The sequence below is a fragment of the Tursiops truncatus genome, chromosome 1 (assembly GCF_011762595.2).
Source record: "Tursiops truncatus isolate mTurTru1 chromosome 1, mTurTru1.mat.Y, whole genome shotgun sequence".
Lineage (NCBI taxonomy): Eukaryota > Metazoa > Chordata > Mammalia > Artiodactyla > Delphinidae > Tursiops > Tursiops truncatus.
The window spans coordinates 42,190,058-42,251,005 of NC_047034.1; the positions used below are offsets into that span (position 1 = coordinate 42,190,058).

General features: G+C 45.1%; 1 protein-coding gene across 2 annotated transcripts; it reads left to right on the forward strand.

Moving 5' to 3' along the window:
• Positions 1-8,827: 8,827 nt before the first annotated feature.
• Positions 8,828-59,691, forward strand: SMYD2 (SET and MYND domain containing 2). 2 transcript variants are annotated; one of them, XM_019918371.3, is made up of 12 exons: positions 8,828-9,304; positions 30,027-30,090; positions 39,451-39,561; positions 41,933-41,993; positions 42,759-42,883; positions 47,914-47,981; positions 50,569-50,671; positions 52,935-53,045; positions 53,716-53,836; positions 55,012-55,186; positions 57,168-57,276; positions 59,271-59,691. In XM_019918371.3, the coding sequence occupies exons 1-12, from the start codon at positions 9,132-9,134 to the stop codon at positions 59,349-59,351; spliced, it is 1,302 nt and encodes a 433-aa protein (XP_019773930.1). In that variant the 5' UTR covers positions 8,828-9,131; the 3' UTR covers positions 59,352-59,691. The 2 variants fall into 2 exon arrangements, with proteins under 2 accessions (XP_019773930.1, XP_019773931.1); XM_019918372.3 differs by lacking the exons at positions 8,828-9,304; positions 30,027-30,090 and adding an exon at positions 33,010-33,152.
• Positions 59,692-60,948: the final 1,257 nt, after the last annotated feature.

A 60,948-nucleotide genomic window follows, 5' to 3' on the forward strand; every position in this document is an offset into this window, starting at 1 on the left:
TGTTTCCCTTAGCACTCCAGATAACATAAATAAATCACTTATTGTCAAAAAAAATATGACTCAATAAAACTATATCAGTAAATTCTTGCTTAAAATGGTAATGTTAATAACACCATCATCAAAATGCCTAATCACTTTTCTAAAAATAATAAAATTGTGATAAGCACAGAAATGAATTTTTAAAATGCCTTTGAAGAAATGATAGTTTCAACTGAATGTGGCCTTACATTTCTTGATCCACAGTAGTCTGTACATTAGATGGTACAGACAAGCCCCAGGGTTCATGACCAAGAGGAAAATAAAGAAAATCAAGGTGCCGTAATTCTGAATACTTAGCATTGGGTTATTTGAAGACTCACCATTCTGCACTAAGGAATAATTCCAAGTAGTCTCTGAAATGACACTGTAAAGCCCTTCTTAACATTCACACCTCTAAATTTCACAAAATAGTATAATTTATTAAAAAGCTGATGGGATCCCGAGAAGACTGACAATTTTTATTTTGCCTAGAATATTCTAAAGAATATCACTTACAAATATTTGCAAATGAAGCAACTGACAAAGGATTAATCCCCCAAATTTACAAGCAGCTCATGCAGCTCAATATCAAAAAAACAAACAACCCAATCCAAAAATGGGCAGAAGACTTAAATAGACATTTCTCCAAAGAAGATATACAGAGTGCCAACAAACACAGGAAAGAATGCTCAACATCATTAATCATTAGAGAAATGCAAATCAAAACTACAATGAGATATCATCTCACACTGGTCAGAATGCCCATCATCAAAAAATCTACAAACAATAAATGCTGGAGAGGGTGTGGAGAAAAGGGAACCCTCTTGCACTGCTGGTGGGAATGTAAATTGATACAGCGACTATGGAGAACAGTATGGAGGTTCCTTTAAAAACTAAAAATAGAACTACCATACGACCCAGCAATCCCACTACTGGGCATATACCCAGAGAAAACCATAATTCAAAACGAGTCATGTACCAAAATGTTCATTGCAGCTCTATTTACAATAGCCAGGACATGGAAGCAACCTAAGTGTCCATCAACAGATGAATGGATAAAGAAGATGTGGCACATATATACAATGGAATATTACTCGGCCATAAAGAGGAAAAAAACTGAGTTATTTGTAGTGAGGTGGATGGACTTAGAGACTGTCATACAGAGTGAAGTAAGTCAGAAAGAGGAAAACAAATACCGCATGCTAACACATATATATGGAATCTAAAAAAAAAAAAAAAATGGTCATGAAGAACCTAGGGGCAAGATGGGAATAAAGATGCAGACCTCGGGCTTCCCTAGTGGCGCAGTGGTTGAGAGTCCCCCTGCCGATGCAGAGGACACGGGTTCGTGCCCTGGTCCGGGAAGATCCCACATGCCGCGGAGTGGCTGGGCCCGTGAGCCATGGCCGCTGAGCCTGCGCGTCCGGAGCCTGTGCTCCGCAACGGGAGAGGCCACAGCAGTGAGAGGCCCGCGTACCGCAAAAAAAAAAAAAAAAAAAAAAAAAAAAGATGCAGACCTACTAGAAAATGGACTTGAGGATGTGGGGAGGGGGAAGGGTAAGCTGGGACAAAGTGAGAGAGTGGCACAGACATATATACACTACCAAAAGTAAAATAGATAGCTAGTGGGAAGCAGCCGCATAGCACAGGGAGATCAGCCAGGTGCTTTTTGACCACCTAGAGGGGTGGGATAGGGAGGGTGGGAGGGAGACGCAAGAGGGAGGAGATATGGGGACATATGTATATGTATAACTTATTCACTTTGTTATAAAGCAGAAACTAACACACCATTGTAAAGCAATTATACCCCAATAAAGATGTTAAAATATATATATATATCACTTACAGCCTCCATCATTTAAAAAGAAAAGATATTCTAAACTTAAAAAGATCCTAATCTCAGATTTTTTTTTAAGTCCTTTAGGAAAAGTCACTTTAGCTTTATAAATATAAGCAGTACATTGTTCGTGTTTGTCTCATTTTACTGTAGACTGGTGAAGGTTGAGCAGGCACTACCACTGCGTTCTGAGTCAGTTATCGAGTAAAGAGGTTCCTGTTTAAAGAAAACAAAAAAACAAAACCCAGGACAAACACTATGTGTATTTAGTCAACTATTCAGAAAGTTGTTGAGAAACGATTCAGAGGATTTAAGAAAGTGAACTAAGTTTAATATTATTTAGGTTAGGTAAGGACAATTTTTTTTCCACTTGAAGTTCATTTAAATAACAACACAGTAAAACTAAAATGAACTTAATCATCTTTCTTCCCATTTCCCAAACATGTCATTTATGTGTTGTATTTACAAGGTTTGTCATATTTGCATAACACCTCTACTATTATTTATTAAATATTTTTCCTTTCAGCCTCTCTCCTAGGCAATAATACCTATGAAACCAGAGATCTGATGGGCAAGTGTACACATTTAACCATTCTGCCATCTAAAGGATCTTGCATATTTGTCTCCACAAACACTCACCGAGTCTAACTTCCTCATTTCACTGAGGAGCAGCATGTTAAATAGTGTGCTTTTTACTTATGTGTTCATGATCTTACTTGAAGAGCGTGGCAGAGCAGTTGATGGACTTGAAAAACAATAGCAACGCACAGAATCTCTTCATGGCCTGTCAGCTTAATTGTCTGTAAGATACATGTATAATTTTAAAGATACTGCAAGTTGACCTAACTCTCCTATTACCAATTTCAATTTTTTTTATGGTTCTTAAATGGCTCAACACTCTCTACCTGGTATTATCCATTCATCCAACAAATATTTCTTGGGTGCCCAACTTGTATCTGGCACTGCCTGGGTAAAGCAGTGGGTAGAACAGACAACATTCCTTGCCCTCATGAGGCTTACACTCTAGTAGATTTTTGTTGCTTTCTAAGTGTATGTCATGTTTCCTCTTCTAGATTCTAAGTCCCTAGAGAACAAGACCTGGGTCTAATTTAACTTTGACTTCTCCATAGCACCCAAGGGAGCGCTTTGCACTGTTATATCAGTAAATAATTGACTAGGGAAAGGATGCATAGCTCTTTGGTTTGTTTGACACTTTGACCCTGAGAACCACACTTATTAATCATTTTCCCTTTTTCACACATCTTTTTTCAGTTTTCAATTTTTCTGATTTCAATTTACAAAATCCTGAAGATGAGAAAAAACAGAGAGAAGGCTTGTGGTGGAGGAAAACTAGCAAATGATGGAGCAAAAATGCACATTTCATCTGTTGCATTCAAAGTGCTATAACTCAGAAATGTGTCAGTGAAATAAATGCCTGAATGTTTAAATTTGCATAAAAAGTAGCCTTTAAAATATATTCAGATAAGACAATGTTTTGACCTGTGTATACTTTCCAAAATCATTCAAAAAATTATTGGGGTCTTAAATTTGCTGTATTTTAAAAACACTGTTGCATACATTCATTTTGTATCCAGTAAAGTCACAAATCTTGTTTTTCCAGCTTAAGAAAATATATTGTATTTAACTTAAATTTTCATGATTTAATAAACATTTAATCTTACTAATTTTTAATGCTTAATAGGAAAGAAAACTAAACCAAAGTTTTTTTTCAAAGTGTTGCGATAGCTCGCAGTTGAGATGATGACAGTCATTTTTGCACGGATTCTTCTTCAACAATTCAATTCACAGCTATCGACTTTTTTCCTCCTGTATTTTTCTTCCCTCTTATAAAAGAAATAAACTATACTGATATATTCAAATTCTGTGTAAAGATTAGACCTATAAGAGGGGTAGACTCAGGCTTTAAGGCTTTAAATATCATCTCTCATCTCTTTTTTTGGTGGAACTCTTCTGCCCTCACATAAATCGGTGGGGATTTTACACGTAGCACAAAACCCTGAAAATCTGGCTCCAGGGGAGTTGCTCAAGGTCATGGGCCTTTGGTAACAAGTCAAATTCTGTACCCAGCGCCCCTCCTCCAGCCACTTAGAGACACTGCTTCCCCCAAAATAAGAAAGTTGTTAACAGTTCTCAGTAAGACGGAAGTATGCAAAACCTCTAAACTTTGTTACAGTCGGTACTTTTTTAAAATGGGGAAAAAAGGTAGCAAGAGATAAAGGAAAGAGTTTACAAGTCTAGATCAGGACCAACTATGTCAGTAATGGGCCTTTTCTTGGGTCTTTGCTGCCTTTTTAAAAAATTATTAATTTTTTTATTTTATTGAAGTATACTTGATTCTTAACCACTGCGCCACCAGGGAAGTCCCTTGTGAAGACTCTTGTGATTGCATTGAGGGCCCACCTGGATAATCCAAGATAATCACGCCACTCAAGACCCTCAATTTAACACAACTGCAAGACCCTATTAAACCATAGAAGGTAACATTTACAGGTTCCAGGGATTTGGGCCTAATATCTTTGGATGCCATTATTCAGCTACTACAGAACTGCTTGCATGTGTGTTGGTCTTTTCACCTTTGTATAATAAGGGTCTCTCACAGTGTAAGCACATCATGTGTCCTCAATAAATGAAATACACGCAGAGGTATAGTGGTATAGGCTAGGGGTCCACTATCAGTGGTCATTGGTATTCCTGCTTTGCTAAGGCTTTATTTCCCCAGGCCAGAGTTATTTCTTTTATGTGCTAATCTGTGGTTGGAAGGATATTTTACTCATGAATCAGATCAACTTATAGGTTAGAGAAATTAAGTGAAAGGGGCCCTCATACTCTCATCGCTTCTTCTGAGCTATGGTGAGGCAAAGTAACCAAAAAACTCCATTCAAACTCCATTCCTTTCAAGCCGTGGGGTGAGAGGTAGTGGAAAAGGTGGAGGGGCCCTGGCAGCTGAATGGCGACTTTCCCAGAATGTGAGAATGCGGCGTAGCTGGCTGACAAGCATGAGCTGCATTAAGAGTTGTCATCGATCTACAGGGCTGGTGAGTTGCCATTCCTTGGCCATTTATTTTAAACACAGTATTCTTCATAAGGTAAGCTCCTAAATTCATGGCTATTACTTAACTGACCATTTCTCCAACTCGAGTCATTTGAGTTCAGTACAGGCATTTTTCTGAAATGAGGCTGTTTCTTTTTCAGTGTTCTTAAAATCATAGCCACCTTCACCATAAGAATAAGTCTGTTCCAGCCACGACTCAGTTGGAAAGACAACTCAGCCGTTACACGATTGTTTTGCTCAGCTGTTGGAAATCTTTTTCAGTGAAAGAGGAAAAAATGACTGCAATAAAGTGAACAAGCAGATTACTGTGCACAAGTAATCCTTGAAACAGTCAATTGTTTACTGCATTATAATTGTTTGTTTACTTCTATGTTGGTTTTTCATCTTTGTGCTGGTTAGAGCCGCCAGGAATCAGAAAGTTAAAAAAACTATAGAGTCCCCAAATATATCCAAGATTTGCCCAGGGTGGTGTGTATTTGGCAACTTCTGAGGCTTGAGAAAATTCTTTCATTAACATACAACATCCATCTGTAATAAAACACAATTGTCAAAATCGATTTAGGTGATGGCGACTGGCATAAAGCTCATCTAACGTAGTCTGGCACCTGCCAGAGGTTTCTTTGATCAGAGAGGATTCCTTGTAGGTTGTCCAACAGGACCTACTTACCTCCTAAAATCATCTAGAACAACACTCTCCCTCTAGCCCTGCTCTAGTCACCCTTTCATGGCGGTCATATTTCTTACAGTCAATGAAACTTCGGACATGTGTTACTAAACCAAACTTGGATCTGCTTGCCCATGCACCGTAAAGCCAATCTGCTGACACTGGGTTGTGGTGAAGGAAAGTGCAGCATTTATTGCAGGGTGCCAAGCAAGGAGTCTGGGTAGCTAGTGCTCAAAAGGCCTGAACTCCTCAGTGACTTTCAGGGAAAGGTTTTTAAAGACGGGGGCATTGGGGTTGTGGGGATGCATGCTAGTGGACATTCTTCTGATTGGTTGGTGGTGAGGTAATCGGGAGTCAACATCATCAACTTCCTGGTTCCAACCAGTCTGGAGTCCATGTGCTTGTGGTGAGCATGAAGTTAATTAACTTCTCCCTGGTGGGGATTTCTGTATCTGCAAAGCAGCCCAGAGGATATGGCTCAGAATATTATCTATGTTCCTCGAGAAAGAACTAAAGATCCTTGACTTTGTTTAATGGCTAAACTATTATTATTTTGTCTTGCTTGACCGTTTTCCTTTCTTTCTGCATTTTCTCACTTCTCTGATTAAATTTACCGGGGGAAGGCCTAGGAGGCTAAAGTTTTTCTACAGACAAGAGGCAGGCGGGGGGCCCTGTGGGGGTGGGGTCTGTTCTGAGAAGGCGCCATAGGGTCCTGCTCGATTACACACGCTGCTCCCTCTGCTTAGAATGCTTGTCCCTCCTCCTCTTCTCTCAAGTTCTATTCATCCTTCAGATCTTAGTTCAGTCATGACTCTCTGAAAAGCATTCCTAGATTAGGTCATATCCTCTAAGCACTGCCCTAGCACTTGAGACTGTGGACAGTTTGTATTTGTTTATATGATTGTCTGATTAATGTCTGCTTCCTTTGCCAGACTGTACAAAGCCCTCACAAAGCTCTGTGAGGACAGGGAATAAGTCAGGTTTTTGTTGTTGTTACCGTTATATCGCCAGCCTTTATCACTGTTGCTGGAACACAGTGAGCATATCATAAATATTTAAATGTTGAACGAATATGTCATGGAATCTCACACTAGCTCTGCCACTGGGTTATTAGGCAAGTTATTTAACTTCACAGGGCCTCACTTTCCTCATTAGTAAGAAAAAGCCTCTTACATTCCCCAAACTCTAGCATATTTATGGTTCCTGTTTTGAGCCTCCAAGATTTACTAGGCTAGAAAGCCAGCACTGTTAATTGCCTGCCGTGGAGAAGCCATATGCCAAGCTAGAAATTAGAATTACCCTCGACACCTTTGCCTTTTTCCCTAATGCCACCGCCTTGATTTCAGCTTTCCTCCACTCTCATTTAAAATACTGCAACTGCTCTCTTTACTGGTGGTCCTGTGTTTGGTCCTCTCCTCTTCCAGTCTATGCAAAGCTGCCAGCAGAACTGTCTGTAACACTGAACTGATCGTGGCACCCCTCTGCTTAAACACTTTCAGTGACTTCCACACCCCCTGGGACAAAACTCACCTCTTGAGGAGATGCCCTCCCACCGCTCCTGCTTCACCTCCTGCCCTCTCCTTGAGAACTCATGCTCCACGCAGAACTCCTCAGGGGGCTGCAACTAGACACCTGTTTCCCACTCAATTCTCTCAGCCCAGAAAACTCTCCTCCTCTCCTGCACTTACAAAGTCCCATCTACCTTTTAGACTCAGCTCAAACGTTACTGGAATGTGGCCCCCGCCTTGACCAAACCCTCATTCTCCAGGCAGAGTTTGTCACTCCCTGCCTGTATTCCCACAGAACACTTTGTACAATCCACCATAATAACACTTAGAGAGCTGTCTTTGTTTGCAGAGGGACATTTGGGTTAAGTGCATGGGCCTCAAATTCAGACTTGACTGGAGGTTGAAACCAAATTGTGCAACCTAGTTGTGTGGCCTTGGAAATTATTCTGAGTTTTAGTGTCCTAGTTTTGGAAATGGGAGATATGTAACACCTAACTCACTGGGCAGTTGGAATTACAGATTAAATGGGATAATGTGTTTAAGGCACTTAGCACAATGCCTGGCCCGTAATGTTCAATAACTAAGGGTAATTGTTGTTGGACTGTAAACATGTCAAATGCAAAGAACCAGGCCTACATTTTGCCCATCTTTGTATCCCAGTGACTGGCCATAGTGGATGCTCAGTGAATGCTTCTTGAAGTGCCTAAATGGGAAAGTATCCATTATTATTTTTTTTTCAGGTAGGCCAGAGGCTTATTCATTTTAGGAATTTTACTGACGTGTCAAAAATTCTCCTAACCTTATGACATACTCCAAATCACATTTATCTTTCCCTTTGCTAAACCAGTCCTTAACTTACACATGCAACATAATGAGATCAAACTTGAGTTTTAAGTATTAGTGTTTTTTGCTAAATTCTCTCTTCATACATTGAGTCCTTACTGCACGCATATCAATTTCAGCCTTTACACATTCCTCGGTGAAACAGATTATATCCTTCTTTCTCATATCGCATGCAAGTGTATAGGACTTACGTGCTCAGCCCTGTTCTATGAGCTTTGCGTGTCTTAAATCCTCTATGAGACTTATAACCGAATTGACTTTTCTAAGACGACAGTGCGTGGTCAAACCGATTAGAACCACCGCAAATTCTAGCCGTGTGTTCTGGCCACAGCATGGCATCGCCCCCAAGAAGTCTAAGTCCCTTGACTGCAAGGTTATATCCTTCCTTCTCCGCATCGCTGCCTGTATGCAGAGACTGAGTGAGCAAGCCTGACCAGTGCATTTCCTTTTCCGTCTACGTAAGTAACTTCCACCAGAGGGGCAGAGGCAGAGTAGGTTCACAATGAATACTTGAGAGACTCTCTGGGAGGTTTGAAGTGTCACAGGGTTTAAACACCTTTAACCTTGGGGAAGCACCCTTTAACCCTCAGCACGTCAAACTTTGCTATTGTGGTTTCTCTTCGGTGTCCCCTGAGGACTCCTTCTAGGGTCCTTGACAAGGACAGAGGAACTGAACTTAAGGTTGAGAAGCATCTTGGGCCCCCCCCCGCCCCGCTTTCAATTAACCAAGCACGGGTCACGCCACGGGGTTCTCCGGGAGGCGCTGTATACCTGACCCCCGGGCGACCCCTTCCCGCCCACCGGAAAGCCGGCAGCGTCCAGCGCTCTCCGTGGAGACGCCACGGAGGCGCAGACGCCTCCCGCCCTCCTTCCAGGAGCCGCCTGGGATGCAGATCCTGGCAGCTGCCACACCGGAAGCGGCCCCGGGCGCGTGCGGGGCGGCAGCTGAGGGTCCCGCACGCGGGGCGGGGCCGCCGGGCAGGTCCCCCGCCTCCCGGGGGCGCGCGAGGGCCGGGCGGGGCCGCCGTCCCTTCCGGGGAGCGGTGGCTGCCGCCGCGTCCGCCGGGCAGCTTCCCACCCCGCCCCCCCACGGCTCTGGGTGACGCTTCTCCAATAACAGCTCGCGGGGAGCCGTAGCTGGGGGCTCCGCCGGCGCCGGGGACCCTCCGCGCCAGCCCGGCCGCCGGCATGAGGGCCGAGGGCGACGGCGGTCTGGAGCGCTTCTGCAGCCCCGGCAAGGGCCGGGGGCTGCGGGCCCTGCAGCCCTTCCAGGTGGGGGACTTGCTCTTCTCCTGCCCGGCCTACGCCTACGTGCTCACGATCAACGAACGGGGCAACCACTGCGAGTTTTGCTTCGCCAGGTAGGGCGGTGCGGGCCGGCGGCGGCGGCGGCGGCGGGCGGGAGCCTGGGGCGCCGCACGGACGGGCTGGCGGACCGCGGCGGGAGGAAGTGCGTGCGGCCCGCGGGGTCCTAGCGCCGGCGGCTCGCGGGGGAGGGGGCGGGCTGCGCCCTTGAACCCCGGACCGGCTGTGCCACGTGCGTTAGGAAAGACCAGCCAAGTTCTCGCCGCACGTCCTGCACGGCATGTTTTCCGAGTCGCTCCCGCGGGATGTGCGAACTGGCGAGGTGCAGGGTCCTGCCCTCACACGTGGGCTTGGAGCCAGGCTTCCTCCCAGCGCTGGCACGCACTGCCCACTCGGTGCGTTGCCAGCGGAGCCCCAGGTTCGCGCGGCCACAGCCTGTCACCTTTAACTTGTGCTTCCTGCGATGTGTTCTGTGGCCCACAGTCTTTTCTGCCGCAGATTTGCCGTGTTTCCTCCAAGGAACTTAATGACACAATATTTCATGTAAAGTACATGGCCCCTCTTCTTTCTTGTCACCCTCTGCACTTGGTATTCGGAGAGAAGCCAGAGGAGTACTGACCACACACCCGTGGTTCAGAGGGGCTGCACTGGTGGGACGTATCTAGCCCTGGTTTGGGACTGGGAAAACGTGGCTGCTGGGGGGATGAGGCAGAACGTATGGCTGGAATTGGTATTTAATTGTAGCATGTCATGTATGTGTGTATATGTGTGTATCTTCACATACACTAACACATAATTATATCTTCAAGCCTTATGATAGTTCCAGACCTGAAAGTCGTGTTAGAAGTCATGAATGCAACACTCTTTCCATTTTACAGGGGAGAAAACTAATGCCCAGAGAGGAAGTGTCACTGTGTATGTCTAGTCACACCCATAGTTAAGAAAATGAAGTCTGGTGTCTTCAGTTCTGCCCATTTCCTACCTAGTTAAGTGCTCAATAAAATTACTGAGGCAGGAAGCATGGCATTGGAGTTAAATTCGTACAGGGCCTTCCAGGACCCTGCTTTACTTTCTTTGAACCTCAGTTTCTTCATCTTTGAAGTGGAGATTCCTGGGCTAGATTAAGCCCACCTGAGGTCCTGCGGGTACCTTTGGAATACAGGTCTCAAGTCCAACACACGCTGAAGTACTCAATCTCCGAGACGTGTTCCTCTCATTCCACGGTAAGACAGAGCAAAAGAAGGGACAAAAGCTAAATACTATAGTAGTCTTGTCCAGACTCCCTGCCAGAGCTGTCTTCCGCTTGGGGGGACCTGGAAAGGAACTAGACACAGAATCATGCCGTGGGCAGCTTAAGGGCTGTATGTGATGTGGCTCTTTGAATTGGTGAGCCAGGAGCTGAAGGGTCATGGCACCACTTTGCGACGTTTGAGTGAAGTGAGCATTGGGTTTTCCCAAAGTTAAAAAGGCTGCTGTGTCTGGTCCCTTGATCTTCTGAGCCTTGCTGTGGCTCAGAGTCTGAAGCAGTGTGGGTGTCTGGAGTGGCAGGAGCAAAGCAAGGTCACCCAGCACAGAAGGGGCCTGCCTCCATCAGGGATCCTGGTGATTCCTGGGGTCCAGCGTGGGAGAGAAGACTGCGGTACCACGCACATAGTAGGTGCTCAGATGGTAGTTGCCTGACCACTCCTCCAGTGAATGAAAGATCAAATCCAGCTGGGTTCTCAGTGGAGAAGCAGAGCTGAGAGATTCTTCTCTTTTGCTGTGAGCCTCCACACTCTATGTACTACACACACCCCCGACCTTAGAACAGGAAGGTACAGTCAAGGTGCAACTTGGCAAATCACCCTGCCATATGGGACAGTGTTTGCCTTTGTTTTCCCTTTTTCTGAATGACATTCATCAGTGTCACTGTTGCCTTAGATCCCTCACCAGGGTTACCCCCTCCCTGCATTGGGGTGGGACTGCTGCACCTCCCCCCCGCTTTTCTCTGGCTTAGGTGAACTTCTGTCAACATCCACAGCTCCTTTCCTCTTTCCCCAAGGACTCATTTGAAATCAACTAAAATAACACACAAGAAATGATGACATCATGATACCTGTGAAATTAGAGATATATTTGTACTCCACTCTGGTTTCCATTAAATGCGATTAGTTTGGAATTAGTGGCTAGATCATTCTCATAGATTTAGCACCGTTTCCTCTGTCAACTGTCTGTACAGACCGAGGACAAATTATTCTGTCCAGCTGTACTAGAGGAAGGCATATATGTCCCCACGATTCCCCCAGGGGGTAGGAGCAGAATTCTCAAATACTGAAGCATACAGAGCAAAATCCACGACTTCCCCTCCCCTCCCATAAAAAGAAAACTACACCTTATCTTTTCTTGTACCAGAAGTTGAAGGTAAATAACGTTGCTTAAGACAAATGAGCCACTACAGATCTTCCCTATCATATTAATTGTATCAGGGTTTGACTTATTTTGAAGGAAAATACGTGATTTTTTTCGGGAATAACTGTGTTCTATAAGTTGAAAAATAATGGGAATTCTCTTAAGTCACAGTGGAGTGGGATTCTTACTGTCAGGGCAGTGCAGACAGGAGTTTGTATTTGTGTCACATTTACTCAGGGTGACACTTGGGAAGATGTGTATCTTGCCTCAGCTGCTAGAAGGCAGCCCCTAAAAATATACATGTCTTCCAGTTGGGAGCTGTCCTCATCAGACCTCTCAGATGCGTTTTATGCACACACACACACACACACACACACACACACACACACACACACACACACACACACACGTACGTTGACACACACACACACACACACACACACACACACACACACACACACACACGTACGTTGGCCTGGCCAGCATTTTGTGGCACAGTTTTTACATTATATTTCACTTGGTATTTGACATCTCTTAACACTTGCTAGTGTTTGTCTCAGAAAGGAAAAAATCTGTAACCCTGGGTTCCATGAATATTCATTGTGTGTGCAGTTCCTCAGGAGGGCGGATGTACCCCTCTTGATCTTTCATTCTCTTGACTCATGGGTCATTTAAAGGCAGGAATATTGTCTTTTGTGTCTGTTTGTTCAGCGTATCGGGGCAAAGTAGGAAGGCCCACTTCACCTCCTTGGACTAGAGCTGTTGGAACCTGGTTTCAGGAAATTTACATTCTGTCTGGCTCAGTCAGAGTGGTTGACGTAAATATTAAAATGTTTGCACGATCAAAATCCTGTGATTGAGATGGCCTGTTTCGGCAGTTATACAGGTGTAATGTCCCCCCGATTTTTTTTCTGTAGCAGCATTCATCTCTTCCCCACTGTTTTACCAAACTGAAGTCATCTTTCGTTGATCTTAATCAGTATTAAGAGATGTGAACCCTTGATCCTGTTCTTAAGGTTCTCTGAAAGAGCCCTGGGCCTGAAGCTGTTCTCAGAAGGGGGTGTCATCCCCAGGGCTGCTGTGATTCTGCTTATTCCGAGAACATTCTCTGAGACTTGGACAGTCTCTGAGGAGAGAAATGGCTTCCGATTGTTCTCAAATTATCTTGTTCTCTGAATGAAAAATTGGACACACATGCTCCAATAAAGGATTCCCTCCATCTTTTTACATGTATTTTTAAGAAATGGGTAGGAAGATTAAAATACACAGACAACAGATTTCCTCTAAAAAAGTTACATGAGAGAGTATAAAGTTAAACCATCTGTATGGTAGATAATGAGGTATTGGGTTGCCATTTTCAACATTTCAGTATTTCAAGTTTTTCGTTTATTTAGAGACTACAAAGGAGGAACTTCGGGGCCAGATTGACTGGGTTTGAATTCTGGCTTCATCCCTTCCCGATGGTTTGTCTTGAGGCAAATTACTTAACCTGTCTGAACTCCCGGCTTCCTGTATCTGTAAACTGTGCACATTAACACCCACCTACTGGGCTGGCCCTGAGACAGTGAAGTCAAGTGCCTAGCACGGCCCGGACACTTCGGGAGCTGTCAGAACTGGCCCCGTGTCTCGCTTGTAGGGACGTGTTTGATAAGCTCTCTTGGCTAAATGTTAAATAGTGTGATAACATAGTCTCACTTCAGGGACATTTTTTTATGGTGGTGGCATTGGGGTGGGGAAAATGGGGAAGGACATACTGTATCTTGTTGACCAATGGAGTCATCATTCAGATGGCATGTTGACCCAGAGTTAAAAGTGGCAGTTCTCAACCTCGGGTGCCCCAGCATAATAATGGGCGTCTGGAATCAATTTTCAGTGTTTTTCGAAACCTGACAGCACTGACATGATTAGCCTACACAGATAAAGCTTTTTGAAACAAATGAGGCTCGTGTATCTCCAAAGTGCGTAGATACTTTAATACTCTTTTACCGTGGGATTAAACAAATGTTTGAAAAGAGAAATGGAGGAAAGCAGAATTTTCCACCTAGCAAGGATACCGTGGCTCCTCTCTGCTCTTTGCTTCCAGCATGATTCTTTCAGCTGTGGCAAGGAGCCGTCCTGCAGGACTTCAGATGTGCCGAGTGCCAGCACACGCACATTTTTCATACGCGGGAGCAGAGTTTCTGTTATAGCTTATCAGGGCTCAGTGACCAAGCTGCACATTTGGAAGCGATTTGAGATGAAAGAGACAGAACGGCAGCAGGATATCCTGAAGTGAAATTCAAACCCTGGTGAGTTAAAACCACCATCTAACACCTTTCCCTCCCAAAAGCAATTGCACAAAATCCTCTCACAAAAATGTGAAGATCCCACATAAAATGACGTTCCTTTAAATCGTGTTGCTCTTTGCAGCTCACAGAGCATTCCAGATACATTCTTATTTTGATCCTCCCAAGGATGGCCTGTGTAGAGAAGACCTTATCCCATTTTATGTAGGAAGTAACTGAGGGCTGGAAAGCTTGTTTCCTTGAATTTCACATTTTTGGGGTCAGATATTGATTGAGCGCGTCCTAGGGCCAGCCTCTGTGTCCTTCGTGGAGGGAACCATGTCTTCCTATTCTGAGTGTTGTTTTCCTTCCCTGCCCCTTTTGACCTGAATCTACCGTGTGGTTCACACCTGGACACCAGGACTTAATTCACTTCTGATTTCTCAAGTGAATGCAATTTTTATCACCTCTCTTCTTTTGCTTCCCCTTCCCCCAAGAGATAATTCAACAGATTAACGCATTGTTTCTAAAAGTTCAACAAATAAATTGATTCAGCTGTCTTGTATCTTGTGCTGCTTTGGGTCCAGAGGTTTTTTATTCCAATGCTTTGGAATTTGCATAAGAGCTACATATATTCTTCTGTATTATCCACTATTACCTGATAAAATGTAAAAAGAAATACAAGGCTTTGGTCCTTTTGTGGGTTTGGGACATTTTTCAGTATGCTCGAGTTATTTAAGACGAGTTTACCATCTTAGTGTTTATAGCTACATATAAAGAGTTTGTTTCTGTGCCCTCTGGTAGGGCAACATGAGAGTATAAACCCCCTGTCCTTTTTTTTTTCCTTAAACATACCCAGTCTTCAGAACTCTACTCTGTGCAAGGTTAAATGGGCATGGTTTGGAAACAGAATTCATGGTGCAGCTGTGCTAAGAGGCCCCAGGATGGTATTCCTGTAGGACAAGCATATGGCGCACTATCTGTCAGAAGATTCTTTTAAAGATCCTCAGAAATGTCTTAAATTTCTTTGGGAAGATCCAGGGCTCAGGGCTGTAGCTTGGCAGCAACTGGTCTTCAGGAGGACGCAGAACGGGTGAGAACCTGGGACAGTGACGTTGTCTGTTATAGAATTTGAAATAGCAGCAAAATGCAAAGTTTCTACTTGATTTTGGTGTTTGAGACATACCTCTTTTGCCCGAGGTTCATTATCCCCTTTCTTTTTCTTGTCAATATAAAGAAAATATGAAATAATTACAATTTTAAGCCACTTTATTTCTGCTTCCCAAGGAGGCAATCAATATTACAAATATCCCTTATGTAATTGGAGTCATCAGTAGTAACTGAGGTCACTCCCACCCATACACACACCTTGTTTTCTGAGTTCAAGGCGTGCTTTCATCTGATCTGCGTAAGGACAGTTTGACTGAAATGAATTTCTCTGTTATTGATTCTGCATTCCCATTTCCTGTTCTCTCACAGACAGCCCCTCTCTGGGTTTGCCTGTTTGTCTTTGCACCTGTGAGTATATATGCCCTGATCACCTCCAGGGAACTAGACAGACATGGAACAGGCCACCCTGATTGTACTTGACCAGATGCAGACTTTGCACCGTCCTTTGGTCAGCCTGGCGGCTAGGTGGTTTCTGGAGCAGTCCTCTTACCCTGGAGAGGGGCCAGCTCTGGCACTAGAGGTCTCTCAGTCCCCTCTCAAGGGATTCGCAATATCAGCCTCTGTACACCACCATCACTCTCCCACTCACATCCCCAACCCTTGCATCTCTGGATTTCTAGCAAATCTGTGGTAGTTTAGGGGTGCAGCCCTCCAGCGGGGAATTGACTGAAGTAACTGCCTTTTCAGGGGCTGAACCCATGACCTTGGCCTCATTAGCACAGGCGCTCTAACCAGCCACAAAGCCACACACCTCACTTTGTGTAACTTCTGCTGACTCTGTTCCTACCACCCTCGGAGGCCTCCTTTTCAATTGCAAAGGCGTTCACACCAACACAATAGAACAGAAGGAAACCAGATCTCTTCTAGACTTCTCTGAAGGCCAGAAATATGCAATTTAGCAGGAAAATAATACCAAAACGTCTTGAGGGTTCAGGAAACAACTTATCTTTCTAGTCCATGCACTTGCTGAGAATCCAGCTGCGTGTCTCAGATTTTTCTTCAATCAAAAATTTAAAAATACTATGGAACTCCCCGTGCCAATTTATTAACATAAAATCCGGGGACAAAGTGGAAGGTTTCAGATGACTGAGTGGAAATATGGCATGTACGTTATTAACACGGATTGGGTTTGCTTTTTAAAGAAGGAGAATCCATAAGTGCTTATCTTTGGCAAGTTTATAGTCCCTAGAAACCAAAATAAACGCTCGCCTGTGATCGCTGAGCCACCGGCGTGTATCCGCAAGTGCACTATGACGAACAAGGCGTCTCAGAGCCCCGGGAATCTGCAGTCACTGTGGGGGAGAGGAAAACTAAGGGCGACGCGCTTACCAAGAAGCGAATTTCACACCGAGGCCTGAAGACATAGGCGTATCCTGGGGGGAGAGGTGGAAAGAAACCGGCTGACCAGCAAGATGCAGTTTTTCATCTGAGTCAAGTAAAATCTCAAGGATTTTATATCCAGGCACTTGCAAGGAGTTATGTTGCCATCTGTGGCAAAATGAAAAGATCTTGGACGGGAGGAGCTTTTTCTCCTCAGTCTGTGAGGACCAGGAAAGGCTCTTCAAGGGATATGGGCCCTGGGCTCACATCTTGTTGATTTTCCTCACCACAGCAGTGTTTGTACAGGAAACACCCTGGTGCAATCGGAGAAATCTCTTATCTGTCAGTTGCACAAATCTGTCGCAGAGTGATGATTGCTGTTCACGGTGATAGCTTCACATGTTCTTAAAACCTCAACAGTAAGAGACATTTAATTATGAGCAGATGGTAAACTCCCTGCGAGCAGGGATTCTCTTTTTAATGTATTCAACAAATATTTATATTTATGGAGCCCTCGCTGAGTTCTGAATCCCTAGGAAACAACTGTGCAGAAAAGGGACACCCTCCCTCCACAGAGCTTATATTCCAGGAGGTTTGATTCATCTTTATAAACCCGTTGTCGACTGAAGAAAAGCACAACATGAGAGTTGTGAGTTAAGTTTTATTTGGGGCAAAATGAGGACTGTAGCCCGGGACACAGCCTCTCAGAGAGCTCTGAGGGACTGCTCTTAGCAGGTGGGGTGTGACGAGGTCAGTGTATATGCGATTTTGGTGAAGGGGTGTACATGCAGTCAAACACACATTTTGGCAGAAGGTTCCTGCCAGTCTCAGGAAGGTTGCTGCTAGTCACGACGAGCAGATGTCTCTGTTAATCATTTCAGTGCTTTTCTGGATATGAGAAGGTGTCAGAAATTGGGCTCATAAAATCTTCTGAAAATTTCTAACTATCTGAAGGCCTGTTCTGCCAGTTCTTTCCAGAGCACAGAGCGCCTCGTTCCTGATCTCCACCCTGAACTCCTTTCAGGGGTGTCGAAGGTCACCGACCGCGGTGGCTAGTGACCTCATCCTTGTAGAGGCAGATGGCAAGTGACAGATTTTAGTTGACACTGTAGTGCATTGAACTTTGTCATTTTAGCAGATTTTTTTGTTAAAGGCATAAGGTTTTGGGTTGAGTGTTTTCCTTTTATGGAACACTGATAAAGTATGTCATAAAGAAAGCTCTTAACAAAGAAGTTTAATCACACACGCTGGTTCATGACTTATGCAAACTAAGGGAGGGCTTTGATCAGATAATAGTTTGGTCTAATAAAATTGTGGCATCCCTGCATTGGGTTAAAACAGCAGCACTTTGGGTAGACATTTTTTAGAAGTTGATGAAATTTAGTCTACTCATACACCTGAATAAATATTTCTAAATACTACTTAAAAAAAAAAAACCTTTAGGGTTTTTTCACCTTAAAAACTTTCAGGCTCCCAAAGTAGTAGAGATTTAGAAACAGTCTACTTATTTCACTCAATATTTAATTGATTTCGGCACATGTTCAGGCCTTTCAAGGCACCTAGCTGCTAAATATTTTCTAGGCACAGAGGGGGAAAGCAGCCCACTGCCACCTTCTCTTTCTGCGCATCTTCAGAGAGTGGCCCTGGTAGGACTCCACCGGAGGGTCAGTGCTGCCTGCTGGCACGCTCCGAGGGCTGGGCATCTGGGGTGATGTTTGGGTCCACCTTGCTCTGCAGTGTTAGTTTCATTTCAGCAGCTCCAAACTGCTTATAGTGGTACACACACACACACACACACACACACACACACACACACACACACACTCGCGTATCCTTGCACCCATAGCACCTTGTGCATACTTCCTTCATACACTCGCTCCTTGACTCAGGAACCAGGTCTTACTCAACTTTGTAGCCTAGCACTTAGCCTGAGGCCTGGCACCCCGTAACCTCAGTAAATATTTATTAAATGAATAGTCTCATTTCTGCAACTTATTTTACTAGCGGTTCTTTGGACAGGCCTCATCACCTATCTATATATGTACATCACGTACCAATATATATACAACTCTGCTTGTTCTTAGAAATGAATCCTTATAAATAACCAGAGAACCCTTCATTGATCCCTGTTTTCTTCAGGACAAAATCTTGACTGCTCAAGTCCTCCGTATTCAGTGCTCTTTCCACCCTGTCTAGTGTTATCCCTCGCTCCTTTTTCATTTAAACCCTAAACAAAATCTGAGTGGTCTTTCCAGTACCCCACAAAGGTGCTGTGTCATTCCTCATTCTTCCCAATGTCCACTTGAACCAGGAATGCTCCTCTGTGCATTATTCCCCTACTTAACCCTCTAACTTCTTCCCTGGTAGGGCCTTCTACTCTAAGTCTGTTCATCTTGAACAGAGACCCAGCTCGAATTGCATCTCTTTTTTTTCTTTTTCTGGCCGCACCATGAGGCTTGCGGGATCTTAGTTCCCTGACCAGGGATTGAACCTGGGCCACAGCAGTGAAAACGCCAAGTCGTAACCACTGGACCGCAGGGAACTCCCCACATTGCATCTCTTTTTATGAAGCTTCCTCTTCAGTACTTCAGCCCACAATCTCTTCATTTTATTTAGTTAGTACTTTATGTTTATTTGACAGGAGTTTACTATTTACTCTTTATTTGTATCTGTTCAAACGATATATAAGTTGGAGTTATCAAGGTCTAGTCCAAAATCGGGGTAATTCACCTAAGTAAATTGACAATTCGATTTTTTATTGTTTGACTGTAGGAAAATGAAATGAAGAGGATGAGAGTGTCACCTCTTAAAATTCTTCTGTAACCAATTAAGGTGCACTTTCTTGCACGATTTAGAGCAGGTCACATGTTTCTGGGGCCAGGAGTTAATACTCAACGTTTGGCGGCAGAGGGCCTGACCATATTCTGGAACTCAGGCTTATCGTTAGGTTATAAAGGTATTTTTACATGGTCTCTGTGGCCAGAATGTTGAAGTGAGGGGTGTTGTTAGGAACATTTTAAGCTTTTAAATAGTTACATTTGTATGACTTTGTTGTTTTCCTTGATATTTAATCACCTAGGTGTTGTAGAACTTAGGGCAACGGCAGTCGTAGGAGGATCTAGTATTGTGCTCGTTACAAAGTACTGTTGATGACATCTGTCATTTATTGTCCCACTGGAAGAAATGGTGGCTGTTGCTTATTGGCGGTTCCTATATGAGAGAACTCGTTGGTTGTTTCTTTCCTTTTTTTTTTTCTTCTTTAAATTGCATATTTATTTTTTCAGCTTTAAAAAAACTGTGGTAAAATATACATAAAACTTAAGTGTTTTTAATGCTTTACAATCAGTGGTATTAAGTAAATTTGTGTAACCATCACCACTCTCCATGTCCAGAATGTTTTCATCACCCCAGACAGAAATTTTCTATCCTTTAAACATAACTTCCCATCACCCCAGCCCAAGGGGCCCTCTGAGAAGGGTCGCTCTGGAGCGAAGCCCCTCCTCAGGGCCCTGCCTTTCCCCAGGACCCGGTGCCCCACTCGGCTGGCACCTGCCAGACACAACACCAAAACGCAGCCCCCAGCGGCAGCCTCCTCCCTAGCATTTTCTCAGACTTAAAGCCGAGAACAAGTTAAGCGATTATGTGCTTCTTTAACCTCCTCTCCCAGTACTGCACCTTGAGAATGAAAAAGTGAGGTGGACAGTTAGATGGGATGTAGCATCCTTGATGGGATCCTGACACAGAAGAAACACATGGGGAAAAACTAAGAAACTCTGAACAAACTATGTACTCTAGTTAATAATGTATCAATATCACTTCATCAATTGTAGCAAATGTACAACTAATGTAAGATGTTAACAATAAAGGAAATTGTGTGTGTGCCTGGGTGTGTGTGAATGTGGGGGGCTGTAATGAGGGCATTCTGTACTCTTAACTTTTCAGTAAATCTAAAACTGATCGATTGCTTGCCACGTTGCAGGGCGTGCGGGATCTTCGTTCCCGACCAGGGATCAAACCCGTGCCCCCTGCAGTGGAAGCTCAGAGTCTTAATCACTGGACTGCCGGGGAAGTCCCTAAAACTGTGTTTTTGTTTTTTTTCTTAATATAGTTATTACCAAAGAAAGTGAGGCGGGTCTGTCGTGATGATCTCGTGTGTCAGAGAGCCCCTCCTTTTGAGGGCCAGACATCCTAATGGGCGGTGGGTGCCTTAGGTTCTGGGGAAAAGGATCCCAATGTGGCTATGCCTAGACTGCCCAGGGGCAGGCCCCGCCCTGTATGGTGAAACTCACAGCTCTGGGCCCGTGGTTCCAGCATCCTAATTATGCTCCCAGAACACCACGGCCCTGTTAAGGTTTTCCAGACACTGGGGCTGATGATGGAAACAGGGGACGCGAGTGATGGGTGGGTCTCATGGACGAGGGCCGAGTCCCTTCTGGAGGCGCGGCACAGGCCCCCTTGGGGTACAGAAGCCACCTGCTGGAAGGCCTGCGGGTTGAGCAGGTTGATACCTGGGTCCAACCCTGGCTCCTTCACTCCAGGCTGTGCGGCCTCAGCAAAGTCTCCCTGTCTACGACACTGACCCCACACGGCTGCTGGAAAGATCTAGGAAGACAGCAAAAGTCAAGTGGTTCGCACCCAGAGGGTGCAGGCCCACCGCGCACCCACTCTCTACGGCTGGTGCCTGAAGTCAGCCGAGGAGAGGGGCGCTGCCCTGCTCTGCTCGGCACGTGATCCATGGCCAGCTTTCTGGGCAGATGAATGGGGTGCCCGCTTCCCCGGGCCGCTGCGTCCCGCCAGGCCTTCGCCCCGCTTCTAACTTGGCAGGGTATTCCATGCACCCTGCTTCACCTAGGCCCGAGGCAACCCTGTTCCCCTGGCAACACTGTACCCACGTCACAGGCGAGGAAACTGAGGGCCAGATCACGTTTTAGGCGGGCTCTTAATTCAGCAAGTGTTCGAACTCGACTTGCCCACGGCCGTGTGCGGAGGCCGAGACGGGCCGGCAGCCCGCAAGCTTCTGAGTTTAGGTCTCTCCGGCCCTTCGCAGCTGTTCAAAGATGCCACCGTCACCTCGGCCGAGTGCCCGGGAGTTGGCTCGGTCACGTGCCCTATGGCCCCTGTTTCTTTCCTTTTGACTTCTCAATCGGTAGGCATCAGGGAAGTCAAAGGCAAATTGCAAGGAAGTGTCATTCTCATCTCCCACAAAATCTGATACAGAGTTTCAGAGGAGAAAGTTAAATTTAAAAGCGCATACATCTCTTCTTCTGGCAGGATTCAACTGTTAGGGATTTTACAGGGCCTGCACGATGAGGCTTGGTTGTAGGTGTTGTCCAGTGGCTGAAAAGAGTAATATAATGTTCACTGTTCAGTAGGGTCAGTAGTTCTCTGCTCTATCCATAAGCCTCATGAATTTTTTTCTTTCTAAGGCAAAGGTAAATTTCATCTCAACTAGAGCCTGCATTAAAACAAATCCTAAATTAGCATCCTCACCGTTTTTTCATTGCTGAGCCTGACTTTTCATGAATCAGTGATGTGGAGAGTCATGTCTACAGTATTTCTTTAGCTTTACTGAGGAATAATTGACAGATATGATTGTCTGTATTTAAAGTGTACAATGTGATGATCTGATATACATAGAGGTTGTAGAGTGATTACTAAGGTCAAGATAATCAACACATCCATCACCTCACCTAGGTAACTTCCTTTTGTGTGGCAAGAATGCTTAAGCTCAACTCTTAGCAACTTTCAAGCATACAATACTGTCTTATTAACTGTAGTGACTGAGCCGTACAGTAGATCCTTATTCTTCCTACAACCGAAACTATACCCTTTGACCTGCGTCACCCCATTTCCCCCAGGGTCATCGTTTTATAACAAGGTCAACCACTCAGTGCTGACCACCAAGCCCAGCTTTATCCTTGTAAATCACAGCTCCTATTCCAATATTGGGGAAAACCTATTAGTTGCTGCCTTACTGCCCTAAATATTTCCCGCCTCCCCGGAGGCCCTGGGCTCTAACTTTTAACAAGCCTCAGAACAAAGCCTGATGCCCAGGGGAAGGTTCAGCCCTGCTCTGGGAAGACGTTCCCACAGCAAGTGGTCCCATTTTCACTGTTACATTGTGGATTAAAGTGCTATGTGGAGCATCTTTCACTGTTACACAAAAACCAGTACCCTGAATATTATCCTTGTCCCCTGACCAGGGTTATAATAGGGTTCTGCCACAATTTCTCCAATTTTTATTTCTCTCAAATAGAAATTTGCTAGTGTAACCACCCTCTCTGGGTGGGAGGCTAACTTTGTTTCTGATTGTCTTATTTCAACCCGTGGAGAAGTTACATTGCGCCACCGGGGCTTTTTTCCTTTTCTCTTTTTCATTTGGCCGGGACTGCCTCTGTTCCACAGAGCCTACTTGTCATTTCTTCTGTCACCGTTAGTTAAAAGTAATTGTTATTGCAAACCCACTCCATGCCAGTATCGTTCTCTTTCATGGGGAAAACCCACGAAGCATTCATTTCAGTAGCAGAAAGGAGGGAGCTTGCAGGATCAAATCCTTTTGATCTCCACCAACAGCGCCTGTGGCAACGCATTTAACTAGCAGGAGTTGTTAATTACAACCCTAACTTGTTGATCTTCGTGGCTTCCGAATTTTAAAAGCAAGAAAATTAAACACTGCGTGTTTCTCCTCCAGTAGAAAATGACAGGAGCGTGTCTTCTAAGTTCTGTCCCAGTCGCTAATAATCAGATACTTGCATTTTCCTGTAACATTTCTTTCCTCCCTTTGTGGATAGAACCATTTCTTAAGTTCAAAGAGCCCTTCCATTCACAGCAGGGTAGATGTTTGCCTGTAAAACAAAGGCTTTAGAAGCATAAATCCTCTAACTATGAGTCTGAGTGACATTGTACTGAAGATATTTCAGGAGTTGACATCACTTAAAAAACACACACACACAAAAGAATGAAGGCTAATTAAAAGTCTAGTAGTCCTAGGCTTCACGGGTTATTTTCTCATTTAATTTGCATAACAAACCTATGAGGTAGAAACGGTATCTTTACAGTGGAGGAAACAGGTTCAGAAAGGATTACTAATTTGCCCAAGATCGCACAGCACCTCCGGCACCAGAAAGAAGAAAGGACTTGACATGGGGAAGTAGGAAAAGTAACTCATCGTTTTCATCCTGCATTGTGAAGCGGGAATCAGGAGGAGGCGGAAAGAAAGCTGAGCCTTCCTTTTTTAAAATTTGCACCTGGCTTCTAGAATATTTGCTTGTCATAGTTGGAAAATACGGCGTCTGCCACTTGATTCTGACCATCATCAAGGTAGCTAAACAACCTAATACATCCTGTGTGTGCCAGTCATTCTTTAAGAAGAGTTACATTGTAAAGTCTGCATTGCAGAGAAGAATGCTTCAGCACTCTTCTTCGGCAAATTTAGCACTCAGAAACACTCAACCCAAATGGATGACCATAGGCCTAGGCCAGTGGTTCTGCATTCTGGAAGCACGTTGGATCCGGGTAGTTCTCTAAAACTCCCAACACAAATCAGTCTGATGAGAACTGCTAGACCCAACCCCACCCCCAGACGGGCCCATGCAGCCGAGGTTGAGAGCCACTCCGAGAGGTTATGAGTGTGATTTCACCAGTAACTTTCCTTTAGTTCCCTTCCTTTTCAGTTATTTCACTTCATTCCTCCAAATGACCTTTATTAATCATTTCTTTGAGGGCAGCTTTCTTTTCTTGGTTTTTACAGTCTTTCCCCAAACCTCCTGACCAATTCAGATCAGGTTACATTGCAAATGAAAGATTTACAGCTGTGTCTTCTGCAAGACCAGAGTTTATTCTAAAAGCCTGTATATTGCTACAGTGAAAATGGATCTCCCATATGAAGTTTCTCCCTGGCTAAACTTTGCAGTCAGCAATAGTCAAACTCTCACAGGAGCTCTCTCTTTCTCTCTCAAACACATACACAGTGCACGTTCCAGCTCAGCAAATTTTAGTTTGGGTTTCAACCATTAGACTTATGAAACGTGTACATCTCTCCCTATGAAAAGCTATGGGAAAAACTGAAGCACGTATCAGGATAATTTAAACAGAGCTCCCATCCCTACCCCACTTCATCGAGAACTGCTATTACCAAATAGATCAAAGTAGATTCTTATGCTATTCACTCTCCGCAATTGGCTTAGCTTCTCTCCTTTTCTACTGTGAAGGCCGTTTGGCCCAGGAGAATCTTTGCTAAGAAAATTCCCATGTAGCCAGGCAGATGACTCCATAAGCATATATACAGTAAAATCTGCCTGTGAGCCAGGCAGGGCTTTTCTGTTGTTTGTGAGAGCTGCAGTGTTCTATCACCCAGTTCCCAGAGGACACAGTCCTGCTTGGACTGGCCCAGTGTCTGAGAAACACCTGGATTTAGCACACTGAATGAGACAGAGGGACCTTCTTTGCACAGACTGAATACAAAAGTAATCCTTATTTTATTCCAGTCTGCTTCAAGTGATATTGATTCCTCTGGAACAGTTGATTGAGAGACCCTCTGTGGGGATGCTCCCTCCCCAGATCTCATTTTCAGAAATGATCCTGGATTCTCCCCATTGCATCTTTGAAGCCAAGTAGCCTTAATGGGATACCACTGGAGCTGGGACATTATGCAGACCAGAGTAAAGAATGCCTCTATTTATACTTTGTTATTACTGTTATCCAGACACATAGATTATTTTTGTTTCATGTCACAGTACTCAAGGAAGGATATTTTTGCACGATGGAGACATAGTATGTACCTTGATGTGTGAATTCTGATTCTGCTACCCACCTTCTGAATGACCGTGTTGGGTTAGATATTTCACCTCTAGGATCCTCAATATCTTCATTTGAAAAGCGGGAATAATAACTTCTTCACAGCTGATGGAATTATTGCAAGAGATCAGTTTTCAAACTTTTTGGTCTTTTTTTTATTGGAGTATAGTTGCTTCACAACATTCTGTTAGTTTATACTGTACAGCAAAGTGAATCAGCTATACGTATACATATATCCCCCCTTTTTTGGATTTCCTTCTCATTTAGGTCACCACAGAGCACTGAGTAGAGATTCCTGTGCTATACAGTAGGTTCTCATTAGTTATCTATTTTATACATAGTCTCAATAGTATATGTATGTCAATCCCTATCTCCCAATTCATCCCACCCCCCTTCCCCCTTGGTATCCATATCTTTGTTCTCTAAGTCTGTGTCTGTATTTCTGCTTTGTAAATAAGATCGTCTGTACCAATTTCAGATTCCACATATATGCATTAATATACGATATTTGTTTTTCTCTTTCTGACTTACTTCACTCTGTATGATAGTCTCTATGTCCATCCATGTCTCTACAAATGACCCAATTTCGTTCCTCTTTATGGCTGAGTAATATTCCATTGTATATATGTATAACGGAGGTCTTAAGAGCCCTCGCTACCCTTAGAAATTGAGAACTCCAAAGGGCTTTTTTTATTTACCTTGGTATTTATCAATACCGTATTTGTATTAATAATTAAAAATAAAATAAAGCGTTTTATTTTATTTTATTTTATTTTATTTATTTAAAAATGACAGCAACCGTTACTGTTAATGTAACATTTTTTTTTTTATGAGGACTGTTTTCCAAAACAAAAGAATTAATGAGAATAGTGGTGGTTTACAGTTTTGCAAATCTCTTTAATGTCTGGATTTCCAGAAAACAAGTGGATTCTCAGATATGCTTCTGAATTCAGTCTGGAGAATTATGTACTTTTGGTTGAAGTGTGCGAAGGAAATCTGGCCTCAAATAAATATGTAATTGGAAGGGAAGGAGTATTTTAATAACCTTTTCAGTTAATTGCAGATATTCTTTGATTCAACACTAGAACTTAGTAAGTGATTTTGTCTTAAAGACTAGTTGTAATGTGCAGCCTGAAGCCACCTGTGAATTTTATGTACTCTGATACGTAAAATCCCTTAGTCTGTCTTGTACTTTGAATGCCTCTTTTACCCATGCGTAATTTTTAAAACATCATACACTGGTCATTTGGAAAACATTGGTTCACTAAATTATGCAGACCTTCTAAAACTTTATTTCATCAAACCATATCAAAAAATCATAATTATGAAAACCACCACCAGTCTCATCAGACGAGAGACTGTCAAGCCTAGGGCGACAGACGTATGTTCTGAAATTTTGACTTTTGCTCAAAAGCCCAAATTTTATCATTGGTAACAAATATTGCTAGTTATTTTCCTTGATGTGATGGGCTCACTTCATTCATTTCCATAATATAGCTGCCAGATACACAAGTCTGAATAATCAGTTTGTCTAAAGTTGTTCTTTCAGGTAAAAGTGGTATTTCAAGAAAACAGTGGCTAGTTCAGTTTATGGCTCCGGGGATGGCCAAGAGCTCTTCCTTGAGACACAGCCCTCATCCTTCAGTAGGAGCAGAAATGCTTCCCGCCTTCTTCCCATTTCATCTCAGGATGTCAAAAAAAAACACATACCAAAGAGTTGAGGTTTAGTGATGTTAATATTTGTTACTGCTTCATTAGGGACATTCTTTTTTAAAAAATTTATTCAAGTATAGTTGATTTACAGTGTTGTGTTAATTTCTGCTGTATAACAGTAATTCCGATACATACACACACATATATATATATATATATATATATATATGTATATACACATTCTTTTTTTTTTTTTTTTTTTTTTTTGCGGTACGCAGGCCTCTCACTGTTGTGGCCTCTCCCGTTGCGGAGCACAGGCTCCGGACGCGCAGGCTCAGCGGCCATGGCCCATGGGCCCAGTCGCTCCGCAGCACGTGGGATCCTCCCGGACCGGGGCACGAACCCGCGTCCCCTGCATCGGCAGGGGGACTCTCAACCACTGCACCACCAGGGAAGCCCTATATACATTCTTTTTCATATTCTTTTCCGTTATGGTTTATCACAGGATATTGAATATAGTTCTCTGTGCTATACAGTAGGACCTTGTTGTTTATCCATTCTATATATAATAATTTGCATCTGCTCATCCCAAACTCCCAATCCATTTCTCTCCCACCCCTCTGCCCCTGTTGGCAACCACAAGTCTGTTTTCTATGTCTGTGAGTCTGTTTCGTAAGTAAGTTCATTTGTGTCATATTTTAGATTTCATTAGGGACATTCTTAAGTGATACTGGCTTTCCCCCCTTGCTGTAGCGTGTGGAAGTGAGGAATACAGTGACCACCCGGACAGTTTGGCGCGGCTGCTTTGATTTGTACTAAAGCATCGCAGGTTTTACCCTCCAGGCACCTTACACCTTCTAGAGCGCAGATGTCAAGACAGAAAAGGCAGTAGTAGTATTCTGGAAATAGTTTTCACCTCACGGACTCCCTGAAAGGGTCTCTGGGCCCCCAGTAGTCTACAGACCACATCTTGGGAACCACTGGGGTGGACAGTAGGAATTGTGTAACCTCTCGCCAATCCTGACAAGTTAGCTCTTTCTGCCTGATCTTCATGGTTTGTGGCCGTGGACTTGGTGACTGGCTGGGCTGAATGAAACCCGGCCTTTGGGAGATTTATCATGTCGATGAAATCCCACTGGAGTTCTTCCCGAGCTCACCAGAGCCCAATTGCTGTTTCTGTCTCTGGGATGTTACCTTGAAACTGAAAACAAACCTTGGTTTTTCCTATTAGCTTTACTGCTGGCATCTGTGCAGGAAGATCTCTGTATCCTTGTTTTTTTGTATGGTGTAGAGCTAATAAAGACATTATAATTTCCTAGTCTTTTATATCAAGGGGTCTTAACTCTAGTTTCAGAGCTAGTCCATGTATAGACTTTAGGTGACTCGTGAGCCTTTGAAATTTCACAAAATTTGCTGTTGTTTTTCGGGGGTTGGGGAGAAGGTGGGTTGTTGGGGAGAGTTAATAGCTTCAGATTCTCAGAGAGGTTTTGTGACCTCCCCCCTTGCAAAACCAAACCTTAACTCATGGTTATTTCAGATGGACATTGTTATGGGTAGCACCTACCCATCCATTGTCCATTTCCAAACGCACTTCTTTTTGGAAAGAATTTTCAAAGTTCCCTCCTTGGCTTTGCCTGTCTGTACTTGCCATTCCTTTGGCATTCCTTCACGGTTCATGTCACTTAGCACTTGCTCGCAACTCACTTCATGGCTGTCTTCACGCACATCTGTCCTTTTCCTCTTGGCATAAAATGCAGGAGAGCAGGGACCGTGCATCTCGTCCAGGTGTATCTCCTCGGAGGGTATTTCAGGCCGGAGAATATGCTCAACCAAATCAGTGGGTTCCTTTTTGAACCACTGAGATGTGCAAACTTGGAACATTTATTTATACCTCAACCACAAGATGCATTTTCCCCCCACACATTCTTCAGTCTGCTTCTTGGAACCCAAGCGCTGTCATGAAAACTGCAAGGCAGTCTGTTTCGTTCCAACAGTAGCATTTTTGGAACAGTTTCCCGATTCCGTGGGAGTAGTGTGGTGACTACCACTTGCTGATGAGACGCAGAGGAGGACTCTGCAGCGTGATTATATGTATATCATGAACTATCAGCTCTCCGGGGAAGCTGCAGAAGGAATGGGTGTGAGGGGGCTCCGCTGCAGGGCAGGGGGCACCCCTGACAGTAGCAAGAGTGCTCTTCACGGTGTCAGCATTTCTGTAAGTCAGAAAGCTGGCTTCAGTGTGGTGGGTGAGAATCAGACAGTGGGCTTTACAGATAGTGCTCTGATTTAACCACGTGGTGGTTCCCCGCCTCAAAAAAATTTTTAAGAGTTCTATCGTATGTGGTTTAACTTAGAGGCTTCACAGTTTTTGAAAAAACTGTGGCTTGTCTAACGCAGCAAACATACCAGCACCTAACAGTTGGGAAACAGCAATATCCCTGTCCTCTGTGGGAAGCAGGAAGATAAATAATACGGCAATGAACAGGGAGGACTGACCTAATTATGACGAGGCAGAAGAATCGCTCAGTAGGTTACCGACAAGGTGGATGTGTATACCAATCAGATCTGGGAATATTTTATTCAGGAATATGTTCCCACTTGCTGGGTTGCATTGTTTTTAAACTTAGCTTCCCAGACAACATTTGAGCTCCTGACACCCTCCATCCTATCTTCTGCATCACTTGTGTCTCTAAATACTAAAAGTTGCCACTCCCGGTGCATTTTCACCAGTGTGGGTGGACCCAATCCTCCATCTGTACAGACGCAAACTTCCAAGATGGCTTTGTTTATTTCTGTCCCTGTCTAGCAGGTGAGAAAATCAGGACATAAGAGCCTTTGACTTGCCCCAAACTATTGAATGATAGTGCAGGTGATGTTAACAGCTGTGGTGTCCCAGGCCAGGCTCATGAGTCAGAGAGTGTGTCATTCGTCTCTTTGGAAAGTGCCTTTCATGCCGTGGGGGTCGGTATATGTCGGTGCGTGTCCTCTTTGACTAACTCACTCCTACTCAAGGGCTGAATCTGGTCAAACTCTCCTTTGGGAGAATGCCACCTATCAGTGGGAGAGCAAGGTAAGGTGACTCTTGGCTGTGCTTTCGGACCAGATGGCTGTTGCTACTGCATGATGAAATGTGCAACTTCACGTTTCCCTGCCTCTCGACACTACAGTGCCCTTTCTGTTTTTTAAGGAAAGAAGGATTGTCCAAATGTGGAAGATGCAAGCAGGCATTTTACTGCAATGTGGAGTGTCAGGTAGGTGTTGGGCCAGCTGGCAGGGAGGGCCTTGTTTCCTCGGAAGATCGGGACCCAACATCCTTCTCGTCCTTGTCACGGCATCCCAGAGCCCTCCTGCAGCCAGAGCTACAAAGCCTCCTTGTGGCATAGGAAGTGGCTGGGTCCCCCTGTGTGCTGCCGGTGATGACGGGCAGCCAGCAGTAGCGTTTTGGGGCCACACAGAAGATCAGAAATAGGGGAGCCATGTTGGATACAGGCATGTGTATCACTGAGGTTGACAGCCTGCCCCCCAAGACTACCAGCAACAGACGGAACATGCAAAGATGACCAGTGAAAAATGTTAAAACGCTATCTTTAAAATTGTTTAGTCTTTACTATCACAGGTCTGTATTTGTATATGTCCCTCTAGCAGGCCACACGCTGCACTTGGGCTGGTCTAACCCAGCCTGATTCCAGCTAGACTTAGGTGAGCCCCTGGCACAGCCTTTGTACAGCCAGAGGCGAGCTGCTCTGAACTTGGACCTGGAGACCTGGGGACGGTGCCTCGGCAGCAGTCGGTGCTGAGTGGGTTCAGGAGGCAGGTTGCATGTAGACCATGGGCCATCTGGCTTGATGGATACGTCTCAAGGGAGTCTCGGAACACGGGACTGGGAAGCTCAAGGGGGAGTTTGGAGGAGCTCCTGGTAGATTCTTTGAGGGACGAGGAGTGGTGTCTTCCAAACTTTTCTACTTGATATACTATATAGTTATACAAAATGTTCATAGATATTTTACAGAAAAAGTGTTCCATGTTCCAGCAATTTGAATTTGGGGAGAATATGATCTTTGACTTCAGTATACCCTCCCCAAACTATTTTTTTAATGGAAACCTGCTGATACTCCTTGGGAAATGTCGATGCCATTAAACAATGGCTCTATATGACAGGGAGGATTTTCAACGTATCTGTACCTCTTTTTGTTGTTGTTCTTCCCATACTTGGTGTCATTCCCATCTGTCCCCTCCCCCTCCCTGGTCTGCCTCATTACCCACGATTTCATTTTTTTTCTCTCTCTCTTCTCCCTGTGCAGCTGGTCTCTGAAAGTCTCCAAAGAGCGTTATTTGGCAGTGGGAGAGGTTGCTAAGCTCCGATGTCTAGCATGTCAGTGTCATCTAACCGTAGAGCTCCTGTCACAGGGGCCCTGGCGGGAATGAAACACAGGCTGAGTCACTGGCTTGGGAAGGTCAGCCTTGGTTCTGAAGGCCACGTACACGGTCCCTCTCCCTGTGGACTTCCAGAGGCTGTCAGCCTGTGGGGCAGTGAGAATATAGATGGGTTTGTCGTTGAGTTTTTAGGGAGTGTGGCTTCTTTTGAAGAGGAGAGATCATACTTGGCCCCTACTGATCGTACACAGAGAATTCTGTGGTTAGATTGCTGCAACATTGGAGAGATCAGTGAGCCCTGGAATGACATGATTTGGTTCCAGGCCTGATAAGTTAGCTGTTTCTATATTTAAGTTAAACACTTCTAGAAGAAATAACTCATGACATTCTGGTTCTTTAAAGAAGCAAGCTAGTAACTCACAGACAGTTCAGACTATTGAAACACAGAAGACTAGGAGGACATGGTCCCAGCTCTGCAAATGACTAGCTCTAGGAACTTCATAGGACACAGGACAAAGGACATCTCAGAGTCTCTGTTTCTTTAAATGTAAATGAGGACAGTGGCCCCTATCTTGATAAATTGTAAGGACCAAATGATTTGACAGATATGAAAGTTCTATGTAAACTGTAATGCTGTGTGCAGGCGTGAGGGCTTATAAGTAATAATATTACAGTAACTCAGGCTGGACTGAAGCTTAGCTGTATGCAGAGAATAACGTATACAGCACATGTTAGATTTAAGGGACTTTTTTTTTTCTTTTTTAACTTTTTATTTTATCTTGGCGTATAGCTGATTTACCATGTTGTGATAGTTTCAGGTGCACAGCAAAGCGACTCAGCCACACATACACATGTATCCAATCTTCCCTGAACTCTCCCCCCATCCAGGCTGCCACATAACATTGAGCAGAGTTCTCCGTGCTACACAGCAGGTCCTTGTTGGTTATCCATCTTAAATATAGCAGTGTGCACATGTCGATCCCAAACTCCCTGACTGTCTCTTCCCCCGACCTGAGGGGCTTGTTTTTTTCACCTAAGAGAATGGATGGTTTCTAAGAACTTGAGATCCCTAATGGTGTACATTGTATGAGTAATGCTTGTTACAAAATGCTTGTTAACTTCTCTGATGAACTGTAAACTCTGCATTAATATAAAATATGAGAATCTGTGAGATGCTGAGCTACCTCGGGGTCTCCTGAGCGGGCCGCTGAGCTGTCTTCCATTAGGCCTCACCAGGTGGCATTATTTTGATGAATCATCGTGGTCCAGGTTGGGGTCTTGAGGTGGCCATTGTGTTCCCCCTGCCTTTAGGACCTAGATTTGCACACTCACAGTAATAGGTGCCCTGCTTGGAAGGTTCACAGTGATCGAGTTCATCAACCCATTTTAACCAGAATGCCTCTTTTTTCTTTTCTTCTTTTTTTTTTTTAAAGAAGGTTTTCTTCTCTTCTTTTAATTTTTTGGCCGTGCAGCGTGGCATGCGGGATCTTGGTTCCCCCAGCAGGGATCGAACCCGTGACCCCTGCAGTGGAAGCGAGGAGTCTTAACCACTGGACCACCAGGGAAGCCCCCCAGAATGCCTCTTTATTACTTTACAGCAAGCAGCTTGAAGTCTGTACATTCTCCTCCTATAGACAGATTGTACAGGTTAAAGCATAATGCGATTGCTTGTAGCAAGGAATCCCAGGATGTGGGGGGATACAGTGCTGTGACTGTAAGTCACATTGAAGGTCTGGGCCAAGACAGCTTGCTGTGTCCAGCATCGTGATGTGCAGTCTTCCCTGTGTGTCGCCCAGGTTCGGGGCTAGGACATCATGAGTCCTGGAGAGCACTTCTGCAATTCAGTTTTCCTGTGCTCTGTGAAGTATCTCTCGTGACAGAAGTAGCCTCCTAGAGGACAAGTGATAACACAGCTCCCAGAGCCACTCGTTTTCTAGAGGTGAGGCTGGATTTGACCTGTAAGTTTCGTTTTTGTTTCATCTGTCTCCTGATGTGGAAGGAAGAGGCTAATAGTCATTAAGGTGTTCTATCCTACGGTACTGAAGAACTGAGTAAGTGCAGGACACTGTATTACAATGAGATAGAATGGTCATAAAGGTTTAATCAAAGTAAGCACCTAGAAATAAATGGCTGTATAAGGGCTTCATCCATAAAATCATTAGGGAGGAATCTGGGGCATTTGCTCCAGATAAAAATGTATTCAGGGTTCTGTCCAAGGGACTGCTTGGATAGGATCAAAGTGGGGACTCTGCTACAAGTGGTACAGAACAAGAGCAGCAATGAAGAAGGTAAATGAGTGATTCTCCGCCTAAGAAAGCATGGCCCTCAGCTGCTGGTCATTCACTGGGCATTCTTCAAAGGCAGACCCCACCCACCTGGAGTCACCAGGGGGTCGGTACCACACATCAGATGATGGGGTTGGAAAGGAGGTTATCAGTAGATAAGAAAACTATGTCCACACTGGTTGGGTGACCCACCCAAGGCGACACAGCAGCAGAACCGAGACCAGACTGTGCAGGCTGCCTGGGGAGGGCTTTTCACTGCTTTCCAACACTGTGCTTGGGGGTTCTGCGGACCCTCCAGGAGAAGAGGCACCGTGGGAATGTGTCAAAGACTGAGAAGTGGCCTTTCATTGAGGTGAAAGGGAAGACCCCTTCCAGTAGTGTTGTCTTTCCAGAAACCTCTCCAACAGTGTAAGGCACACATCCTTCCACAAACGCAGCATCTTAGGAGACCCTCAGCACTGTGTTTGCTCTCCCCGGGCCCTCCTCTCTAATTGCAGGGCTTTAGGATCCTGCTTTGTTGTATGCAGTTTGGCCCTGTCTTGCCCCATTTCCTTTCCTCTTCATTCACTTGCCTCAGTGGGATCCTGCCAGAGGAAAGATTTTAATTGACGATGCATGAAAGGGTAATGGGAGGAAATACAAAAGAAACAGGAATTTCTTTTTAGTTAGGCTTGGTTTGTAACCTGTGTGTTTTAATGAACTATATTTATTTTTATAAATATGCCTGGAAAGCTAAGTGTGTTATTCACTCACTTAAGACTTTTTCATTAAGTCGTACTCTGACACGTTGAAGAGAATAGTTTTAGAAAGTTATTACATAGAGGAGTTGTGGAGTAGAACTTTCTAGGGTATTATTTCTTAACTTTGACAAATAGAAGAAAACGATTTGTGTTTTGTAAATAGAGGTGATAGGATTATGAGTGTGCTTTTGAAAGTAGGAAGGGGCATATCCCAATGGAGATTTTAAAAAGCACGTGTGAGGAGCTTGTGATCAAAGATTCGTGAACATTCTTGACTTTTATCATCGATTAGAAAGTAACTGAAGTGTAGAAAGTGTCCAAGAAGTGCTCCCATGACCCTGTCGTTGTTTGGGTGATGAGTGAGTGGGGCCAGAGTCATAGTTTTAGTCCTGGTTAAATTCGCTTTGTCCTCTTAACCCAGACACAGGAACCATCTTCAACAGAGCCACTCTTTTTTCTAAATGGTTAATATCACCAGTAGGAAAAAGCGTGTAGGAATGAATGAGTGCATCCCAATCACTCTTTTATGGGAAGAGAAAACAAAGCAGATGTCCTTGTGATGGGGGCTCAGCAGTGTCTGTCGTCTTGGTGTGAGATGGTCACTAAGCCCCTGATTCCCTCTTCATTCTTCCTCTCGCAGAGAATGGTAGTAGAGAGCAGCAAGCCTGACATTTTCTTACTATTCCACATTTTAAGAAATCACCTACGCGTGCTGCTCCACATTTCAGGAAACCACGTATGCGTGTGTACAAGTAGACATGGTGTAGATTGAAAGCCCCATTAGAACGAGAGAAACACCAAATACGAGAGTTAGAAAAGGCGACGTCACAATAAGAATCCGGTCTTCTTACGCAGGGAAGCAATATATCGCTTGCTCAGCAGAAAACTGGATGACATAACAAGCACTGTTTTCTTACAGTGTTGGAAGTGCCGGTGTACCATGAAACAATTTTGCAACGCTCTTTACGCATCTTTAAGCATTTTTGTCCATACGCAAAAAGGAAAGTCATGCAGAGCTGTTACTGCATTGGCTGAAAATGAACTAGAAGTTTAAAAAGTGTACCAAAATATTCCCTATCTTACTTTTATTTTTTTTATTTTTTTTATTTTTTTTTTTATTTTTTTGGCGGTACGCGGGCCTCTCACTGTCGTGGCCTCTCCCGCTGCGGAGCACAGGCTCCGGACGCGCAGGCTCAGCGGCCATGGCTCACGGGCCCAGCCGCTCCACGGCATGTGGGATCTTCCTGGACTGGGGCACAAACCCGTGTCCCCTGCATCGGCAGGCGGACTCCCAACCACTGCACCACCAGGGAAGCCCCCTATCTTACTTTTATGACAGTGAATTGTTCAGATTTATTTCACGAATAATCTGTGCTCAATATAGAAAAATCAGAAAGTAAAGACTGAAAGAAGAACAGAAAGAGTAGCCATACTTCATAATTTTATCCTTCCAGAGAAAATCACTAGTAACACTTTGGCATGTGTCTTTCTGAATCCTTCCTGTGCATTTATTTGTATATTACTTTCCTGGGAAATGGGATCCATTTGAGTTTGCATAAAATTTTATAAAGATTGCAATCAGGCAAGGAGGAAGAGCTTGAATTTTGAAGAAAACTAGTAGAGAAAGTTTTGGAAAAACGGGCAAAAATGTCTTTTTAAAAGCATAAAGGGTTGCAAAATCATTCTGTGTACAGTGAAACTGCCAGTACTAAAAAACAAAACAAAACACAAATAAAGCACTGTTAATTGATAAGACTTATTCCTATCCATCAGCTTAGCTTAATTTTTTGTTTCAATTTTGTCCAATCTGATTGTTTATAATTTCTTATGGGCAAAATTGGGGCAGATTATATCAGGATATGCTCAGAACCTAGGGGCAGATTATATCAGGATATGCTCAGAACCTATCTGACATTTCTACTAGATGTTCTTCTCCCCCCCACAGCTTTTTTTTTTTTAAGAATTAAAACCGAAAAAAAAAAAAAAGAATTAAAACCGAGTAGTGACATTGTGGCACATCTCTGTCATTTCCACCTTCTGACAGAAAGTGAAAACTTCTTATTACCTAGTAAATTTCCCTTGATGAAACTTACATGATTCTGCGCATCCTTGGATTTACCCAGCTCTCTGATTTAACTGCTCTGTGTGGGGCTGTATCACATTCGAGGTGCTCTTACTTTTACCTTGTGTTCGGATATAGTCGTAAACTACCTGAAGTCAAAGACTCCATCTCCCACCTCTGCCTCTACGGCCAGTCGAGGGCTTATTGGATGAATGAAAGAACCAGTAAATGAACAATTACCAGCGTTTGTTGAGAGCGCAGTGTGTGCCAGGCGCTGGTCTGAATGCTTCTTGTGGGTTAGCTTATTTGCTGGATCCCCACAATGACCCTTTGTGGTGGGTTGCATGAATGCCTAATTATCCCATTTGAAGGTCCTATATTTGTTGGTAGTCTTCAAGCTTTTGTGTCTGATTATCACTGTTGGAAAGCATAAAATCATAGACTCAGAATTCTGGACCTGCTAAATAACTTAGGGATCATGTTATTTACAGCCAAGGGTATGGATGCAGAGGGATTAAGAGGCTTGCCTGGTGTCACATAGCTGCTTCGCTGAAGAGCGGGGGGTGAGAATGCAGGTCTCCCCGAGCCCCAAACCAGTGTCCTCTTACTTCACAGCACTCTGCTCGCCTCCAGACCGTGCCCTGTAGTTAGGTTCCCTTCCCTTTGAAGACATTAACATCAATACGTGTCTACATTGTATGTTACTTTTTATTCACATTAATTTGACATTAATTCTATTAATAATATGTAAGTCATATTAAGAAATGTTAGTATTAAACTTATTTCTCCCAGGAGCTCATTGTTAAACACCGAAAGACACCACCTACAGTTCAGAAAACTAACATCTTCAAGGCCCTGCGGAGACCTTGTATTAGCGTTCCTGGGGTCATAGTGGACACGTGTGTGTTCCTAGTTGCCAGTTATCCATCTGCCCCAGCTGGTGGTGCTCACGCCCCTTGGATATCCCAAGGCCAGGTTTGAAGCCCTCTTTGAGTTTCCCTTTTTGCCTTGCATTTGGGGAGGGAGCTGTTTTGTCGGCTGGGAGCTAGACCCACCTGTTCCTACCACATTGCCTCATCACCGTGCTCTCATTTTAGGCTTTGGCTAAAAACAGATCCTCTTCTCCCTTGTGCATATCTTGTCATTTCTTTCTCCCCCTGTTCTTAGTTATATTTGGCATGGTGTTATTTAACTCTGCAGAACATCTTGGCACAGAACTTGAGCCAAGGGTCTGTGCCACGGGCTGCCTTAAATCATTGTGACATCGTGTCTTTCCTGTATTTGGCATGGGGGAGGGGAGGGAGACATCTTCATTCATTCAGCAACTTTATTGAGCGCCTAGTAAACACCAGGCACTGTTCTAGGTTCTGGGGTAACAGGCGTACACAAAACAGACTAATAAGGTCCTTTATTTTAGTGGGAGCGGGAGGGAGACATAGTAAACCAAACAACTAATCAGTGTGTAATATGTCAGGTGGTGAGAGGTACTAAGAAGAAACATAAAAGCAAGGAAAGGGAGAGTGTTGGGGAGAGTGCTGGTCTTGACAGAGTATTCGTGGCAGGTACCTTGAAAAGGGGCATCGGAGCAGAGACGCGGAGGAGGGAGGGAGCAAGGTGGATGTCTAGGGGAAGAGGCGTCTAGCCAGGAAATACTGCAAGTGCCAAAGATCTCCTGGCAGGAGCAAGCGTGGTCTGTTCAAGGAGCAGCAAGGAGACGTGGTGGCCAGCATGGAGTGAGGTGAGGGAGCGTGGTGGTGGTGATGAGCTCAGAGTAATGGAAGCGGGGGAGGGGGGGCTCCTACCACGTGTAGCCTCACGGGTCATCTTTAAGTCTTGGCCTTTCGCTCTGAGGTGAGAAGTCATTAGAAGGTGCTAAGCTGAGAAAAGGCAGGATCTGAGTTGTGCTTTGCAGAATCAATTACTCTGGCTGCTCTCTGGAGGCAGAAGCAGGTGTCCAGGTAGCCACGGGGCGAGGTGTCGGGTCTGCACACCCAGTAGAAAGGTGGGGGTGGGGGTGAGGCAAGAATTAATCAAAGGCTAGCTGTATTCTGCAGGCAGACAGGATGGATTTGCCAGGGAGATGAATGTGGAGTGGGAGGGAGAGAAGAGAGGCAGCCAGGAGGACTCCAGGGTTCTGGCCTGAGCACCTGAACCATCAGACTTGCCATTTTCTGAGGCAGGAAAGGCGGAGGGGAGAACACGACGATACCCAGTTCCGTTGCGACAAAGAGTGTCTGCAGACTCCCACTGAGTCCTCTCCCACAGCCTCTCAGCCCCATCACGCCACCGCGGTGGGCTTTTATTGGAGCTCGTGTGGTCCAGGCAGTTCCCAGTCACCCCACAGTAACCCTGTCACTGACGCCGGCATCATTCTTTATGCCCAGTGCTCAGAGCCTTCCTCCACGGCACCCATGTCCTCCTACTTCCTCAGCCTTCCCCTCTCGAAGGGGGCATCTCCACCCTTCCAGGAGTGAGCACACGCCCTTTACCCCCCAACCTGGGGCAGAAAGCTTCAAGACAAGTGATAGAAAGGAGCACAGTTTTCCTCTTTTATCAAATGACTCTACAGGAAGTCTGTGTTCCTAAATATTCCCAAGAGTTGCCCTGGCCAGACTCTTAGAGGGCCCTTGACAAAGCCCTCATTTGTGTTTTGTTTTTATCACCTGTAAAAGGGTGCTGTGCTGTGTCTGTGTAGACACACACAGACTAGGTGCTGTGTGTGTCACTTCTTGGTTATTTGCTCTGAAGTGAGAACAGAGCCAGAACAGAACCGTAGGTAGCAGAGCCAAACCAATGGCTAATGCCAAAGTCACTCGCCCCTGTGACTTGACAGCGACCACAGATAATGGAAAGGTGTGTGTGTTGTTTGGAATGATGAGGGGCACCAGATGCTTGAGGGAACAACACAAAGCAGATTTTCTCTTGCCAACAACCTTGGCCAGGCCTGAGTCAAGGTTATATAGCCACAACTATCTTAAAGGATGTTTTCATCTCTAGCTTTTGTGAGCATCATCGTGTTTTCCAAAAGGAAACATATTTCACTTGACCTTAGTAGGACTTATTGCATCCTCTCTTCTCGAACTTTATTGCAGTACGTGTGTGTGTGTGTGTGTGTGTGTGTGTGTAATAATTGTTTTTTCACTTTCCCAGAGAGAAGATTGGCCCATGCACAAGCTGGAATGTTCTCCCATGGTTGTTTTGGGGGAAAACTGGAATCCCTCAGAGACTGTAAGGCTAACTGCACGGATTCTGGCCAAACAGGTGAGGAATTGGGATCATGTTCAAGTGTGTTTTATTTTTATTTTTCTTAAAGGTCAGAAAGATGAGTGAGTGACCCATGGTGATCATCTCTCGTTAAGTGTCCTGGGACCCCATTTCCAGTCACATCCATATGGATGGGGTTGGGAACAATGCTGCACGTGTGAGCTGGTTTGTTTGACCTGTGCAGCTAGGATGTCACTTACCCCAGGCCAGGAACGTAGCCACAGTTACTAAATTCTGAGCTTTTTATGAGACAGGTTTACATAGAAAAATACGGCCTTTCAGGGCGTGAAAACCTGACTGACAATAATCAGAGCGTCCTAGGGAAGCAGACCGGCCTTCGAAGCTTTGCACCGTTCCCGTCTTTCCCCAGACACAGAGTGCACTCTGCTCCCCCCGCCCTCCGCCCCTGTCCTGTGCTGGGTCCTGCTCCTCTCCTTCTCGTTATTCGCCCTGCCTTGGACAGCCAGCGTGGCATGTGCAAGGAGAGGAGAAAGAAAAGGAGCGGAAACGTAGACATCGAGGCAAGGGGAGAGGGGAGGAGGGTGGGGATGAAGACAGCCATCAACGGTTTCCTCCAAAGATGAAGCCGGGGCTGGTGGTCCTGACCCCCAGTTTGCTCAGGCCTTATTGATTGCATGTAAATAAGACGCCCGATCTTGACAGGAGGGGCGGGAAATGCCGTAGGACTTGTCCTTGTGACACGATGAAATGGGCCGCACGGAGCTTAGAAGGTGTATGTCCACGGAGCTAGTGACAAGCTGGGGGCAGGGCCTCTGTACTGTAACTCTTTTAAGCTGAAATTTCATCTGCCTCTTCTTTCTGTCTTCCCCCACCCCACCTCCCTCCATTTAAAACTTCGGTTTTTCCTTCATCGAAACCAAATGTGATCCTCACCAGCTCATATCTGTCCCCAGACCAAGTCAGGCTCCTCGGCATCGTAGACAGGAGGACATTTCTGACCTCTGAAGTCACGCTTCTGTTATGTTCAGCCTGGGTCAGGTGCTTGCAGACATGCGCCTTCGCTGGCTCAGGGTAACCACAGGCATCAAGGCTGGCCTGTCGAGTGAGACCGAAAAATCAGAATGCTTTTTTGCTGGAGGAGGTTAACTTTTGGGTCCTTACTAAGTGTCCTCTTTAAATATATGCCAAGTACTTGGTCGGAAGGAAAGGGGAGGAGAAAGAAAACGGTGTGACTGGGTGAGGTGTCAGGGTAAGGAAGCCATCCGATTTGATCGGTAAGCATCTTGGGAGGATTGGGTGACCAGTCTGCTGGTTCCCCCCCAGCCCCACCGCCTGACGTTACTGAAAGTGTGGTGGTTAAGAATTCAGAAGGAGCCGGTGCCCTTTCTGAATGAAGTTTTCCCAGGCAAAATGACTTACTAATCTTATAGAAATGGATCCTGTGAATGGGAAGATTTCCACTCTAAAAAAGAACTATTGAAATGTTTTGGCACCAGGAGGGTAGTCTGAAAGCTATGATGAGTTTATACCAGTTTCATTCAACTTTTATTATAATTACTACTATGACTAATAGTCTATTAAATGAAAAGTTACCTGGCCATCTTTTCATCCCTATAGGACTTGATGATTAAAAAACCAGACCATTTGTATTCTAGTCACTTGCAAAGGATTCGGGGAGACAGGCTACCCAACTACCAAGGGGAAGCGTAGCATGCTAACTAGGGAGGTGAGAGCGCCCGGCTGGACCACCTGTATACCCAAGTTGAATAGCCTGATTACAAAGACACGGCCTTGGGCCAGCTCTTGAGCTCTGCGTTTGAACTCTTGTCAACACCAGGTTTATTCATGTTCTCAAAGCCTGGCGGGTTTACTATTGTCAGCTCCTCTTGGGGTGTCTAGAACAAAGCCGGCAACACGTTTCAAGTGAATCTGGGCTCACGGATACAACCGAAAGTGTTCTTTTTAAAACCTGGAATTTGAGATCATTTTAGCTTATGCTTAAAGAAAGTGTAAAATGGATGGGGGTTTGATTTTGTTCCTTTTTAGAAGGAGAAATAATAAATGGGATGGTTCATCTGTAGACTCGGTCCTTTTAAGTCAGGGACCTAAAAAGTTGTTTTCTAGCCACCGTTCTTTCCCATAACAAGCATTTTTGAGCCTACTGTGTGCATAGCATTATCAGGGTGTTAGGAACGTGGCAGGTGCTTTTAAAAGCTTTTCAAAAGAGTCCTTTGGATTTGGATGTTAGGCAAAAGCTCTCAGAGCCCAAATGGCAGACTCCTTGGCTGGCGCTCTTTACTTCGTTCAGAACTATTGCCTTTTTCTTCATGTTGATGTACAAGTGAAAGCACTGTTTTTTGCACTAGGTGTTGAAATCTGTCTGTGTGATTTCTTCCCCAATTACTAGAAAATCCACCCAGAGAGAACACCTTCAGAGAAATTGTTAGCCGTGAAGGAGTTTGAATCACGTAAGTCTCCCTGTGACTGGCTGAGGAGTTATCTTACCCACACATTATCTGTGAATTAGACGGGATTGAGGAAAGGAAGAGATAGCTGGATTCTTAGTGGTGGTGGGGAAGCCGGATTCTTAGTGGTGGTGGGGATTTCACAATTACCAGTTTTTATTTTGACTTGTGTGCTGTTTTGAAAAATGAATATAACTTTTTTTTTTTTCTGAGTTGCCAGGACCTGCTAGGAAATAATTAAGGGGAAGCAGGAACTTACAGGATGAATTGTTACATTACTCTATCTCCTGCTGGCTCTCCTGGCATGCTGAGTATTTTTTGGATCTTTGCTGAATTGCAGTCCTGTAAACAGCTGATGTCCTTACGGAAAGGCATTAAATCAGGGGCTGTCCACTTTCTCGATCATGACATAGACTCCAGGGCCAATCGGGGGGCCCTTGACTTGGCCAAGCTAGTTATCGGTCATCGCCACTCATTCCTGACCTTGTTGCTAATGGTCAGTTGAAATTCCCTGTCCTGAGTGACTTCCAGTTGTCAGAGGAAGAGAAGAAAGAAATGGCACGCTTTTCTTGCCCTAGGGTTTATCCGTTAGACCAAATGAGGAGGAGGTATATTTCCTGGGGCTCCACGTAGTTTTTTCTTCCACTTCATGCCATTTACAGGATATAGCTAGACTCCAGAGTTTAACACACTTGAACGTGATCCCAATAAAAGGATATAGCTAGAAATCCAGAGTTTTCTACCAGCTGAATGATGGTTTATCCACAGATCTGGATAAATTAGACAATGAGAAGAAAGGTTTGATTCAGAGTGACATTGCTGCTCTCCATCACTTTTACTCCAAGCACCTTGAGTTCCCTGACAACCATAGCCTGGTAGTTCTCTTCGCACAGGTAAGAATGCAAGCATCAAGTGACACTTAGTCTAACCTTTCCCTGCCTGAGTCCCTCTCCTCAGCACGTGGTCGGTGAAGATGAACGAAAGTAGAATGATGGCATCTACTTGGCAACGTGGTGCCTGACCTGTTGGGCCCTGTTTTGCATCGCCTGGCTGGGTGTCCTTGAGCAGATCAGGGTCCTGTCTGTGCTGGCCCTCACTGATGGTGGCACATAGGAAACTCGCCCTAACCTCTGCCTCTTGCTGCAGGAAGGGTTTATGAAAACAGGGGAGTTGCCAGTGCCCCAGTACCATGGCATACTGGAAGCTCTTGGAATAGAAAAGACCATTTGAGGTTCCAACATGAAATTTTACTCTTCTCTTAAACCTTCCCTTCTGACAGTAGTGGGCTTCTTTTGGTTGGTTGTTTTTGTTTTGTTTTGTTTTTGTACTCCTACCAACACTGTATGGATAAATTGAGGCAAATACAGACGGCCCCAGGAAGGACAGTCACCACAGAGAGGAGCCCAAGTGGGTCTACGTACAGGAAGCCTTTCCTGATGGTTGCTAAGAAGTCCTATTTAGGGGAGCCTAGGTTTACCAAAATCAGATATGATAAAAAAAAAAAATTAAAGAGGCTTCTAGACAAGAGCAACTTAAAGGCGCTGAGGCTGGTTGCCAAACCAGCCATTTGGAAAGGCCGAGGCTCCGCTGGGCATGGCTAGGACACAAAAGACAGTGCGGCCGGCACCCTTTGGCCGAACACAGTCTGGCTGCATCAGTCTTCTGTTACTGTGAGGGTGGCTCTTCCTGGCACGACTTACCAGATCGGATTTCTCTCCCTAACATACCCTCGCGTTTTCCCCTCCAAGCTGAACGTGTAGCTGAAGGTGACCTTCCCAGAAAGAGAGGTACTAGAATACTGCTCTGTGGGATTACATTTCCCTGCCAGAGCCTTCAGTGCCTAGATGGATAAAAGAGCTTGGTAGATACTTACACATTTTCATCTTAGGACAGAGTAAGCATCGCCGATATACCCCTTGACCCACTAATTGCATTTTTAGGGATCTAGCCTAAGGAAGTAGTCAGAGATTATGGACAGAAATTGACATGCAAATTGTTGATTGCGTGGTTCTTTTTAAAACCAAAAAAAAAAAAAAAAAAAAAGAAAAGTGAAAAAAAGAGAAAAAGAAAAGGAAGTACATATTATAAATGGTCAGCAGTAGGAGTTTGGTAAATAAATTTTGGCCTAGCCTTACGATGGAAGGTTATGTAGCCTTTATAAATTACATTTCAAAGAATATCTGAAGATGTGAAAAACGCTGATGATAAAAACATTAAGTGTAAGAGCAGGGGAATGTGTAATATGAAAATTTACTTATGTAAAAAAAAAAGTTGAAATGGAAGTTCACTGTTGGTTATCTCCTGAGTTGTGGAAAATTTTTGCTTTTTTGTTGGATGATTTTTCTGGATTTTCTACAATGAGCATGGATACCTTAAGAAAATACTAAAAAGAAGAAAAGATGAAAAGCACCTAGTTCTCCCACTTTAAAAACTGCACATATCAAGAAAGAAGTGAGTCATCACCACTTCATTCACCTACTTCAACCCCTCCGTGAGAAACACTGTGAACAGTTTGATGAGTTCCTTGATAGACTTTATGTTTATGTGGATGTATTTCTATTGTGTGACTGTCACAATCAGAAAAAAATGCTGTTCTCGGTAAAAGAAAAAATGGGCTCAAGTTATGAGTGTTAATAGGCATGATGAAAAACCTTCCTGATTTCATTATATGATCCTGGGATTATTACAGCGTATTTCCCTAAGCATCCTAAGACAGTGGATTTGGGTGACAGTACAAAGTGGAGGAATTGACTTCTCTTACATTTTTTAAAAAGCTAGACATGACTTCTTTTCTGGATTAGATGAGGCATGGTTCCGTGAGAAAGCAGGAGAGATGAAATAAATATAGGTATCTTTTCACTTCAAGCTGTGGAAAAAACAACTTTTTTTCCAACACAGTAATGCATGCTGATGGGACTTCTCAGTGTTGACATAGTAGATACGGGACCATAGTTACCAAAAATCAAGGCACTTGGTGTCACAAGCAGAAATATATTTGTGCTGAAAATGACTCAGAGTCCTTGAAATTTGGGCTGACTCAGAAAATCCAGGAGATAGATACAGATATATATATATACACACATGCACACACACACATATATAACTGTAGGTAATTAATTCCTTGAAAGACTTTATACTTAACAGATCATAATATCCACTCTGAGATCGTGCGTGTACACATGGGTGCACATACACGCACACATACATATCTTTTCTCCATATATAAATTGGAAAAGGGACATTCAGTACCCTCAAAGGCAACCTTAAAGCAAAACTGGAAAGTGCTGTCCCAGCCCCATGCCGCCTTCTGGTCCTGCCTTTCAGCCCTCAGCTGCGTGTCTGCTCTTCCAGCCTCTGAGCCCTTTCCTCTCTCTGGTTCATGGGAGGGTGTTGTGGGTTAACCCGTGGCCCAGCAGCAGCTGGCAGCGGAAGGTGACTGCACTCCTTCGGCAGCGCTGAGGTGCATTTTAATCACCGGGAACATATGCATGGTTGGGAAATGTATTTTTGGTGTGCAGCCTACATCCAGTCTAAATGCTGATTATGAGAATAGCTTCAGTAAGGCACTTAACGCCTGACTTGACTTGGAAAAAAAAAGGACGATGGCCCATGCATCTTTCTTAACAGGCAAATTCACTTTTCTTCCCTAGGGATATTTCAGAAGGGAGGGAAAGCTAGCAGGCAAATTGCTATGCAAGTTGGCTTAAACACCAGTACCACCTCCCAGAAAGGAACAGTGATGACACTTGTGCTCACAGGAGCCGTCCTTTGCAATGAAGAAACACACTGTCTCCTCCACAGTGAGAGGAGGGCGGCAGAGGGAATAAAGCCGACCTGTGGTCGTGCAGCATTGAAGCCTGAAAGCATTTGGAGTCATAGACAGTCCAGCTGAGAACCTCGAAGAGGAAGAGATTACGAAGCAAAGGGGCAAGTCTCCTTCCCCGACCTCCCAAAGCTAGTCAAGAGCTGTCGGTCCCTAGATCAGTTGTCAAATTGCTAAATTCTCTCATTCATTCTTCCACTTCGCAGACGTTTGTTGTCATCCTGTGGGTACCAGCCACTGCTGAGGCATGTTAGTTTCCAGTCTGAGACTGGGTATAGATCATTCAGTTCCTAGGATGGTGCAGGACGCATAGTTCATGCTCCAGTAAATTTTGTTGAATGAATGAAGGTGCTGATTTCCTCTTAACATAATGTTGGTTGATGGTCACTGATTAATGATAGTTGGTTAATGTCCTGATGACAGAATCGGTTAGAGTACCTGAAGCTGGCACAAAAAATAGTATGCTAAGTCTTCTACATAAAAATGCCCAACACCTCAGGATTTCAAAAACTGTATATTGTTCTACTATTGTTTTCAACAATTGTTGAAAATTGTAAATACTGATCATAAATGTGTTGAATTGTAAAAACTGCAAGTCAGACTCATCAGAGCCTTTACTTCTCTATGTACCAAGATTTCTAAGCCTTTGACACTGGCCCTTCAATTTTAAGTAAAATTGCAACATTAAGAATCAGAGATCAGAACAGTTTTAGGAGAAGCATGGTACAGTGAAAAGAAATACTTGTGTTTCTGATGGCTTTGCCATCAGAATGTCTAGTTTGAATTTTGACTCCTGTTCTGCCACTTGCTACTTATATGGCCTTGAACAAGTCACTTAATCATTGACTCCCTGAACCTCAGTTTTCCCATCTGTAAAATGGGTTATGCCAGAGTAGTATTATGGATTTATGAGAGGGTAAATATGCAGCGCCCAGCCCAGTGCCTAGCCCAGAGTGAGTGCTTGGTGGGTGCTAGTTTTAAAAAGCCCATCCATTGGCCTGAAAGGCGCCAATGTGGTGTGTCTGGTAGGAAGGAGCCTGGCTGCAGCTCACGGGGTGAAATCATTCAGCACGCAGGCTTCACAGACAGCCTCATAGCTGTGAGGGAGAGCAGGGCTCTCAGCCTTTGCCACTGGCTTTGGGTGAGTCACTGTCCCTCTCTGACCTTATTTTCATGATCTGAAAAGTAAAGCGACCGAGTCCCCTTCCAGTTGTGAAGTTTTAGATCCAAATGAAAAATACCCACCGAATTAACCGTCTCCCAGGAGCCTGGGTGTTCCTGGAGAGCACAGATTTGGGCCCGTTCTCCCTTCTCTGCACAGTGCCCAACATATAAGGGTTCCTCGGTGGATGTCTGTGGAAAGAGTGAGTTTGTGAAACAGCCTGAACTGGGGAAGTATAGTCCTTATTTTCAGCTATGAGCTCTAAATTAGACTTCCAGGATGTTGAGAGCTGCCCTTGGTGATTTTCAGTGTAATATTTCTTCTCAAAGATGAACAAGTGGCCAGTAGTTGATGTGGCTGAGGCATGAAGGAACATTCTCAGTCCCAAGCAGCTTCAGGGTCTTGGTCCCCCTGCCTCTCAAGGGGATGGACAGCAGTTAGATTAGCTATGTAAAGGCTATTTGCCGCCTCACCTAATGAGCTAGGTACCAGGTTAAGTGACTCCTTTTTTTAATGGAGGAAAACCGAGGGCAGAGGAACACGGTGATGGGCTTAAGATCCCACTCCGGGTCTGTGGCATAATTAGGATCAGAGTGCAGATGTCCTGACTCCCGTGCAGATCTGCAGACTTCAGTCCTTAGAGCCTTAGTGGTTCGTTGTGCTCTTGGGCTCCCGTGGGCAGGGGGGCAGGTGGGCTAGACTAAGGGTGCATCAGCCCTGACAGTTCTGCTTCTGTTTGTTTACACATGAGACTGAGCTGTAAGCTGTGTCTGAACATAAGATATCTCGGCCAAAAGAAAGGTTTTCAGATCACTAAACCAAACATCTTCCTAGTTAATTTGTTAAAGGTCAAAATTAAAGAAATGATTTCTATCCAGAGAGAAGCTTTAGCTCATTTTTTTTTTTTCTTTCTCTCTCCCCCTTCTTTCTCACTACAGGTTAACTGTAATGGCTTCACAATTGAAGATGAAGAACTTTCTCATTTGGGATCAGCAGTATTTCCTGAGTAGGCTGAGTGTGACTTCCTTTTTTTTCTTTTTACTTATTTATCACTAATTTGAATTTTTTTTTTTTGATTTTTAAATAACCTCCCTAAACTGCATGTGGCACACATGAAACTCCAAGTGAATTAAGTCCCCTTTTTAATTATGCCAGATTTCAAAATATTTCCCCTGCATTTAAGGATCTGAAGGTAGTAGTTAAGACAACAGTTGCTTGGTAAGTCCTGCTAGGTAGAGAGTTGTTATTCAAGAACGTTTTAGAGTGTGCATAGAAGGAACAGCCCAGGCCCCGCTGAGAAATTTGCTTTTTGCATATCTGTGGTTCTGGGAATCTTTGGGTTTCTTCCACTCAAAGGAAAATGTTTATTGCCAAGAATTGGCTGTAGGCTTACGTAGAGACTGTGTAAGCTTCTTGTTCATCTGTCCTTTTTGAAAAATACCAGTATAGAAACAGCACATCTTGGAGGGAGAATATGCTAAAGTAGTGAACTAGGGAAAAATTTCAAAGAACGATAGGATTTTTCTTTATGTTAGGAATACTCAGGTAATTCAAGAAAGGCCAGCCAGTTGAGCAGCGGAGATCATTATAGCTCTGATTGTAATGGACTGCCAAGCATGGCTTTGCCGTTGTCTATTTGATGGACAGGATGGTCTCCAAATGCGTCAGTCCCCTGACATCAAGCCCTGGCTTCACAGATGGAGCAAAGGAGCCCTTCCTGCATCCCCTGTCTTGAGTTCCTCCACACTGTAGATTACTTTCATCTAAAGTGATGTTGCTTAATACAAACTACAGGAGCCTCTGGCTCTAGGTTGAAGCAATTGCAGGAAACCCTTAACACCCATGCTTTGGCCGTGGATGGCACGTGAGCCCTACATGTCTGTCTGTTGCTGCCCAGCTCTGTGCATCGTACGGGTCTGAAAGAGAAAAATCTGTTCAGGTCCATGTCCCCTGATCGGCTGTCACAGGCTTTCTTGAACCAGAGAAACAAAAAGTTTATTCCCGTAGTATTACTGTTTCTGTGGCCAAAATGGTGTCATCTGCAGTTTGAATTCTGATGGTGAGGAAAGAAGTGGTTTGGGGAAAGGTTCTTTGGGACCTTTGCCCTTGGGAAAAGGAAGGAGAAAAAGAAGAGAAAGGTGATTAGACCCTCTTTAGAAGACTCATCTTGACATCTTCAGCCCTGAAATGAGCTCTGGAATGTCTGCTCTTGGTATGTGAAAGATGGAAAGCAAGGCTAAGAGTGGTGGTGCTTGAGGTTTCCCCCTGTCCAGCAGTTGCCCAGAGAACGGCGGTACCAAGAGCATGAGCTGTGATAGGTGTCCTGTCTTCGGGCAGCTCCCCCGCCTTCATGAGAAAGATGGCCAGGAGTCTGTCTTGGAATGAGTTACTTAATACTTTTGCAAGATGGTTCTACAAACCTGCTCTTCCACTAAGAACAACCTCTGGTGCCTTTCTTTATCAGATTTCCTAGGGCCTGATTCCCTGTGCATGACTTGCTGGGAAGCAGGGTGGAGGTGACCCTCCCCACGGACAAGACAGGGAAGCCGCCGCGTGGCCCTGCCCATGGCAGCCACCCCCTTCACCCAGACCTCTAGCAGCCGCTCCCCTGGTACACGACGATCCGGGGGCAGCTCCTGTGCATCAGGCTCTCCAACCCCCTTGCTTTTTTGTGTTCATGGAGCAAACAGGAGAAGGGGTTTTGGTCACTGAGGGTCAGGCGAGTCACACCGGCCACCAGAGCCAGGATGCACCGGGATGTGAGTGCCCATCTGAGCCCCAGTTTGGATCCAGGCAGTTTTAATTGGAGGGAAAAATTCCCTTTGGCAGAAATCATATCAGCATTGTGATTTCCAAGGCAGCATTTTCAGAGATCAAGCACTTTTCCCCTGTAGTTTAGAAATTTCTGTTCTCAGAACTTTGACCTTGATATAATCAGAAAGCTCAAAGCCCTCACATAGGCGACTCTCTCTGTCCTCGCCGTCCCTGTAAAGCAGACCGCAAGCAGCCGGAGCAGCAATGTCCCAATTTTCCAGATGAGGAAATTGAGGTGCAGAGCCTCAGACGGGCTCCTCCAGGTCTCTCAGGGAATCACACACCCTCACTCAGGAAGCCGGCATCTCCCGCGGTGCCGATTTCTCAGCATCTGAAGACAGCATGTTAGAAATCGTCCTCTGATATAAAAAGCTGCTTGGCAGTGACAGCCCATTTGTCTTGTACAGTGTCCCGTGGAGGAGCTGCTCACTACTGTAGGTGTTGAGTTTTGAGTCCTGCATCTAACAGGAAGGAATTTGTTGTTGTTGCTGTCTTTATCGTTGTTGGGGGGGGGGGGGGGTTTGGTTTTGTTTTTGGCTTAGAAATCACCGTTGTGAATTGCAGATTTCACTTTTCAGTACTGTTCAAATTTAAGATGTTAGATATTGTCATAAATGCATGCACGACAACCTCTTAGACTCTGATGGCCAGCTGTTAGATTTTTTTTAATGTCTACAAAGATCCAGTTTCTGTAACTTAGCAAGTAAGTGGCCAAGGAGTTACCTGAACAGTCTGTCTGCCTTCCTGAGAACATTGGGTTTTTCTCTTCTCATCGACAGTGTTGCACTGATGAATCATAGCTGTTGCCCCAATGTCATTGTGACCTACAAGGGGACCCTGGCAGAAGTCAGAGCTGTACAGGAAATCCACCCTGGAGAGGAGGTGAGTGCGTGGCTGAGGGCAGCCGTGTGGTGGGTACCATCCTCAGTCCCTCCAGGGTTCAGGGTCAGACCTGCGGCTTGATCCAAACTTTCAGCTTCCATTTGGCGCTCGCCATGTCCATCTGTGGCCAAAAAAAGAAACCAGGGAAGAATAGATTCGAGTAAGGTTCCTCACAGAGATTTATAGAAAAATGAAACTGCCAAAATGAGCAAAATGCAATCTTAGAGTGTGTGTATTCCCATTTCCAAATAATTGGGTTTGAGTTTATTTTTGATTCATGAATTTTGGCCTGTTCCCCTCCGGCCCGCAAAGAGAAAAGCAACCCAGCAGTAGCTAACGAGTTACAACTCGAAATGACATCAACGGTTCATGTCGTATCAGTTCCACATCTGAACATGGGAGGGTTCACTTTCTAGGAATGGAATGCAGATGGCCAGGTGTACACACTTGATGGGACAGGTAGAGGCAGTCTGTGGCCAAGGGCCACCATTAGCTTCCCTCCCTAACTTAGGGATATGGAGCGAATCTGGTCAGCGATTCCCTTCTCCTTTCCTGTGCTGTGGGTCCATGACTACCCTGTCAGGTGCGTTGAGAACGCTGGCCAGGCCTTGCCAGATGTATGCTATACTTTTTTAAAGTAAATCTTAATATCCCTAGCAAGACACATGAATTTTTAGGGAATGTAATCACGCACTTTAGATACATTTCAGTTTAAATAATCTCTAATGCTATTTTTTAAGTTGCATGTCTGGATATTTAGAATGTTTTAAGTATCATGATCAGTGTATGACATGATATGGGCCTCGGTTTCTCTGGACCTTGTTAACTAACCCACAGCTAAACTGGGAGCCCCACGCCCCAGGTACAAATCAGACTTTCCACCCTTTGTGGAATTCGTCCTGAGGAAGGCATCTTGTTTTGAGTCAGGGTGTCTTGGTTTCCGAATGTCTTGTGGAGGCTGCCCTGTGCCTCTTTTGTTAAAACAGCCGATTGCAGTCAGTAGGAACCTAAGTCACCAGGACCCGCGCTTGGGGCTGCCTGGAGCAGCTTGTCACCTGGACTGGCTGTGTCTGGGCCGCGAGCGGCCTTTGTCGCCATCTTCTGGGCCCTTCTGTCTGTTGCACCATGTGCCCATCAGTCATTTCAAAGAGATGAGGCAGGCTCTGGCCACTGGGGCAGGGCGAGGCTCGCTCCTGTTGTTTTGCCCTCTTGCTGTCACAGATCAGAAATGCAATCTCCTCCTTTTGGGCAAGTCACTGTTTTGGGGGTTACCTGCCCTACAAAGGGGAAAAAGCCACTCCCTGGGGTGTCAGATGAGCCACAGGGTCTCTGTTACTGCCCGTTGCACTGGGGAGAGCTCAGGGCACCTGCAAGCACCTAGCCTGTGTGGGTCCCCCACCCTCGCCTGCCTGCCAGTGCCCGAGGTTACTGGCACAGTGACGGCTTTGGGACATCCATCTGTTCAGTCAGACGTTTGCCTGATGGTGTGGGATGAGCAGCGAGTGCCATCCCAGTGAGTCGATAATGGACAGTTAAATGCCGGCCTCCTCCATATGCTGCAAGTCGCAGTTATAGAGCCCGTTAGAAAAAAGCAAGGATGGGAGAACTTGACGAGCCCAAAGGTATGACTTTTCCAAGTTCTCTGGCCCGGCTGGGTAAGGCAGCAGCTTGCTGGTGGCCTAGGAGCTGCATCCTCCCTGTGCTGGCCTGTCCCGGCCTGCTGAGCCGAGCTTCCTGGTCCATTGCCAGCTGATGGCAGGATAAAGGGACACACACTGTGTGTGTGTTCATGTTCCCCCTGCACCCACCCAGCAGTGCATCTAGGCCGTCCTGGGTTGTGAGATCAAAGAGGCTAAACAAAGACCAGGAAGAGATAGTGCAGGGCCAATCCCAAGGATGAGTAGGCTCTTTGCCCATCGTGGCCTTTGCTTCTATACACAAGACAGGGGCATCTACTGCTGGGCCAGATTCACAGCTTGCTCTCTGGGGAGGAAGGAAGCGGGATGCTCTCAACCTTCCAAATTACCGTTTTAGGGATTCCTTGGTTCTGCAGGAGGTGGGTAGAGAAGCCCTTTCTCTTCACCACCACTAGCGGGTGCTCGGTTTGAGGAATTCAGTGTGTTAAGGTAAAAGACTGTGTCCCGAGCTCTGGCCCTCCTGTCCCTGCAAGGTCACCATCAGGAATGTTTGCAGAGCGACAGGCAGGATGAGGCGTGAGTTGGCCTGTAGCAATCTGCAACATCAACTTTTTGGACCCCCTTAGGTTTTTACCAGCTACATTGACCTCCTGTACCCAACAGAAGATAGGAATGACCGGTTAAGAGATTCTTATTTCTTCACCTGTGAGTGCCAGGAGTGCACCACCAAAGACAAGGTAAACTCCCCGACCCGGCACAAGTGCTGACTGTGCTCTCTCTCTCAGGGCCTCTGTGCCAAGTGAGCGCCCCTGTCTGACTTGGGGCGTCTCCTCCTGTCGTATTTTTGAGGCTTTAAACCGCCTCACTAGCATAGCCCGGGGGAATCCAGTTAGACCAGATCTTTGTTCAAACCTGATTCTCGCAGCTGGTTAAAACATTTCCATCACATTGTTCAAATAAGAGAAGGATTTGCCAAATTGCTATGTCTTGAAAAGAAATGGCTGCTCAAAAGAGAGGGAAGGGAAAAAGCACATGAGAAACATTTTCAAGCTTTCCCACCTATCCACCAGAATCTGAAGATTATTATTAAATTATTTTGTCAGTGCCACCCCTCCTTATTCTATTCTCTTAATTTCACAGATGTCTGAACACACACATCTGCCCACAGCAAACATATTCTCGGTGTCTTGCCTCGATAAGGAGGGTCTAAAAAATGAATATTTTTGTTTTTTTGTAAAAAAGCAATGAGTATTGAACTTCTCTTAGATCCCCTGCCTGATTCCCTTTCATTCTTTTGTAACTTTAGAATGGGTAGGCCTCTACCTCTGCATGGGAAAACGTGCTATTGGAGAGGTCTCCCCATCAGTATGGTCTCCGTGGGAAGTAACCTGTGGACATTTTCCTCAGGATAAGGCCAAGGTGGAAATCCGGAAGCTCAATGATCCCCCAAAGGCAGAAGCCATCCGTGACATGGTCAGATATGCACGCAATGTCATTGAGGAGTTCCGGCGGGCCAAGCACTACAAATATATCCTTTACAACCAGCCCTCCCTTACAGGGGCTGTTGGGGAGTTGGGCACGGGGAACGGGGGGAGAATGGGTTTCAGATTCTGAACATTGGAGGAAGGATGTGTCCTGGTAAATGTTTAAAGACTCACTCGCCATCCATCCCTTGGAGTCAACTACATCAGCATTTCATGATGTTGACCTTATCTGTTTCTCCTCTTTGACTAGTTTGCTCAGGAGCGCATCCTTGTGGAAGACTTTTATTGTCTAAAACTGCAGAACTGTTCCTTGAAGACCCTCACTGACTGGGTATCTTCCTTTGGGCAAGGCACCTCACCAAGGGTTTTGCTGTGTAACAGATGGAAACAGGCTCATAGATAGCAAGTAATTTGCCCAAGGGACACAGTTCACCTGGGCAGAGCCAGGTTTTTCCCAGGTCTGCTAGCACGATCCATATTCTTTTTTTTTTTTTTTTTTTTTGCGTTACACGGGCCTCTCAGTGCTGTGGCCTCTCCCGTTGCGGAGCACAGGCTCAGGACGCGCAGGCTCAGCGGTGTGGCCACCAGCTGGGCGGCCATGGCTCACGGGCCCAGCCGCTCCGCGGCATGTGGGATCTTCCCGGACCGGGGCACGAACCCGTGTCCCCTGCATCGGCAGGCGGACTCTCAACCACTGCGCCACCAGGGAAGCCCACAATACATATTCTTAACCGCTGTGGTATAGCATTTTCTTGGGTGTTGAAAAGGCATTAGATTCGTACTGAAGAAAGAAAGAAAACCAGTGACAGGAAATTGGAGAAAGACGCATTTTTTTCTGAGTGTAAAAAAGAACGTTCCCATGGTGGGGACTTTTCCCTTAAGAACTTTAGCGAAAATTCTCAGCTTGGGTGAGGATTTAAATTTAACTAGAAAATTGAAGATTTTTGATTCTAATCAATATTGTTTACAGCTGAAAGGAGGCTCTGTTCCCTGTGGCTAAAATTCTTCGTGTTTAACAGCTGAGGTCTCCAGTTTCTCCTAGTCTTTTTCTTCCAGAAAAATAGGACTCCTTTCACTTTTGCCGGGCTTCCTGTAATTTACTTTTTCGGAGGGTGAAGCTAGAGGTGGAGCGAACAAAATAGCAACTCCTTGCCCCTGGGGCCTTGGGAAGCCTCCCAGCTGATCTGCCAGGCCTGTCCTGTCCTTGACTCTAGAGCACCCCCTAGTGAGCTGCTGGAGATCTGCGAGCTCAGCCAGGAGAAGATGAGCTGTGTGTTTGAGGACAGTAACGTGTACATGCTGCACATGATGTACCAGGCCATGGGCGTCTGCTTGTACATGCAGGACTGGGAGGGAGCCCTGCGGTACGGACAGAAAATCATCCAGCCCTACAGGTGATTGCAGTGGCGCTTCCCGTCATCTTAGCACAGAATGGAAGTGGGTGATTTAGAATGGTCCCTTGGCTCTTCTGTCTTGACGCTATCATGTTGGAGCATGCCAGGAGCAGCTTCCTGTCCTCTGTACACATCTGGAGGTGCAGGCACAGGGTGCTTCCGCTGGGCCCGGCCTGTGCCCTCCACCACCCGGAAGAGGCACCCAGGGAGGCAGACTGAGGTGACGCAGCGGGTGCTGGGGCAGGATCCCTCCCAGGACCCGTCCAGGGTACTCCGTCCACAGTAGTTAATTCAGACCAGTATTCAAAAGCCACCGGTTTGTTTCGTTCCCCTCCCATGCCTTCCAAGTTAGATGGCACTTAGTAATCCATTAGTGGTTTTCTATCCCCTTCTTTGCGTTTTTCAGGGTGCAGCATCTGTTTTGCAAATGGGGAAACTCTGGGACTGGTGTGTTGTCCGTGGTTATTTAATATCCTCCCCTAGATTTGAATAAAATAAGTTGGATTTTAACTTGTAGTGATAATGAATGTTAACCATGGGCAAGTTTCCACGTTGAGAGGGTTAGTAAACCTTAAAGTGGGTGACAGAAGGAGGTTCTGAGTAGCCACTTCAGGGCCTGGCTGGCCTAGATCAGATCACTGGGGCGTCTGTTAAAACACATTTACGTTATGCATTTACAGGGTCCTCTCCAAGACCAAGTGGATCAGAATCTCTGGGTTTTGGACTTGAAATCTCTGTGTTCCAGAAGCACCCTGAGGGCTTTTGAGAAGCACTCAGTACTTCTTCAAGTTCTAAGATTGGGGACTGTAAAGTTTATGTCTAGTCTGAATTTCCACTGCCCAGTCGGCCCTCCACTTACCTCACAGTGCCCTGATTAGCCAGCAGGGGGAGCCCATGGGGGAAGCCAGCTCCTAAAATCTGCTCCTGGAAACAGAATTTGATACTTTAGGGATAATCTCAAAGCATGTCCTTCTTCCTGAGGTGGGTGGGGAAGTCCTCTGGGCCATGTACACTTCCCTCTGTAGATCTGTAGGGAGAGAGACAGAGAATGAGAGTGAATGTTGGCTTTGTGGTTGCTCTCCCAGCAGGGCTTGCTGTGCTGGACCCTCTGTTAGCTTAGGGAGCTCTTCCGGGGGGCCCAGCCCTGGCCTTCTCTTGGTTGCTGGCTCTAGGGATCTCTCTGGGCAGCGAGCTGCCCGCTGCCTAGGAATACAGCTAGAATGTGTCTCTTTCGGATGGACTTTGAGGATAGAGCAGGTAGAACAGACCAGCCTGTAAATAAACACCTTGAACACACACACGTGTGTTCACACACACACACACACACACACACACCAGCTGCCTCCTGGTCTCTGTTCCTAGGGAGATGGCTCCTTCCTAGGCAGGCCCCATCAGTCAGCCTTCAGTTAAAACCAGCGAGAATACCTGCTGTCTACAAAGCCTTCTCCTGGGCAATAGAGAAGGAATATCTAGAAGAAGTAGGAGGTGTGTACCTGACTTCAGAGAGCTTATAATTTTGCCAAACCAACTGATATCATAGAGTGTGACTGAAAGCCGAGGTCTTGAGACACTGGTATGTTTGTATCTTTAAGTATACTGTCTTTTTAATATGAGGGGATAGGCCTGTTGTCCTCATAAAGAGGGAATTTTCCCAATGCCCTGCGATGCACGCACCTAAAAGACAAAACTCTGGGGCTGGGACTCAATGTTGTGTTTATATGTGTTTTTCCATAGGATCTCCCCTGTAGTTTTTATGTGGTTTTTCAGAAACACACAAACTGCATAAAATGAAGTGCATCCACGATGGGTAGACAGGGTTGAACCATCCGTGCCCTCCACCCAGCACCTGCCGGGGTCTGGAGGAGCCTGGCTGCCGTGGAGAGTGTGGCCACCAGCTGGGCGGCCACAGCTCACTGCACCCGGCCTGTGGGCTCTCGGCAGGCGTTGACAAGGTGGCCTGTTGTCTCTTCTCTCCTTCCAGTAAGCACTATCCTCTGTACTCCCTCAACGTGGCCTCCATGTGGCTGAAGCTGGGAAGATTGTACATGGGCCTGGAGAACAAAGCTGCTGGGGAGAGAGCTCTGAAGAAGGTATGTGTGTGATGTGAGGTTAGGAGGCCCAGTGCCTGCCGGACTCCTCACACCTCCCTTCCTGCAGGACTCAGGTGACTGACGGAGTCGTGGAGAAAGACTAGCCCTTGGCTGCCCTCCAGCCATAGGAGTGGGAGGGGGGTGGATTCAGCAGGCGGCAGGGTAGGAAGTAACTGAGCCTTTGGCACGTTTGCATCCTGACCCTTCTGTTGGGAAAGGGGTGTCCACATTGTGGTTACAGGTTCACGGCTGTGGGGAAGGGGGTACTTGCCCTTTGTCCCCTGGGAAGCCATGGAAGTGCTATAAGTATGTGATCATGATACGAGGCTGGCATTATTAAAATGTCTTTTCTGGTCCACTATTACCGATAAAAAGAAAGGAAAAATAAAAAAGAGGCCATGGATAGGTCAGGAGACCGTAGTGAGGGAATTCTCCAAATTTCTGCCCTTCAGGATTTATAGATTCGTGATGCCTGATTGTGGTGAAATCAAGGCAGTTGGGTCTGGAGAGGCCCTCAGCATGACGATTATCCACTTGCAGTTGCTAAAATAGGCTTAATAATCATTGTTAGCGTTCACTGAGTATGTTTATGTGCCAGGACCTGCCGCTCACAGAAGCACAGCCACCATCCCAAGTATTGGTTCTCATTGCTGTTTATATAGGAATCAACAGTTGATAAAATACAATCTTTGGGACAATTATTATTTATGTAGAAGACAAAGGTTGATAAAATGTAACCTTTGGACAGTCTGTTTATACCTGTTAAGAGAATCTTTGTGAAAGTTGGGGCCGTGGGCTAGGCCTGGATGCCTAATTCTCCAGATTCCCCAAATCTTCCCGATACAGTATACGGAAAGATGGAGTAAGGTCCGACATCCCAAAAGGAAGGGCCAGGGCTGACCCAGCCTAGAAGTGGGAGTTAATAAAATTTTCTGTTTTTAAACTGTGGAAGTTGTCTTCTAAGATGACATTTATTGCTTTGGTGAGGTTGGAAAAAAAATTAAATTAAAATTTAATTAATAAAAAAATTAATTAAAAAAATTAATTAATAAAGTTAGGTCTCAACGGCAGAGTGCTGTTAAGTAACTAATTGCTGATCACTGAAGGATAGAGTAGATCTGAGGAAGGAACACGAGTCCTGACGTGAATGCAGAGGGCAAGGAGAGACATTTAAACCAGGCGATTCCTGAAGGCTTGCACTCCTGTTGGTTTGAGATCTAGGAAGAGAATGGTAGAATAGAAAGGAAGGCCCGTCAGAGTCACAGGCCATCAAAAATTCCCTCTTTGGGGGACGTGGGAATAATTTAAGTTTTTCGATCTGTGAAGAATACAGTTGAATACAAAAGAGCAAAATAAATTATTATGGATTACCTTAGGTATGTAATTCCTATATGCCAGGCACTATTCTAAACACTTTATGTGTATCAACAACTCTGAGAGGTATGTGTTATTCCTATTTTACAGATGAGGACAGTGAGGCACAGAGTAGTTAAGTAAATTGCCCAAGGTTACACAGCTAGAAAGTAATGGAGCCACTGGAAACTCTTGCACTTAAAGAAACCTTATTAAGTATGTGCTCTCTGGATTCCTCACATGAAACTTGTGCCTATTTTTAAGTTTTTAAAGAATATGTATAAAGATGTAAGCGTGCACTTTTTGAAAGGGAAAAACGGTTTAGTCATGTCTTACACATTAGTAATATGAACTAAAATCAAAAAGGTTTGTCCCTAAATCAATTTCTCTATCATTTCTTCAGCTACTGAAGAATGTTTTCCTCAGCCGTAGAGACTGGGTGACTAGTTGGATGTGAGAGAATCTTGTCCTCTTTTCTTTTTTTTAAAAAAAAGCCAGACTCTGGAGGCTAACACAGGCTCTGAAAGCCAGTTTGCTTCCTGTGCCTTCAAGCAGAGAGGTCCAGCCTGAATTAAAGTTAGGCCGGGGGAGGGGCAAGGGGACTGGCTTCAGGCTCTCAACCCCTGTTCTCTCTCTCCTAGGCCATTGCCATCATGGAAGTAGCTCATGGCAAAGACCATCCATACATTTCTGAGATCAAACAGGAAATTGAAAGCCACTGAAACTATGCTGACATTTTAGTTTTTATTTAAATCCAAGTGCAAAAACCTTCGAGGATTTGACTGTTTCAAATCATACACGTCATGCCAGCATCTCTGTAAACTCATTGGAATGAAAACACAACTTGCACTTAACCTTACAAATGGCTTACTTGGATGTTGGTCTTAATCTTGAACCTTCATATCAAATTAATTTTTGAATGCTTTTTTCCCCTAAAAGATAATGGCATGGTTTCATATATTATAATATACATTTTAAAATGCAGTTATTTTTCCCTTCATGCCTACTGTAATGTTCTAAACAAACATGAATGATGAAAGAGAATTAAAAAAGGTAATAGTATATGAAGTTTGTGTTTTCCTCTGTCGGTCGGGCGGGGGGACGTCGAAGTGGTGATGGAGCCGGGTCTTGGCATGGATGTTGCACCCGTTCTGCATCAGGCAGGGAGCCCAGGCACGCTCCCCCCCAGGAGTGGGGTCTGCAGCCTCGTTAGCCTGCAGCTGCTTTCCCTGTACAGTGCCCATGGAGGACGACAAGACCCAAGACTGAGAAGGTGCAAGAAGGGAAGAAAGGTATCAGCAGCTGAGAGCAGTTGAGTGATATGGGTGCCCCTCCCTGGCAGGAGAATGCGTCAGTTTCAGGTTTTTTCTGTCCGGTGTCTGGCATCCCTTCAGTGCATAATGATTCTGTGCTCAGGGTAAGCCTGAGCAGGAAAAACATTTTTTCCTTACCGACTCCATGTTCTTGAGCAAACGCTGATCTCTCCCTGCACGGCCGGCAGGAATTCAGCTTCGCCACAGCCTGGACCACAGCAACCTGCAAGTTTCTCAGCAGCTGCTGCAGAGAGGGGCACAGCCCTGAGCACTGCAGCGCAGGGATGTTCCTTGGATGAGTTTCTTCTGATCCAAAGAGAGGAACCTCCCCATTAGGTAATAATTAAAGCCTGATGGAGTTTACACTCAGCTTTCTTTCAGATTCATGGTCTGCAAACAGCTTGGAAACAGCTGTGAATCTGGTCTGTTATCCTTCTTTCCTCATCTACAGACACCACACACATCTCTCACTCGCAGTTAACTGCACACAGCGGATTCAGCAGGTAGAATGCCTTCTCTTGTTCAGTGAAGTGTGTTAAGATGTTTACTGAACACCTACTATATGCAAAACATGCTCCAAGTGCATAGAGATGAAGAAGGCATAGTCCTGGCTCTGGGGAGCTTAGTGTTTTAAGAATGCAAATTTACTCTGTAGCTAGGCCTAAAATAAGCTTAGCCCAACATCTGTCTAGGTTTTATAAAATTTGTAAAGGTAATACTTTCTCAATAAATTTAAATTATATGAAAAAGTGAGCTGTTCCTTCTTTCTCAGCAGTCCTACCACCCAGAGGTAACCACTGTGATAGTTTGCTTATGTGGCCCCGGTGTTTTCCACACCCGTATAGCATATCTGTATAAATAGATTTAGAAAAACAACGGCAGAATGGTACTGACATATTTTGTAGTCTGCTTCTCTGACCTAACAATAGGGACCCTTTTCATTTCAGCATTTACAGATTTGCTTCATTCTCTTTAGAGGCAGAACGTTGCATGGAATGTGTATGTC

Coding starts and splice junctions, on each gene's coding strand:
- SMYD2 (XM_019918371.3), top strand. CDS start 9,132: ATGAGGGCCGAGGGCGACGGCGGTCTGGAGCGCTTCTGCAGCCCCGGC. Junction 39,562..41,932: donor CACGGATTCTGGCCAAACAG/GTGAGGAATTGG, acceptor CCCAATTACTAG/AAAATCCACCCAGAGAGAAC. Junction 53,046..53,715: donor AGTGCACCACCAAAGACAAG/GTAAACTCCCCG, acceptor CATTTTCCTCAG/GATAAGGCCAAGGTGGAAAT.